This window comes from Bidens hawaiensis, unplaced genomic scaffold, assembly GCF_021521415.1.
Source record: "Bidens hawaiensis isolate Kalapana, Puna unplaced genomic scaffold, B.hawaiensis_p1.1 tig00028471_1, whole genome shotgun sequence".
Classification (NCBI taxonomy): domain Eukaryota; kingdom Viridiplantae; phylum Streptophyta; class Magnoliopsida; order Asterales; family Asteraceae; genus Bidens; species Bidens hawaiensis.
The window spans coordinates 13,921-86,009 of NW_027494648.1; the positions used below are offsets into that span (position 1 = coordinate 13,921).

A 72,089-nucleotide genomic window follows, 5' to 3' on the forward strand; every position below is an offset into this window, starting at 1 on the left:
ACGGTGGTGGTGGGTGATGGTTGTGGCGGACGGTGGGTGGTGGTGGACGGTGGTGGTGGTGGCGGCGCATGATGGGTGGTGGTGGTGTTGGACATTGGGTGTTGGTAGGATGTTAAGAAGTGTGAAAAAATTAAACAATAGCTTCTTTTTTAAGACTATAAAAGCAGCTTGCAGATCTTATTTAAAAAAAAAACAAACAGTCTTCAAAAGCTTATGTCTGCGCGCCCGCAGACGCAGACATAAGCCTCCTGCAGATGTTTTAAGCAAAAACAAACACCACCTAAGTCTTCAAAATGCAACAGTCAACAAACATTTTCAGCTTCGATCAAGCCCAATTAAGTCCAAATCTTTAGTTTCAAGCCCATATCCTTAGCAGCCCACACAATTAGTTCCAACATTAAAAGTAAACAAAGCTGTAAAACCAATTATTAGAAATAAATATTATACACATACATTTCAACACTTGGCATTTAACCATAATATGTTTTAATGAATTATATTTAACAAAATTGATATCATTTATTTAATTAATAGGTTTGGGTTCAACCTACCAACTTGAAATCCATCAAATGCACACAATTCAAACCCTTCGTTTAAGTTGTGGTCTATCCAAGGGTAGATGTCGTAAGTATGTGCGTTGGTGGATACATGCCTAAATAATATCTATATATTTTAATAATGATAATGTGAGAGGATAGAAAACTGGATGGTTTGTTATTCACATAATATTCTCCTAATATACACAAAGTCAATGAGATAAACTTGGAAGATCTAACAAACTATTAAATACAAAATATACAAATAATACAAATAATGCAAACCAATAATATTCAAATATATTATCGATTAACACTCCCCCGCAGTGTGAGCTGTAGTTGACCGAAGGCACAGACTGGATCGAAAGCGAGCGAATAGTTGCTTCGGTAAGCCCTTAGTAAAGATATCCGCATATTGATAGTCGGCGGGAATATGCAAAACACGTACATCTCCGATTCTAACCTTGTCGTGAACAAAATGGATGTCGAGTTCAACGTGTTTAGTCCTTTGGTGTTGTACCGGGTTCTCAGTTAGGTAAACAGCGGAGATGTTATCACAATAGACAATTGTGGCATCGCGTACGGGTGTATGTAGTTCAAGCAAAAGATTTCTGACCCAACTTGTTTCAGCGACGGTATTAGCCACTCCCCTATATTCCGCTTCGGCGCTTGACCGAGAAATGGTTTGTTGGCGCTTGGAAGACCAGGAAATCAGATTATTACCAAGAAAGACACAATATCCAGATGTAGACCGACGAGAGTTGGGACAACCACCCCAATCCGCATCAGAATAAGCGATAAGTTTTGTGGACTTGGAAGGTGAAATTTGAAGGCCAAGATGTAACGTACCTTTAACGTAGCGAAGGATACGTTTTAGTAGTTGAAGGTGTGGCTCCCTAGGATCATGCATAAATAGGCAGATTTGTTGCACCGCGTATGCAAGATCGGGTCGAGTGAAAGTGAGGTATTGCAAAGCTCCTGCAAGACTTCGATACATAGAAGGATCGGTGACCGGAGAGCCGACAGTGGCACTGAGCTTGGAACCGATTTCAACTGGTGTGTTAATGGGCTTGCAATTTGACATTTCGGCTCGTTCTAAAATGTCCATAGCATATGTTGTTTGAGACAAAAATAAACCATGATTCTTTTTTTCAACCGGTATGCCAAGGAAGTGGTGTAAGGAGCCCAAATCAGTCATTTTAAATTCTGAGGATAATGACTTAATAATCCGGCTCAAAAGGGCATCGTTGGAAGCGGTTAGGATAATGTCATCTACATAAAGTAAGAGATACGCCATTTGATTTCCATTTTTGTAGATGAACAAGGACGTGTCACAAACGCTACTTTTGAAACCACACTTTGTAAGAAAACCGGCAAAACGTTGGTACCATGCTCTTGGAGCTTGCTTCAAGCCATAGAGGGATTTGTTCAATTTGCAAACATATTTAGGTGTAGTGGTATTGACAAAACCTGGTGGCTGAAACATATAAACGGTTTCCTTTAAGTTGCCATGTAAAAATGCGTTTTTGACATCTAATTGGTGAATCGACCAAGATCGGGAGACGGCTAAAGTAAGAACCGTCCGAATTGTTGTGGGTTTCACAACCGGGCTAAAAGTATCTTCGCAATCTATGCCCACTGTTTGACTTTTACCATTAACAACGAGGCGGGCTTTATAACGTTCCAATGTACCGTCCGATTTATATTTATGTTTAAATAGCCACATGCATCGAATATTTGGAGCATCTGCAGGTCTCGAAACTAATTCCCATGTATTATTTTCCAATAGAGCTTCATATTCATTAGACATGGCATTTTTCCAGTTTGGATCGTTTAACGCGGCTAGGTAGGTCTTGGGTAGTGGAGAAATGTGAGTGGCATTTAGGGTGAACGGGACACGCGGTTTGGTGGAGCCGGTTTGTGAACGCGTAACCATATGATGAGTGGGAATATGTTGGGGATGGGGCGGTGAGGATGGAGGTGTCGGAATGGTACTGTTTGAAGATGTGGAGGTGGCGGGTGAATGATGGAGAGGTGTGGAGGGTGGGTCTGGTTGCATGTCGGGCGTAGAGGAAGTTGGTTGGGGTAAATTGGGTTGATTTGTTGGGCTGTTAGGAATAGGTGCGGGTGGCTCAGTTGGTGGAATTGGATGTGAGTTGTTAGAAAATGAAGTGGGTTGTGTGAAAAAAAATTGGGGATGGGTCTAGAAATGAGTGATCAGGTGCGGGAGTGTTAGGATTTCTAAAAGGAAAATTTTGCTCATTGAATGTAACATGCCTAGAAAATATTGTTTTGCCCGTGGAGATTTCTAAGCATCGATAGCCACGATAATTAGCCGGGTAACCGAGGAAAATGCATAATGAGGATCGAGGCTCAAGTTTGTTGGTTCGGGTTGCGAAAGTATTTGGGTAGCAAGCACAACCGAACACACGAAGGTGCTCGTATGAAGGTTGACGAAGATATAGAGCGGAGGTTGGGGTTCGATTTTGGAGAAGTGGAGTTGGAAGAATGTTATGAAGGTAAGAAGCCGTGTGTAGAGCTTCAACCCAAAATGCGGATGGGAGATAAGCATGAGTTAATAATGTAAACATAATATCGTTTAGACATCGAATCATCCGTTCGGATTTACCGTTTTGTTGAGATGTGTGTGGACATGAGAAACGGAATTAAATGCCGTTTTGGTTGGCAAAGTTTGTAAACGAGTGATTGTTAAATTCACCACCCATATCGCATTGAAAAGATTGTATTTTCATTTTAAATTGGGTTTGAACAAAAGCATGAAAATGGGTAAATTTATCAAACGTTTCAGATTTAAACTTTAGGGGATAAACCCATGTATATTGTGTAAAGTCATCCACCAAAACCATATAATATGTGTATCCTGCATGACTTAAAATTGGAGAAGTCCACAAATCACAATGTAAAATAGCAAAAGGCACTAAAGTGTTAGAAACCGAATCCGAAAACGGTAATCGTTTATGTTTCGACAACTGACATGAATGACAATTAAAAGGAAATGACTGTTTATTGCAAGCAATAAATTTATTTAAACGAAGAAACTCCATGACGGGTTGACCTGGGTGTCCAAGTCGGTTGTGCCATGAAGGAGACTCTTGAGCGGAAGCAAAACAAGCGGTAGCGGTGGAACCATGGTTGGTGAACGGGTACAGGTGACCCGAACTATTGTGACGACTCAGGATCGTCCCATCCTTGAAATCCTTCACAGAAAATCCAAACGGGTCAAATTCAATAGATGTCCAATTATCAATATTAAATTGTCGGACAGAAATCAGATTCTTAATAATATCAGGATTAAAAAGAACCGATTTTAAAGTATACGGTTTGGATGATGTTTGAAGGGTGGCATTACCCGATCCAAGTACTGGAATTTTGTTGCCATTTCCTACAAATATTGACGATATTGGAGAATACGAGGAAAACGAATCGAGTTTACCTGGATCATAGGTCACGTGAGAAGTGGCTCCGGAGTCCAAGTGCCATGGATCATCTGGTTGCTCCATAGTCATGGCTTGAAACGCAGCAGCAATCTGTGTGGGTTCCATGGGGTCACACTCGGTCAGATTCACTTGTGCCGAAGATGAACCGGCTCGGTTTTGACTGGTGTTTCGAGGCTGCTGTCTAGGCTGCCATGGTTGGGCCCATCCTTGGGTTGGAAAGGGACATGGGGGTGGGACCCAATAAGGGGCTGTAGGCCAATATGGGTATGGAGGTGGCTGGACAGTGGGTTGAGCCGAAGGCTGAATTGTTTGTGGACCTAGTCCACAAGTATTGTTGGGCTTACCAGATATGGGTTGTTCACGTTTGTTTGCGTTGTTATTGGGGTGGCGATGTGAAGAGGTAGGCCCACGGTGGTTGTCCCGTGAAGCCGGAACCTGGGAATTGTCGGTGAGTGCAGCCGCTACAACGGGTGTTGGAAGATGCGTTTCTCGAGCATGTTGACGTTGCATCTCGAGTTGCAACATGCTACATGCATTTTCCCATGACGGGAGAGACTGGTTAAGAAAAGAGGCGACGGTGTCATACTCCGGTGGGAGACCACTGACCAATTGAAGAACCCGTCGTTGTTCACTAACGGGTGAATCAACATTAGCAAGTTGATCTGCAAGTTCCTTAAGGCGCTGGCAGTAGGCTTCAAGTGAGGGCATGGCTTTGAGAGACAGGTTCGTGAACTCGTGTTCCAAAGCAGCAGCTCGCGCCCCCTTGTTGTTAAGGAAGATTCCTTGGACACGATTCCAGGCCTCGAAAACAGTGGATTCGCTGTCGAGGACCCGAACAAGAAGGTCGTCTGAGAGGGTTCCATAAATCCATTGAAGAACCACCACATCTATCTTCATCCAGGAGGGGTAGTCGGCATTTGTCTGCTCCGGGGCTGGCGAACCGTCGATGTGATTGAGCACATCGTACCCTCGGGCATGGAGTTGGAAAAGCTTTACCCAAGAGGAGTAAGAGACCTTCACTCCATCAAGAACGCGGACCTTATTTTTGATGTTAGTGACAGTGTAAACGGGGTGTAAAGCTTGAGGTTTTGGATCTCCCATGATCGGAAATTAGAGAAAACCTATTGGGAAGGAACAAGGATGGCGGCAGTAGGTTTGAAAGCTTCAAACTATGGCCAACTGTGATACCATGTGAGAGGATAGAAAACTGGATGGTTTGTTATTCACATAATAATCTCCTAATATACACAAAGTCAATGAGATAAACTTGGAAGATCTAACAAACTATTAAATACAAAATAATACAAATAATGCAAACCAATAATATTCAAATATATTATCGGTTAACAGATAAAAGTATTTTTGACAAGTTAACTCACATAATCTTTAAATCTAACTTTACTTCTATACCTTTGTTCATTGTTATTGTATGACTAATTTTCAGACACCTTTATCCTTAATGGCTACAGGCCCTTTGATACGATAAAATTAATATAATATAACTATATATGTTGAATAACATATTACCATATGTTATGCTCTCACTTTGTGAATCAAAAAACGGATTAAGGCATGCGCGACCATAATGCAATAGTGAAACGACTCTAGTGTGGGGGATAAGGGTCGTGAATTCAAGAAAGCCAAGCCTCAACGTGAAAAGAGAAAGACTAAGATAACAACAATGGCAACAAGGTGACAACAAATATATTGTCGCCTGGAAGTGGGACATTGAAATGCTGCTAATTCTCTAACCAACATCAAATATATTGTAGTCTGGAAGTAGGACATTGAAATACTGCTAATTCTCTAACCAACATCAAATATATTGTAGCCTGGAAGTGGGACATTGAAATGCTGCTGATTATCTAACCAACATCAACGAACTATCTATTAATTAAGAGTTTTGGTGTTGCAATGACCCCATGGGGCCACTTGACGACACCTTTTTGATGGAAGGCATTTTGTTTTTGATTGTTTTGTTTTGGTTTCGTTACTTTTAAGAATGTAACCGAATTCCCGTAATTTTGTTTTAGTTTCTGTACTGTATCAAACGCAACAAAAACCAACAGAATTCGTGTCGACTTATCGCCTCGATGCTTGGGTTTACCACCACCAGTTTTTACCGACCTATCTTGATACAACGCGTCGGGTAAAATACTAGTTCATAATTTAGGAAACTAGTGTCACATATATAACAAAATTGTTGAATATCCGTATTTTTCTTGAAAAGTTTCAAACATCCGCAAAATCCATAGTTTTGATCAAGTAGCATTAGATTAATGCATTTTATAAATATATAAAAAATAAACTTTGACATTATATTATCATTTCATTTCTAACAACCATAAGATAAACCCAAACCCATTAGGGTTGTTCACGGTCCTGGTTTAACGGTTTTAGGTCAAATCATGAACCAAATCGCTAGTAACAGTTTTTAATAACGGAAACTAAAACCGAACCGTTGAAATTTAAAACCGAACCAAACCAAACCGTTATGAACGGTTTGGTTTCGTGGTTTAAACTTCAGAGTTATTTTATTTCAGAAAATACTATAAAATTTTAAAAATTAATATATTCTTAAATCATCCGGCCCGGTTTTATACGACCGGTTTTTTGTGTAACGCATACCCAAAACTGATCGAACGTTAAAGAAAAAAAACCACAAAACCAAACGAATAAATGGTTTGGACGATTTTATAGTTTGAAACCGAACCGTGATCACCGGCCCTAACTCCCAGGCTCCCATAGTTTTGTCTTTTAATCAAAGTAGAACGTCATTTAATTTAATTAATTAATAGTCTCCCATAGTTTTGAGTCTTTTAATCAAAGTTGAATTTCATTTAATTTAATTAATTAATTCAAATTGGAGTTTTTTTACTTGGGTAACACGGAGAGTTAATGAATAAATACTCCACGGAACGATTCACCCAAAACCCTAATCATTCCCTTCATTTTCACCTTCACCTTCACACATTCAGAAAACTAAAGCCCTAACCCTAACCGTCTTCGAATGGAACCAGAGCAACAGCAGCAGCCACCACAAGAACTAAGCAAAAAAGCAGCAAAGAAAGAAGCCGCCAAAGCCGATAAGCTCCGCCGCCGTCAGGAAGCCGCCGCGGCGGCGACCGCCGCGTCTGGTGTCGCCGGCGTTTCAATTGACGGTCCGGATCCACTCGCCGCTAACTACGGCGACGTTCCGATCGCAGATCTTCAATCAAAGGAGGTTTCCGGCCGCGTATGGACCGCCGTCAGTGCTCTAACGGACGAATTGAAGGACCGTACGGTGTTGATTCGAGGCCGAGCTCAGACGATTCGTGCCGTGGGGAGTAAGATGGCATTTCTGATGGTGAGAGAGAGAGGATATACGGTGCAGTGTGTGTTGACGGTGGCTCCGGATCTTGTGAGTGCTCGAATGGTGAAGTATGCTGCTGCGATAAGTAAGGAGTCGTTTGTCGATATCGAAGGAGTCGTTACGGTTCCTCCCGAGCCGCTTAAAGGCACATCTCAGCAGGTAAAATAGATTGTGAATACTGCAAATTAGGTTTTGGTGGCTTGTATACTGTTAGGTTGATAATTGTGGTGATATAAATGTTAGGAGATTAGGTTTTAGTGATTTGTAGATTGCTTGATTGATAATTGTGGTGTTTTGAATTATATAAATGCTTGCAAATTAGATTGTGAAGTCTGCATTTTATGTTTTAAGTAATCTGTAGATGCGTAGGTTGATAATTGTTGTGTTTTGATTTGCATAAATTTTTGCAAATTAGGTTGTGAATTCTGCAAATTAGGTTTTGGTGATTTGTCGATTCTTATGCTAATTACTTTTCTATAGAAGTGTGCATGAAACCGAAAAAACCTTAACTGAAAAAACTGAACCGAAACAAAAAGTCGTTTGTTGATATTGATGGAATTGTTACGGTTCCTCCTGAGGGAATTAAAGGTGCATCTCAACAGGTAAATTGCACTCTTAGGTTTTGGTGATTTGTAGATTGTTAGGTTGATAAATGATAATTGTGGTGCTTTGATTTGTATAAATGCTTGCAAATTAGATTGTGAATTTTGCAAATTAGGTTTTGTGGATTTGGAGATACTTTGATAATTGTGGTGTTTTGAATTAGGGGCAGTTAATGCCTAAAAAATATCGAATATCAGTCAAGGACTGATTTTGAGATATCGGTTATTGCGGTGGGATATTGGTAATTTCATGCAGAATCTATATATCTAACCATTTAACACTTAACAATTCAAAATACTTTCCTACCATGAACAAATTAATCTTTTGCAACTTGCAAAACACTAACGATTGTAGCAAGTAGGTATAAGGAAGTAGGAGCTGATTATGACTTAAAACACTAACATTAAACACTAAAAATTGACTAAAAGTTGACTTAAAAAATTGATATCGGGAAATTTGGTGATATATTGGTCCAATATTAGTCAATATCACTGATAATATTGGGACTGGTATTATGACCGATATTTTACCAAGGGACTGATAACCGATACGCCAGTGAATTTTCGGCAATATCGACTGTGTAGTTGTTAGTTTGATATGTGTGGTGATTTGAATTATAAAACGATACATCGGTGATTTATTGGTGATATCGACTGCGTAGTTGTTAGTTAAACCGCAAAAATAAAACCTGATTGAACCGACTCATGCACACCCCTATTATGAATTATATAAATTTTTGCAAATTAGATTGTGAGTTCTGCAAATTTGGTTTTAGTGATTTGTAGATGCTTAGATTGATAATTGTGGTGTTTTGATTTATATAAGATCTATATAAATGTGTGCAAATTTGATTGTGAGTTCTGCAAGTTAGGTTTTGTCATTTGTAGATTCTTAGTCGTGTTTTTAAATTATATGAATGTTTGCAAGTTAGATTGTAACTGTCACTGACTCTTACAAATTATCTTTTGGTGATTTGTAGATTTTTATGTTAACTACTTTTCTATACGATGAACCAATATATAGCTTTTAGATTTGTAACTAATTAGTAGGTTTTGGTGATTTGTATATTCATAGATTGATAGTTGTGGTGTCTTGATTTATATAAATGTTCTTAATTCATATTTGAATTCTGTGTTATTGAAAGGCAACATGTAATTCAACATTTGTAGGTTGAAGTCCAAGTGAGGACGATTCATTGTGTAAACAGGGCTGCAACAGTGCTTCCTATAAATGTTGAGGATGCGGCCAGGAGTGAGGTCGAAATTGAGAAGGCTTTGGAGGTATATTGTTGTGCGTCTTTCTTTCAATGTTTGATAGATTTTTGATTTATATAATTGTCACTAAGAACTTGTCCCAGTTTTATATGATCAAATGGTTATTTCTGCTATGCAGGCTGGAGAACAACTTGTTCGTGTCAATCAGGATACTCGTTTGAACTACAGGGTTCTGGACCTGCGAACGCCAGCAAATCAAGGGATTTATCGTCTTGAATGCCAAGTATCAAATGTATGACATCATGTTTGTTTTTATATGCTTTTTGTATGCCTATTTATCATTTATGTGTTCTAGTAAGTATACATATCCAATTATCAAACTTGATATTGTTTTGTGCAGTTTTTTAGCCAGTTTCTGCTGAATGAAGATTTTGTTGAGATCCGGACTCCAAAGTTAACTGCAGGAACTAGTGAAGGTGGTGCAGCTGTTTTTAAACTGGAATACAAAAAACAACCTGCATGTCTTGCACAGTCTCCCCAGCTTCACAAACAGATGGCAATATGTGGGGATTTTGGGCGTGTTTTTGTGGTGGGTCCTGTTTTCAGAGCTGAAGACTCGTATACACACAGGCATTTGTGTGAATTCACAGGCCTTGATGTGGAAATGGAGATTAAGGAGCATTATTCTGAGGTATAGACAAGTACTTATAAAGTATAAATTATTTGTAAGATTTCAAAAGGTTTGATGATTTGTTTCATATATAGGTGATGGATATAGTGGACCGTCTCTTTGTAGAGATGTTCGATAAATTGAAAGAGAAATGCCAGAAAGAGCTTGAAGCCATTGGGAAGCAGTATCCCTTTAAACCTCTAAAAGTAATTTAAATTTCTTCTCTTGTTTATGTTAGTTTCTTTATATGATATGCTTTTATACTTATGTTTCTGTGTTGGTGTTATTGAATATGCAGTACTTAAGGAAGACTTTACGTCTCACATTTGAAGAGGGGATCCAAATGCTAAAGGTTAGTAAAAAGATGATTTATTTTGAAGCCTTTTGGATAACTTTGTTAAAAAAGATAGTATTGTGATAGTATTCTGTTCTTTGTTATATCTAACACTAGTTATTTCATAAAACACTATAAAACACGGGTCGGTTCAGTATGACACAATACCTTTTCAACTGTCTTTTGTCCCATTAAATAGGTCTTTTAAAGGACCGGACATTTAGTGAATCGGTCAGTGGGAAGTTCTTTTATGGTTGTGCATTTAATAAACGAATAACATGAATACAAAATTTTGTTCATTTAATGGAACGAAAGAACGCGAACACAAACACGTCTCATCTGTTCATGTGCTCTCTTGAATGTTTGTTAATTTAATTACGTTCGCATTCAAAATTATTTATTGCTAATGTTTATTTAAAGTCGGTGTTATTTTATATATTTTTAAAACCCTTATGCCCAGTTTAATTTGGATATTCACATTTGTTTTTATATGGATAATTCACATATGCTTTTAGTAGGTGTTGGTTGTCTAACAAACACTTTTTTAATGAACAAACATGAACAATAAATTATAATCATTAAGTGTTCTTGTTTTAAAGTTAAACAAACATTAATAGACCTCATCTGTGTTTGTTAACAAGTTGCATTGCATTTTGATATAATCTTAATCGTTTATTATTTTTGATAAATGATGTTATAGGATGCTGGCGTCGAGGCAGATCCACTTGGGGATCTTAACACGGAAACTGAAAGAACATTAGGAAAATTGGTATTTGAAAAGTACGTGAAATTCTCCAACTTTGACCTGCTGCTTATTATTATTATTAGTATTATTATTGTTGTTGTTGCTATTATTATTCCTTGACTTGCCTTTGTTGTTATTATTATTATTCAATTTTGATTTTGGTGTTTCTTATTAATACTATATTTAACTGATTGTAGGTATGGAACAGAGTTCTATATTCTACACCGATACCCTCTGGCAGTCAGGCCTTTCTACACAATGCCATGTCCCGACAATGAGGCTTATAGCAACTCCTTTGATGTTTTTATTAGAGGCAAGCCACCTTGCACTTACATAGTTACATTTTATTTATAAGTTTTAGCTGTCAACATAATAACACTTAATATATTTTAAACTTTACTTTTTGCGTTCTGTTCAGGAGAGGAGATAATTTCGGGGGCCCAGCGTGTGCACGTACCTGAACTTTTAGAGTCACGTGCAACGGAATGCGGGATTGATGTGAAAACTATATCAACTTATATTGATTCCTTCAGGTATGTATTATTCTGTATTAGTTTCTCAACTTGTTATGTTAACCACTTATTAAGAATTTTGAAGATGATCTATATATGCTTGTGCTGATATTAATATTACAGGTATGGTGCACCACCACATGGTGGGTTTGGAGTCGGGTTGGAGCGGGTTGTGATGCTCTTTTGCGCTCTCGACAACATAAGGAAAACATCACTCTTCCCCCGTGACCCGAGGAGGCTTGAGCCATAGGAATGATGGTGTTATATTGGTTTTTTGCTTTATTGTACTTTTAACAAAATAATTCTATACCTTAAACAATTTTGCGCATTAGAAGGCTACTGCGGAAACCTTTGTTGGTCTCTTGTACGTTTATGCTAATATTGTTTTGATGGTGAAACACACTCTTTTTGCATCTGCCTAAGAATAATGCGCTTATTAAGGCGTAATCTAACACAAAGTTTTTAAGTACATCTGCACATAATTAGCACAAAGTTTGTGACATTTGAGATATCTTACAGTGATGAACTAGCTGATATGAGTATTGCATAAGCACGCTTATAATTTATCCATGTCAACATGTGAGTAGGCTGCGGCACTCTTCAAAAATGTTTTAGTCAACAAATTTCACCGGTGAAAAGTGGTACTTAGAACAAACCTGAAACCTGATATTAACGAGCTAGTGTTCCGTACCTGGTTGCATACCCGTTCTAACTTGGTTATGCACGATCCCATTCGAAAAGATCCCTGAACTAGAATTGACCTTACCTGAACACTTTCTTTTGAAAACCCGGTTTTTCATTTAGTTGGCCACACCCAGAATCGGTTTGTCCCAATAGCTGCCTCGACATTCGGTACAAGTTAGAGCCGTATAAGTATAATCAACTACGGTGAAAATTATTCTATAGATGTTTGGATACTGGCTCATTGAGTTCTTTTCCTGGTTTTGGCGGGTTTTCTCTAATGCTTAGTTCTTAGGGATGAGTTTTTTTTCCCGAATACTTGCGGTCCTATACCGGTACCGTACCAATATCATCAATTCCGTAACGATAACGGTATGAGTATTTGTTTCATTTTTTGTCGTTTTCGATATTGGTACCAACACTCGTCTCTTTTGATATTCCCAAATTTGTACTGATTTTCTGTGAATTGCTATAAAATTTACCAATCAAATAGGAATGGATAACAATATTTAACTTACTATTATATTTAACTGCATGGTTGGTCCCTGTGATTTGCAGATATTGCACGCTTGTTCCTTGAAGCTAATTAATTACAAACTTGATCCTAATAGTTATTAACTTATTAATAGGGTGGTCCAGAAGCATGAATTTTGTAACTACGTAGTACAGTGGCCCTTACCCGTTAAATGCGCTAAAATTTTCAGTTAAGTCTATGTAAAATGACCAAACTATCCTTAATAATAAAGAACTTTTAAGTTGGTCACACGAGAAAGTTCTGCTCTTGTGGTGCCATAACGACTGTCAAGTTGCCCGTTAAGACAACATTCTCTGGAGTGAGGCAACGGAGCTCTTCAAAGTTGGGGATTGCAGTGGCCTAACAGCTAACACACAAGAAAGTCTTCGTTTAAAAAAAATGTATGTTTAACATAATAACATCTACACCAGATTATATAGAAGTAGGTCAACCAAATGCTTGTGAAACAAATTCGTTAAAAAAACTTGTTGAAAATAGTGAACTTGTACAAAAGCATAGACACATTCTCAACGTTTAAGGAAAAAAAGGAAATTATGAAAAAGCGGTTAGGTAATGAAAAACCGGTACCAAACGGTATGATATTCGATACTGGTATAGTACCGAGCTCATCCGTAGTCCTTGTATAATGGTACGAGTGACTATCGTTCAAGAAGTTGAATTCAGAATTTAGGAATTCATGTGAGTTTTTTAATGTTTTGAGTTGTATGCATACTCAGTTACTCACGTAATGGTTAAGTATGAGATTAAGTAATAGCTAACTGTTGGTAACTTAGTAATTAAGGTATGAATGTATAGCTATGGTAACACACCTAGTAATTAAGTGTGTATAGTGTGTTATAAATATAGCACAGGACTATGTGCCCGTTATGTGTTTATGATGATCGATTTCTCTCACGTGAGAAGATAGAATCATGGTGACAATAGTCACCGCCCGACAGGGCGTAATGTTTGCTCTTACGAAAGATGATAGAATGATTGCTCTTACAAGAGATGATGGAATGTTGATGACTTCGGTCATTGCCCGTTAGGATAAATTGTCTTACGAGATGAACATAATGTGAACGTGTAAAGGTAACCTAAATTCATGTAAACTAGAACTCCCTTCGCCTAGTTGACTTTTAGTATGCATACAGGTTAGTTGATGGACTGAAGTGATGCGGGTTTGGAGGCACTCGAGGTTATCCATTAGAAGAACTGGTATCCAAGACGTTATGTTTCTTATGTTTTAAAAGGGCAAGGTTTTGTACGTGTAACTAAATGATGATTTTGAAAGATAATATTTCCGCTGGAATTTTAATTATATTTCTCTTATTCAAATAGTGGTCATGAGTAAGTCCAACCAATGTGAGGCGCACGGAAATGGAGCCTTAAAAAAATTCTGATGGATGGATTCATTTATATAGGTGATGGATATAATGGACCACCTTTTTGTTGAGATGTTTGTTAAATTGAATGAAAGATGCTAGGAAGAGCTAGAAGATATTGGGAAGCAGCATCCCTTCAAACCTTCAAAAGTAATTTGAAACCCTATGTCCCATCTTGTTTATGTTAAATTGTGTAGACGATGTTACGTGATACTTATAAGTCCCATCTTGTTTATGTTAATTGTGTAGACGATGTTATGCTATACTTATGTTTCCTTGTTGATGTAATTACTATGCAGTACTTACGAAAGACCCCATGACTAGTTGAAGAATAACACCCTTTATTAATCTAGCAACTGATTTTTGCCACAATGATTGGATGCAGTTTTGGTTCAGTAACATTCATATTGTTTTAGTTTTGATAAATGACTCTATAGGACGTGGGCGTAGATGTTGATCCACTTAGGGACCTCAACACATAAATTGAAAGAGCGCTAGGAAAACACGTATTGGAAAAATGTGTGAGGGTTGACTGGCCTGTTTCTTATTATGATCTTTATGTATTTTGTCCCACTCTTTACTCACAGTATATTTTATTATTAACAAATTTTGGTTTATTGTAGGTATGGAAACGAGTTCTACGTGCTGGATCGATGTAGTTAGACCTTTCATTACAATGGCTTGTGCTGCCAACAGGGTTTATAGTAACTCGTTTGATGTTTTCATGAAAGGCAAGCACTTGGAATTTTATTTTTGATGTTTTAGTGGTGAACATGTATAATTTTTTTTTCATAAGGTTCAAGAGAGGTGAGAACATCATGAGCCCAAATGTGTGTACAAAGCTTAACTTTTGAAGACATGTGCTACAGTGTGGGTTTGATGCCAACACCATATCAACATACATTGCATACATTGATTTGACTTTTGAAGGCACGGGCTGTAGAATGTAGGGTTGATGTCAACAGAATATCAACATACAATGCATACATTGATTCATTCAAGGATGGAGTCACACCCGGCCTTAGGGTCTAGCCGTTTGACCAATAGTTGTTACCACTTTTGTCAATTTATCAAAATTCGTTTACAAAACTTCTTGACGCCGAAATGTTGATTGTGGACCATCATTGTGAGGTATTGACAAGTAACTTTAAATACAGCATAATAAATTTCAAGATTTTAGATCTATGCTGATTGGAATAGTATATAGGTGATGGATATAGTGGACCGCCTTGAAGTAAAATGATTTCTTCCGCGTGAGTCCACCTTTGAACGGCAAGTGTTGGCCTAGATGATGACCCTTCCACTTTTTTCCCTTTTTTCTTTGAATATGACTAGGGTGCACATGGTTCTTGGGTCGACGCCCCAAGTGATTGTCTAAAGACGGTGGATAAGACATTTGTTGAGGCGGATAAGAAAATTGTTGAGGATGATAAGCCATTTGTTGAGGAGGAAGATTCATGTATTGTGGAGGATAACCACCTTGTAGTGGTACTAGGTTTGGGTTGTTTGATTGGGCAAATGTTGATTGTTGGTGCTGAGAAAACCCGAGTGTTGGGACATTCGATGACTCACTCGGGTTTGGGTTAGAGCCACTTAGCAAGTTTGAAAATGGGAACTGGTTTTCCATACTTGATTAGTAGTGTGGGGAAGTAAGAATTATATGAAGGTTGAAAGAGATGAGGAGTTGAAAGTGTTGGTGTAGTTGAATGAGATAAAGCAGGGGTATTTAAAGTGGTAACCAATGATTATATTTGTTACCAACGGTCATATTTGTAACTAATGGTCATATTTGTAACTAACGGTTATAATTTTTTTTCCCAATATAAAGCAGGGGTATTTAAAGTGGTAACCAATGATTATATTTGTTACTAACGGTCATATTTGTAACCAACGGTCATATTTGTAACTAACGGTTATAATTTTTTTTCCCAATGGTCATATTTGTTACCAACGGTCATATTTTTTTTCCCAACGATCATTTTTGTTACTAACGGTCATATTTGTAACCAACGGTCATATTTTTTTTCCTAACGGTCATTTTTGTAACCAACAGTCATATTTGTTACCAATGGTCATATTTGTAACCAACGGTTATAATTTTTTTTTCCAACGGTCATATTTGTTACCAACGGTCATATTTTTTTCCCAACGGTCATTTTTGTTACCAACGGTTATATTTTTTTTCACGAACGGTCTAATTATTAAGTTATGTTTTATGTTATGTAATTATAAAACTAAAACATTATTTGGATAAAACTAAAAGATTACATGAATAAAACTAAAACATTACATGGATAAAACTAAAAGAAAAATTACCCCTAACTATGGTAACTGCATATTAGCACAGATATGTTGTACTAAATCATGTCGGAGGATATGGTGGACATCCTTATTACGCAAATGTTTGTACCTCTCCATACGTTGTGCAAAAGCTTCAGACGGTCCAGATATTGACAGCTGCACATCCACTTCTACCTCATCGGTCCAGTTAGTTACAAATTCCCCCTCATCATGCACAATCACGTTGTGCAATATAATGCATGCAAACATAATATAAGAAATTGTTTTTATGCTCCAAATCCTTGCATGGCCTTTTATAATATGCCATCGACTTTGGAGGACCCTAAACGCCCTCTCCACATCCTTTCTTGCTGACTCATGATGTTTTTTGAAAGCTTCCGCTTCATCAGTGTGTGGATACTTGAAGCTTTTCACAAGTGTCGACCATTCCGGATAGATTCCATCTGCAAGATAATATCCTTGATTATAGTCTACAAGTGGGCTCATTTCAAACTCCATCTCCTATGTTTGTATTCTCAGACAAATACCCTTCCCTCCGTTTTCCTCCACAGGTAAAAACAACTGTTGCTCCATTTGCTCCGGTCCACGTTAAGACAAACCTTTCATTTTGCTCCAGGTGGAGATGCTCTTAGATGCTACGAAGTTATGCTTCATGGAATTATAAAGAAACATATAATAAAATAATAACCAGAGATCCCTTTTATGTTCATTTATTCTTTCTACTGTTCTAATACTCAAACCAAATAAGCTCTTAATGCCAAGAACTTATAGTTAGCAACTTGCTGGGTTTTTTTTTCCTAATAAATATCTTGATTGATCATTCAAGAAAACAACCAAAAGTGGCTAATTCTCATTTTAGTTATTGTACTTTTTTTTGTCTAACTATGTATTTTAATATATATTTATGTACGATAAATCAAATATTATATGTATTTTAGAAAAACTTACAAAACAACTCTCGTTCATCATATTGTTAAGAGGAGAAAGTGGTGTTACAAATATTTTTGAAGCTTCTTAAATAAATAGCCCTGAGACCTTTGTTTATTATAAATATACAAAGTTCAATCTTATACATGATGATCAAGTTAATGTATAAATGGTTCTTTTTACAAAGCTTACAAAATCATCAGGAGACAACACGTCTTTATAGCAAGGGTATATGATCACGCAACTTGTATGAAAATTATGTAAGTACATACTTACGCAACTTATTTTCATAATTATGCACGTTATACGTAGGGGTGACAAATGGGTTGGGTTGGGTTGGGTTGGGTCGAACGAGTAATGGGTCGAAACAGATTTCGGTTGGAATGGGTTTTGGGTCAGAACAGATCAATTTAAAAAAGGGTTGTTTTTGTTTGGGTCGGAACGGGTTTCGTTTTTTTAACGAGGATAACAGCAAAGACGTTTTAATTTCTTTTAGATTTTTGTTTTTATTTATATTTTACGTTATTATTTTTTATTATTTCTTTGAGGGGATTTCTATTCGGATCGAAAAACCCCTAAAAAAATATTCAAAAATAACAATAAAAAGTTCATAATTTAAAATATAAATCAAAAACAAAAAGAAAGGAAAAAAAACTAAAATGTTTTATCTGTTATCCTCGTTCCACCAAAAAAAAGAAGAAATAAAAACTCGACAAATGAGCTGAAACTGGAAAATCAATGAAAACGAAACCAAAACAGAACCGAACTCATCCCGTGCGAAAACTCATATCAGCTCGCAACCTGTTTTGAGCCAAAATCTAAACCGAACTCGTTCTAATCTAAAACTCGTTTTGTGCCGAAACCTGTCCGACCTGAACCTGCCACATTTCCTTGTGACACTAACTCACATCGACCAATTGTCACACCCCGACTAATGAAGGCGGAAACGTCGAGGCGCGACATGATTGCTCATTGCACAACGACACTATAAAGTTACAATATTTAAACAACTCATTTAAATCCATATCATCATAAATAACACAATAATTGTTCATACAAAATGCCAAATAGATAGATAAACAAATAACTTGTTCTTTCATTTTCTAATATCCTAAATCCAAGATGATAAGTTTCTTCAAGTAATCCAATCAAGCTAACATCAAACCTGTAACATTGCATAAAATAGAGTTTGTTAACACAAAGGTTGGTGAGCAATTTTCATAGTTTTGGACAATAAGTATATAGTATGAAATCCACAACTAGTATATGAAAACAATAAATAGTAGCAACAATTTAGATAATAAAACCGTCAATAAGAATACATTGACGACAATAATGAAATCGTCAATAGGAATACATTGACGACACCTTTCTATATGGGGATACCATATATACTCGGAATTAACGTATGATCATACTTTGATGAGGCTACCCGCCTTAGCATTCAAGAGGCTACCCTCCTTAGCATTCAAGAATTTGCACATAATCATGTAAAGCATATAACACCAAATCGAGCATTTATTTAAGTAAACATATACAATAAGTGTTGTGGTTTAAGACTCAAGTATAAATCATTTGAATTTGAATAAGTATGCACCCCAAAATGGAAGATGGAAAACGGGGGATGAAAAAGTACTCACATTAATAAGTAACTTGAAAGATAGTGTCGTGAATAATCGGAGAGATCGGTTTAACGAGCAAGACCTATATTAAATGGGTCTTGTGTTAGTAGGTAGTCTTGGAAGGGTTTAAAATAAAATACATGACAAATAAAGTAAATAAATAAAGTTTAGGATTTAAAATGTAAATATTTGAGAAATTAAAGAAACGAGTTTTGTAAAATAAGTTTACTCGAAACCGGGTCTCGGTATTCTATTCATTTTTTTTCTTTTTTTTTACTCAACCTATGTTAAGTAATAATGTGGGTTAAAATGCAATATTGCAAAACCCTTGGTTATAAGAATACCAAAACGAGGTTTAAACGAGTGTTCGGGTTTGTCGGTTCGAGACTTGATAATTGACCAAGCTCAAAGTTAACTTCCCAAAATAATAAATGTTATGAGATAACTCCATAAAAATCAAAATAGACTTAACCAAGTATGTAGTTCTATTGTGAAGAACCTTAACGTTCGTTAAGCGAGTATACGACTTTATCGGTCCGAACTTGTTATAAGATCAAGTTGGTTACCGACATGCCAAGTATGTTTAGAAATTAACTAAAATTGATTTAAAATATAATCTTGAAGAAAAATATGAGTTTTGGTGGCTAAAAACACACTTGTGTGTCTTAAGCGAGGGAACTCGGTTTAGTTCGGTTTTTTTGGTTCGGTCCTTGACTCGGAATAAGACCGAGGATGGTTACCACATACCCAATTACCATGGAACTTGTAAAATAACTTATAAATAATAATACTCAAGTTTTTACATTCAAAAAGTTAACAATAAAACTTTTACACAAAAGTTCGGTTTTTGGTTCGGTTCTCAACTCGGGATGAAACCGAGGCTAGTCACCACATACCCAATACCATGGAACTTGACAAATATGAACAATTAACTAAAATATGCAGAAGTTAAGCAAGTATAACAAGTTATATGGTTAGATTTGTTAAATATATAAACAAGGACTACAAAGTCCTCCATGTAACCTTGCCTTACTAGCCCGACATTTCAACCGGCCGAGACCGGAGAAATGAAAGACCGAAGGTAAACAAGGAGTGTATATTATATATATGTTGTAACATCAAGATTAAGTATTGAGAAGTTAGTTAAAATGAAAGATTAGCTTATGAAGAACAACCTTATAATTCAAGAATTTGAGAGAGAAATGAGGAAATGAGCAAGCACAAATGAAGAAGATGGGTGTGTATATATAGGGTAAGTTGAATGGGTCTTTCATAAAGGGTGTTGCATGAAAATGGGTTGGTTATAGAACCAAGAAAGCACAAACTACAAATGGGTCCTTTAAGTCTCCATTTTGGTAGTTTTAGTCCTTGGAGTTCGTTTTGAGCGTTTTCGGGGCATTTTAAGAACCGAAAAGGGTGTTTTTTTAGATCCAACAACTATAAAACAAATATGTAACATAAAATTCATCATTTTGATAATATCGAAAGGTTCGGGATACAAAACGGGTCGAGTTTACATTAAGAATACAAGTATAAAATAACCTGAAATTGACAAATGTCACACAATTTCTTTAAATTTGTCGACCTATTTTCATCCGAAAATAAAAGGGTGTAATTTTAAATGACGCAGTTTGACCCTTTTAGTTAAAAATTTAAAATAGTTAACCTAAAAAAGTAAACATTCACGCTTGGAAGGCGGAAATGGATAGACTATCGACCCTCGTGGCTTTATCCAAAAGAAACATTGAGGTGGGTTCGGTGACTTGTAGATTATGTGGAGAATACGAAGAAACGAGTGATCATCTCCTCTCTTCTTGTTATTTTGCCACATTATTTTGGCAATTTGTTAGCAATTAGTGTCACATTCCTCCCATTTATGCTTTTTCGATGCGCGACTTGCTACGCTATTATGAAATTAGCAATTTGGGGACTCAGAAAAACAAGGTTTTATACGGGATCATTCTTACAGCGTGTTGGTGCATTTGGAAGACTAGAAACGAAGTCATCTTTTCAAAAATTTGTTGTGGAAAGATTGGTGTAATTTATGTTGTAATGTTGTAATCTTGTTTTCTTTTGTTCAGTTTCTAGCTTCTTGCTAGCTGTTTTAATGAAATTTGCCGTTCGAAAAAAAGAAGTTAACCTAAACCAACCCATATGATTTTCAAATTAATCCATGTTGACCTATTTGACATGTTTTGTGTCAAGATTGTCACCGCCTAGTTATACACATTAAATACACTCGGTTTTAAGAAAAGTCAATACTTAATGTACAAACAATATGGTACTTCATTTTGTGTTGCATAATTGTAGGGTTCAATTATTAACGTTTATTAATTCTTTTTTTTGGTTTAGAACGACCAACTAAGTAACGCCGGGTACTCCGTATGCGGCTCCCAATGGATAAAGGTAGCCCGAGTCGGCCACGAGTCCGGACAGACGGAGCCCCTAGCGGTCCACCTATTGAGGGATTACCCGAATAAAACCCGACCCCCACACCCGCCAAACGTTTATTAATTCTTTAATTCTTTTAATCTTACTGATCAATAACCTTGAAAAAAAGATTATTAACGTTTAAGAAATACGCAAACTTGAAAAAAGGTGCATAATTGTAGGGTTCAATTAAATAGCATGCTTTGATAATATAATTTATTAATTCTTTAATTCTTTTAATCTTACTGATCAATAACCTTGTTACGTTTTCTATGATTAGGATATATTAATCCTTCATCTGTAGATAAATAATATACATACAATAACGGATACAAATAATAATACGATTCCCAAACATGAAATCACTTCAATATTATTCGTAAAGAAGATTTAGCTCAACTGGTATCGGAGGAGAAATAGAGATATGGGCTGGAGAATGTAAAGTCCCAAGTTCAAATCCTATCTCAACCGGGTTTTAAGGTATTGTGTGTTTAGGCAAGGGGTTTCCATAAAACAGGAGACGATGGACCACCCAGTGCTGTCTGTGATCACAGACATATGGGGGGTCGATTTTTGCTATTATGTTATACCTTGGGTAACCGAACTTTTGCTTTTTTTTGAACGACGATTTTCTTTTTTGTTAGGCCACCGCACTCCCGGAATTTGGAGAGCATGCTGACTCAATCTGGCCAAACTATGCTGTCTTAATCGGGCCCACACTGGCTTTTAGAGTTTGGCTTGGACGTTCGTCTGGGAGACCATACCGACGGCTGCCACTTGATAATTGTTGTGCCACCACAATAGCATAACTATTTGGCGTAACACACGATGGTACGGAAATCCGAGTGGGCTTAGGGTTAGAATTGACAACCTTTGCACAATGCTTAGCTCAAATCCTTCATTACCAATATCCACTCAAAATGAAACAAGCGAGAATCAAACTTTGGTCTCCACTAGATAACCCAAGCCTCCTACCCTTATGCCACAAATTAGGGCTGTAAACGAATCGAACGAACTTGAACAAGGTCTTGTTCATGTTCGTACTACTTACCAAACGAGATTTTATGTTTGTGTCCGTTTATTAAGGAAATGAATGTGTTCACAGATGGTTCATGAACACAAGTAAAATCGGCAGAGTCTAGAGATAGAGACGGATGTATTCATCAATGTGAATAATGAAAGACTGTAAACGAATTGAATGAACACGAACAAGGGCATGTTCGTGTTCATTCATTTAACTTTACATGAACACTCAATCCAACAAATATTTAATGTTCATGTTCGTTTATTAAAAAATGAACATTTGTGTTCGTTTGTTTAAATTATAAACGAACATAACTAAACAATAAACAAACAAATTCATTTAACTTTAAATGAACACTAAATCCAAAAAATATTTAATGTTCATATTCGTTTATTAAGATATGAACAATTGTGTTCGTTTGTTTAAATTATAAACGAACATAACTAAACAATAAACGAACACAAATGAACATATGTTAATAAAAACAAACAAACAAACATAAATAAAAACTCTTAAATGAACACATAATTGACAAATATAAAACCTTTAATTAGATTACTAATCCAGATAATATTTAGTTATTTTCTATTAATACGTAAACAAGCATAAATAAACAAACATAGACGAACATAAATGAATGAACGGAACATGTGTTTATGTTTGTTCGCTTAATTAAACAAACACAAATTTTGTTCATATGGTTCGTTTATTAAATAAATGAACATCCCGCTGAACGATTTATGAACATTTTACCGAACGTTCGGTTTATTTACAGGGCTAGCCACAATCCAATCAACTAACAAAACAATAAGTAAAAAAAAATAGTAAAAATAAAGGTTTATTGGATTTTAATAATCCTTATTGACTGATATTGGCCGATAATAATCCCTATTTATTTTATCACCGCTGGCGGTCCAAAATTAAAAAATTTGGCCCCCAATGGGCCCCCGTTAAAAATGACCTAACGACGTTACTTTTTAACGAATTTCAAACTAAGGTTTTAGGGTTTTTGATCGGAAGGAGGATACGAGTCGATTGATATAAAGCTTCGTTCGAAACGGTTCTCCAAAATGACGAAACAATGCTTCAATTCGGTTGTTTGAACTTACAATTAACAAAAATCAAGTTGTTTGGATCACCGTTTCGAGCTAAGTTTTACATCAATCGACTCGCTTCCTATTTCCGAGCAAAAGCCCTAAAACAATAGTTTGAAATTCGGAAAAAAGTATAACTCCGTTAGGTCATTTTTAACGGGGGACCATTGAGGGCCAACTTTTTTAAATTTGAGACCGTCAGCGTTGATAAAATGTATATGGATTATTATCGGCGAATACCTGTCAACCATGATTATTAAAATCCAATAAACCAAAAATAAATAGAAATTAGTTTTGTTGTTGACAGTGATGCGCGCGGCGAATAAATAAGTCTGCTCCCCATAGCCAATTCAACCAACCAAATTCAACGAACCTACCCTCATTCTCGTCCACATTCATTGTCCCCACTTTATTATCATCTCCACCATTGAAAACCAACCTACAGCTCAAATTCTCTCTCAACCGTTTTTTGCACACAAATGAAAATGAAGAACGCAAAAAGAGAAGAATTAACCGTTGATGTTGCGTATCACGTGCTTCACAAGCTTCCGTCCGGTGATAGTCCGTATGTTAGAGCTAAGCATCTTCAGGTTCCTATTTCATCTTGATCTACTTTCGTATTTTTAATATAAATTATGGATAGAGTATGAACAATCTGTTGTTTATCGGTGTAATTTGAATGAGTTTTGAATATATGATATGATTACACCTGTGTTAAGTGTTAATCGTGAAAACCGATACAATCGAGTTAGGATGATTCGTTTGTTTGTCTGATCTAATTGTAAATTTTAGTTAATGATGATGAATTGATGATAATCTGCTTATTGATTATAGTTTTCGTTTAAACTCATATAATCAGTTACTCGATTATTAATTTTCAAACTTGTTATTAATTTATTATTGACACTACTGTAGTTACATAATTGCTTATTCTATTTTTGGATCATTCAGTACGTGTTAATTAATTGAGAATTTAGAGGTGCAAACAAGTCGACTCGTGCTCGCTCGTTTTAAGTTGCAAGAGGCTCGTGACTTGTTTTTCAAGCTCAAGCTCAAGCTCAAGCTCAGTTCGTCAGTTAGTCAATTGTATAGGGTGAGTTTAATACATAGAAGTCTAAAAGATTTAAAACTAAAAAATATACTAGGCTTGTTAAGTTTGACAAGCCTAAACGATCTTCCATACAAGGTTCGAGCTTTATTTGATGCTCGGGCTCGGCTCATTTCGAGCTTTTTATTTTTTTCAATCTATGAATGATTATTATATACACTATTATAGAGGAACATTCAATGTTTTCTTTTGATCCAACTATTTTAGTTTATTAATTTTAATTTTAGTTAACGATGATAAACTTTAATTATTGCACAAACGAATAAGAACTCAGTTGATTACTGTTTTTTTAGGTCAAATAAAATAATCAATTGCTTAATTATATGATATGGTTATGGGTGGTTGTGAGTAGAGTAGAGTAGAGTAGAGAGAAAATTTATATGGGAAAGTTAAATTTGAGGTTTCATTGTAAATACTATATAATTTTTTAATATTTTCATAAAGTGGTTGTGAATGAAAGATAGAGAAAATATGATGATAAAGGTATAAAAAATATTATTTAATTTAGACAGAAGAGAGAAAATACGGTGTTTTTTAATATAATTATATGATATCTATGGATATAGTGTAGAGAACAGACTGGGAATACTTTTAACATCTTATACATTTGGGTTGACTTGTAGACCGCTTATAATTACCTAATACATCACCAAACATTATAGCAGTATCCATAGGAGCTATATCATCCTTGATTTCCATAGTTTACTATTCTTGGCGGTCTAATGGTTTAAAAAACTACATGTAAGGCCATGTGTGGTGGACAAAATGGGGGTGATTTTCAACACGTGACGTCACGTCAGCAGATGGACGATTTTTATTTTAGGGGTGTAATGATGTTGTAGCCTCATCAAATCATATATATATATATATATATATATATATATATATATATATATATTGCACACAAATACTAAATATAATAATATTAAACCAAAAAAATACCCGGCGACGAATACATGTCACCCCCTCTTATCGTCGGGGGGGGGGGGGGGGGGGGGGGGGGGGGTTCTCAACCTTTGTCGCCCATAATTGTCGTCCATTACACTTGGACTAAGCTATATTTTAGTGATGTAGACTTCACAGCTTAATTATTTGATGTCGTAGACAAATTTCATATCGTCTTCTCTTAATAGAAGATAAATTAATTCTTTTTTAGTTTTTCTTAATCATTTTTTATGTATATTTCTATACAAATAAAAGCTACTATATCAAACATGCTATACAATAATTACAAATACAAATAAGCTACAACACCTATTGCTATAAGCCACAATTTGTCAAACATAGTACCCTATATGTTTGTTATTTTGTACTATGCAATAAATAGTAGTTAATATAATTTATGACGTAATTGTGATGTTTAGTGACACTAGGTAATAATGTAATATTTGTGGGTCACATCTAGATAGGTGCCAAGTACCATATCCCACATGGGAGGTTGATTTTGTACATTTTTTTTTTGAAAATTGACTTTCATTAAAAACAAACACAACCAACGATTATCACCAAGACGGAGAAAGACGCCGAAAGCCAAAAACCAAAAACAACAATCACGTTACATCAAATAAACACCATCTTTTCCAATCCACTACCCCTATCTTAGATCTATTTTTGTACCAAAGAAAACCCAAAGATTTTATATCCGCAACCATTTCTACCACCTTAGTGTTCTTGCCCGAAAAAATCTTTTCATTCCTAGCCCGCCAAATCCTCCAGCAAGTAATGATGACAATGCCATGAATAATCAATCTCTTGTTCCCCCGTCGCACCACTAACCTTATGCACTTCCACCAAATCATTAACATGGAAAACAAAAGATCTAGGGATGTTGCACCATGAACCAATCGCATTTCAAAACGGCCATAGAAATGAAACACCCGGTTAACAAGTGCTCGAGCGATTCCTCATTACTCTCACATAAAGCGCAAACTATGATCATCACAATGCAAATGACGTCTAGCTAAAGCCTCCTTGGTTGGAAGACAATCCAGAACGGCCCTCCACATAAAAATATTACATTTTTTCGGGACCCAATCGCTCCATTGAAAACCGAAACTCCCAGCATCCACAACGGACCGCACCATCCATCTTTTAATCGACGAAACCTCGAACTCTTTGCAGCTACCAACCGCCCAAGACCATGAATCTTCACGGTCAACCATCACCACCCCTTGAAGGAGATCTTCCAACTCTTGCTTCTCGATCACCTCCTATTAGGAGCAAGGAACTCTAAGCCAATCCCACACAATGCGACGAGAGGATCCAGTGACCACAACCGATCTGCTAACAAGACATTTTTATGTTTTTCTACCGCATATAAGGACGGATACTTGTCCATAATCGGCGCCGAACCCAACCACAAATCCATCCAAAACCGAACTTGGCGACCATTCCCAACTGTGGCCCGGATCATTCTATTAAAACCCACACCATCAACCTTAAATTTGTTCCAAAACGTAACACAATTCTTCCAAACCCCGGGAACCCCATTATTAACCGGAGCAAGCCCCCAACCGCGCGAGGACCCGTGAATAGACAACACTACTCTTCTCCACATTGCGTGATGATCGTTTAGAAATCTCCCAAGCCATTTAGTAATCAGCGCTTGATTATTAACCTCTAAACGAGCGATACCTAAACCCCCTTCTTTTATAGGTTTGGTGACTACCTCCCAAGCCACCCATGACATCTTCCTCACTTCATCCGAACCGCCCCATAAGAACCTTCTCATCAAAGCTTCTAAATCATTGGTAACCTTCTTGGGTGCCTTAAAAAGCGAAAAATAATAAGTGGGAAGACTATCCAGCACCGATTTAATAAGGGTTAACCGACCGGCAATAGATAACGAATTAACTTTCCATTTAGAAAGCCTCTTCTTGAACTTGGACACAACCGGTTCCCAATTAACCACCCTATTCATGTTAGCGCCAACCATAATCCCTAGATAAGAAAACGGGATTCTACCCGGCTTACAACCCATGAAACCAGCTTGGATATCGATCTCACCATCTTCTACACCTACTCCAAATAACACTGATTTATGAAGATTAATCTTTAGCCCCGAACACAAGTAAAATATGCGAAGAATACGCTTCAAGTTATCAAAATTAAAAGAAGACCATTCTCCCATAATCATAGCATCATCCGCATAAAAAAGATGGGATAAAGTAGGACCTTCATTAGGAAGAGTAATACCATGAAACGCACCTATATCACAGGCTTGTTTCAACATACCTGAAAAAGCCTCCATCAGAATAATAAAAAGAAAAGGCGATAGCGGGTCACCTTGACGAATGCCTTTATGACACCCAAATTCGAATGTAGGAGATCCATTAACAAGAACAGATGATCTAGTCGCCAACAAAATACCACTAATCCAATCACACCAGACCGAAGGAAAACCCATCTGAGAAAGAACCGACAACAATAAATCCCAATTCACATTATCATAGGCTTTATCGAAGTCAATCTTGAACATAAAATTCTTCTCTCTCTTTTCTTAGCCCAAGCAATAACCTCATTAGCCACCAAAGGGCCATCAAGAATATATCTCCCGGATAAGAAAGCCGACTGATGCTCTGAGACAATCTTATTCATAACCGTTTTGAGTCGATTCACTAACACCTTCGACACAGTCTTTAAAATACAACCAATGAGACTTATCGGTCTAAAATCCCCCAAAGATGACGGATTGTTTACCTTAGGAATTAAGGTGATAAAAGACGATCCAACCCCCGAGCAAAAACTTTTAACACTATGAAAATGATCAAGAATATCCGCAAAATCATTCTCGAACAACTCCCAAAAAAACCGAATGAACCTAAAATTAAAACCGTCCGGCCCAGGAGCTTTGTCACTACCGCATTCAAAAACCGCCTTCTTTATCTCATGCACGGAAAAATCACTGATCAAAAAATCCGCCTCCACCGAAGACAAGACCGAAAACCCATATCGAATCAACCGAGGCTGATGTGTAATAGATTCTTTAAACTTACCAGCAAAGAAACACAAAACTTCCTTTTTAATGAGAACCGGGTTTGTTTCCCACACCCCATTCACTTCCAAACCCGGAAAATAATTTGAAGCTTTACGTTTATTAATAAAACCGTGAAAAAATCGAGAATTTTCGTCTCCATGAATCGCCCAATTACACCGAGCCTTTTGCTTCAAATCCCGGTAATAATGATTATCCAACTCGCCTAGCCGTCTTTTAATTTCGCTTAAAGACCATGTCTCTTCTTCCAACAAATCCCGAACCTCCATGGTTTGGTCCAAATCACGCAACTCTTGCTCCAATAAAACCATTTCCTCCTTTTCTTTGGCTTTACAATCGATCGCCCATCTAGAGATAGCAACACGCAAAGCTTTAAATTTGTACAACAATCTCGCGTCCGGAGAACCATGAAACGAGCCATCAACAAGCGTCTTCTTAACCAACGTCCCAAAATCCTCTCTACCAAGCCATGAATTGAAAAACCTAAACGGTTTGGGACCATAGTTCTTGGAAGAACCAATTTTCAAAACCAACGGACTATGACCGGCTTATTCCTTTCGAGAGCAATATACTCCGCACACGGCCATTCCATAAAGAAATCCCAATTAACGAAGATTCTGTCAATACGGCTTAATTTATTTCCTGCAACAAAAGTAAAACGCCTCCCTTTCAAGGAGTACTCGTGAAGATTCGAATCATCAATGAAATCGTTAAACTCATTGGCCTCACCCACATTAAACAAAGAATTCCGCCTATCCTCGGCACACCGAACCGAGTTAAAATCTCCTGCCACAATCCACCTCCCATTACCCTCCCCGATCAAATCACGAATTTCCCTCCAAAGAGCTCGTTTAGTAACTAGATTTTGAGGAGAATAAACATTGAGAATATGAAACAAGCTACTCTTTCCTTTCACAGTGCCCGAAACTAGAAGCCAATTATTATTCTTGACCACCCTTTCCATACGAAAGACTTGGGAATCCCAGATCGATAATAACCCACCCGACCTTCCAGACGAAGGAACCCAATCAAATGAATACTCACCATAACCCCAAAACCGTCCCACATCCACAGATTCCAAGGAAACAAATTGCGACTCTTGTAAAACAATAAAACTAACCTCATGATGGACTCGAAGACCTCGAATCCAATCGGCTTTGCTAGAACTCCCTAACCCACGAATGTTCAGAGAAAAAACATTCATTGAACACCTTCTTGATAGCCTTCGGAAACAAGAACCTCTTTAACATTAGAAACAAAATCTTGCAAATTCTTAACATCTAACGCCTTACTCAACTCAATGGTCTTCTCCAACTCCACCTCGATCGGACCTTGGTGTTGCACCGGATCAATACCTCTACCAATCAATTTTTTGTACATAACATTAACATAAAAAAATCAATTTTTTTCCCATTTCTCGTGAGATGCACGGATATAGTTATATTCAACTAGATGTGAGGTATACCTTTGTTATGGTTGTTTCTCTGTTTAGTTAGGTGGGCGGTTGCGCTAGTGTACATATGTTATAGTTGTTTCTTTGTTTAGCTAGGCAGTGGGTGCGATTTATTAATTGTTACAAAAGTTCCTTCCATTTATGGTGCTACGTTTAGCTGGACAATTTGGTGTACGTTTAACACCAACGCTTATCGTCTATTTCCTACCTTGCAACAATCGCACCGGTTACACGATTCAAATACACATAAAACATAGTACGTTATAATAGTTTTACCACCACACCACCTTTTCTATTATTTAATTTAGTAAGAAATCTATAAATACAAAAATTTATTTCTATTTAAAAAAAACAAAAACAAAAACAAAAAATTGAACCAAGAAAAAAAAGGCTATCAGTAGGATTGAACTTGCGATATGCGATTCACCACAATACTACATTACCACCACAACTTCCATGATTTTATATCTTTGCTACTTTCAAATATTAAATACTAAAACATATTTCAAAATATTGAAAAAAAGAAAAGAAAGAAACTTAATGACTTCTACGTTGTTGATTGGACCTCACCAAAATAAATGTAGCACTCAATTTTCCTTCAATAAATAGTATAATAGGTGGGGATCCAACTTTGATAACCATAAAACCTTTTTTTTAAATGTTAAAAAAACTTTATTTTAATATTGAAAAAAAAAATATTAGATATGGTCATGTACTCATGGTATAACATGCTATGGTCCATCTTAGGATGAAATCGTTACTGCACCGATACCAAAAATCCCAATCCTGAAAATCGTAAATTCTTGGTATCCGTATCGAAATATTCGGTTCGGTATCGGTACTGGTACCGGTATTTAAAGTAAAATTCTGAACATACTGGTAACATCCCGTACCGTATCGATATCGAAACTCAAAACTTTGGTACCGATTTCGATACCGGTGATTTTGCTCATCCTTAGTCCCTACCACCCTTCAGACTGTGATTTATTAATTTGGCGGCCAACCCAAATGGTCCACGTGCCTGTTTTTCCCTTCATTTGGCCATGCAACAATGTAACATATTATTGGTCTCACCTCTAACAACACTTGATAATGAATCGTTTATAGTAAATTATGACTTAAGTGCTTATAATATAAATTTGACAAGGGTTTGTTTCACTTATGTCAGCTTGTAGAAAAGGATCCGGATGGGGCTATAGTCATGTTTTGGAAAGCTATAAATGCCGGAGATAGAGTTGATAGTGCCCTAAAAGATTTGGCAGTGGTTATGAAACAACAAGATCGAGCCGAAGAAGCCATCGAACTTATTAAATCGTTTAGAGACCGTTGTTCTAAACAAGCTCAGGAATCATTAGACAATGTCCTAATCGACTTATACAAGGTGACTAAAGACTAGCAGTTTCTGACATGACATGAAACACGACACAAAATCAGTTTTTAATTTCAATCCAATTAATAAAGGGTCGTGAGCAGTTGACTTGTTATTTAAACACACCGTGTTTAGGTTAACTTGTTTAATTAAATAGGTCGTGTGCTGGTTGACCTGGTTAACCCGTTAAGTTAGATAGTTAGCATGTTTAATTAAACATGTCGATCTGCTAACCAGTTTAAACTTTAAACCATTACATTTACAACTTGATATAACCCATTTACAACCCGCAAACATGTATGACTCGTTTAGATAAATGGGTTAAATGGTCATGTTCGAGTTATATAATTTTTAAGTATGTTTGGTTAGGGTTGATGTTTCGGCACGAATAAATATACGTATCATGTTCGGGCTCAACCTGACACGATTGACATCCTACTCATAAGTTGTCATACACTATGTCATATAGTTATTTTAATATTCAGTTGTCATACACAATTAAACCATGTTTTATGCTTGTATTTATACACTCTTTGGCATTTTACAAATTCATGTTATTTGAAAATTTTGGACAAAAAGTGTGTTGGGTCTACCTGAACCTGTTTTGACCCATCTAGAACCCATTGTCACTGTTGAGAAACAATTGTTTGACCTCAAACTGAGTCAAGTTATGTAGATTTTTTTTGTTCATCAGTTAGTAAAATGAGCCTTTTTTGGGTTTGTAGAAATGTGGGAAAATAGAGGAGCAAATCGCGCTTTTGAAGCAGAAGCTTCGAATGATATATCAAGGAGAAACTTTCAATGGAAAACCAACCAAAACCGCACGCTCACATGGAAGAAAATTCCAGGTCACAATCAAGCAAGAAACTTCAAGGATACTGGTAATAACAAACAAGATACTGCATTCAAATTAATCATTTGTAATAATCAATGTGTCATAAACCGGGAGTGAAACTTCCTAATATACCCTTTGAAACGAATGCAATGCAGGGTAACTTAGGATGGGCATATTTGCAGCTAAATAATTTCCCATCAGCAGAAGTTGTATACCGAAAAAGCTCAAGAGATAGACCCGGATGCTAATAAAGCTTGCAACTTGTGCCTTTGTTTAGTCAAACAAGGTAAATATGAAGAGGCCAACACGATTCTTGAAGACGTGTTGCAAGGAAGATATTTGGGGTCTAACGACCCTAAGTTAATGAACCGAACAAAGGAACTGGTTAAGGAGTTAGAGCCATGGCGGTTAGCTCAGCTGCAAGCCAGTCCTAGCCATGGGCTAGTGACTTTGGAGGATGCTTTCATTGAGGGGCTTGACCAGTTGATGAACCAATGGACTCCATTGCGGTCAAGAAGACTACCCGTGTTTGAAGAGATATCAACATATAGAGATCAACTAGCTTGTTGATTGATGTTGAAGGTATGTTTGTGAGCCTAAAACTCAATAGTTGTTGAGACGAATGGTGTGTATTTACCAATAATCGACCTTCGTGAGTGTAAGAAGTGTGTGTATATTGATTGCAAACCGCGTTAGAGAATTGGTCATTTATAGCGTGTAATTATAAAATGTATTCAAACGTTTGAAAGACCTGTGGGAGATCAAAAGTTTATAAAATGAATAAATAAGTAGCTAATATGGAGGACTCTTATACTATATAATACACTTGTACATATTGCTGACATATACGATAGTTTTGAGAGTGATAGGAGGTGACGTTACAATTTAAATCAAAAAGTATAAATGATTGTGTGTTTCTTTGTATTCTGCTTAAAACTAGTTATGTAAAGAACATGTGCCCCAAGGAGGTATTCGGTGAACTTCAAACCTCGATTGCAGATTGAGAGAATACTCGCGACTTGGGTCTATTATGAAGACATTCAATATATAACCAATTTTAAGTAGGAAATGCAAAAACCACATTAATACTTGTACCTATTGCTTCAAATGTGATGCTTAACCGCCTCTTTTTATCTTTTTCACTACATTAGATTATCTTTCAAGCATAATGTTTATAAGGTTTTTAGAGTTCTCTACTTAAAATTGAAATTTTATCTGATCACACTCTGTTTTATTATTATTGCAATAATAATCTAGTTTTTTGGTCTCTGTTTTATGATTTTGTCCCCCTAAGCAGCCGCTACAAGAAATAGGGTTTATACACGTGTATACCATGATTTTTTTATTTGGCAGTGTCTTAATCATGTAAACAATAAAAGCAACGAGTCTTAAACAAAAAAGATCGTTTGTGTTCCACATACCTAATTACGAAGGTTGTCAGTTTTATCAACAAGCAGTTCAATCTTTTCTCCACGATCAAGGACCTATACACACCATACTCTATTTTTTTAACTTAGTTTCATGATCACCATAAATACGACGAGCATGATCAAAGTGAACATCTTTGAACTGAAAAGTTCTTGACTCTTGAGGTATGTTACTTCGAAGATCTATTCTCAGTGTTATCCATCATAATTCATAACCCCTTTGACTTCAATATTTCGTAAACCCGAGCTTTTCCCTTTACGATCTTGTCAATCTCTTCAGGATGAGAAACACAATATTGCATTTGCTTCTTTATTTTTGGTCTATAGTCCACCCGAAAGTCAATGGGACTATAAAACATTATAACCCACTACACTCCTAGCGTGCGCACACACATCTTTATATTAGTGATAGTTATGTACCCAAATAATTTACTCAAGCTCTTCGCATCAGTAGTTGAAACTTTGCCTCTTGAATATTTCTTATTAAAATCATCCTTTATGCGTTCCACAAAGCCAATGGGAATATTCTTGTCAAGAGACTCAACCGCAACAATACAGAATGCTACAACCGGCAAAAACGATGTAAATATACCCATTGCTCCCTTCTAATTGGGGTTTTCACAAAATAAATAAATAATTACATAATAAAGAAAAACAAAACAAAACAACACAAAACATTTCCATTTAAGCTAAGTTTTTAAACCTACTTTACAACCCTTTGAACCCCCCCCCCCCCCCCCCCCTTTTCTTTTATTGTAGTCCACAAATTTTATTACCATTACCATGATTTGTTTTTAACATATTCTTAAAGCCAAAGTAACATTTAGGGTATCTTTTGCAAGGACCTTTTAAAAGTTTTTAGGGGTTACAAGCTACAAGTTTTTTTAAAAAAAAACTCCTATTATCTAAAAGACAAAATAGCAAAACTAGTCCTTCATGTTTGTACGGTTTTTTCACTGGTTGTCCTTTCGCAAACTTAATGACAAAAAACATCCTTTACACTTTAAAACTCTATCACGTTATGTCCTTTAGTCATAACCCAGTTAACTTTTCTCGTTAAATTCAGTCATGTGCAAGACACATGAGGGTAATTTAGTCTTTTTTACTTAAAATAAAAAATTAATATATTAAAAAATAATCCTCTCTCTTTCTCCCCCCCCTCTTTCTCTTGACACTCTCTCTCTCTCTCTCTTTACATCTTTCATTCATCTGCAATACCATCATCATCTTGTCCAATTCAAGGCCACCACCACCATTAACACCATCATTCAAATCCACCACAGCAAGCCCCCCGTCGTCCAAAAAACCTCGCCCCAAAACTCCTCTCTCTATCTTCAAACCCACCTGGCCACCTTTCAACAGCCCACCACCCGCAACCGCCACATTCAGCCCCCGCCACATCTCTGTGTATACTCTCTCTCCCTCTCTCCCTATCAACCCCAAGCATCACCGACTCCCACCACATCTCGTCGTCACTACACCGCCACGGCCGCCATCGCCAACCCTTTACATCCACTGCAGCCACCGACTCCCACCTCCACCGCCACCACCACCACCACCACCAAAGCACTATCATCGGGCCGTAATCATGGTTGCCGGAAACGTAACCCCCAACGAACTCTAGGGAAACGAACTTGTCTTCGGATTATGCGCATTAAGCCTTCAATTCGAGTTTAGATTGACATTGATTTGAGTTTAGATTTGAACAATTCGACTTTGACATTGATTCGAGTTTAGATGGAATCGCACGCTAGCGGCGGTTAGTGGCGGTCCAGAGGTGGGTGGCGGTGGTGGTTTAAAGAGCGGCAGTGGTCGGCTGGTACCGGTGGTTGTTAGGCTGGTGGTGGTAGTGGTGGTTATGGAGAGAAAGAAGATAAGAGGTTTTTTTTTGAGAAAGAAGAAGGTTTATGATTAGTTTTAATGATTAAATAACTTGTAAAATTACCAAACTACCCTTATGTGTCTTGCACATGACCATATTTAATGAGAAAAATTAACGGGGTTAGTGCCAAAGGACGTAACGTGATATGGTTTTTAAGCATAAAGGATGCTTTCTGTCATTAAGTTTGCGAAAGGATAACCATTGGAAAAACGTACAAACATAACGGACTAGTTTTGCTGTTTTGTCTATCTAAAAAGTATTGTTTTGTTAGAAGAGCTTAAAGCTTTTAAGTTTTGAGATAAAGCTCGAAATTGAAACGCTCCTGATAATAGCGTTTAAAACATCTACAAGCTTTTAGGGTTTATAATTGCCTAAATAACCTTTCAATATATATTTTATTAATCCCCACGTTCCTTCACCGTCTAATCATTTATCAATTATCAATCCAAATTAATAGGCTTCCAATTCTATAAGGTTTCTGCAAGCAAGGAGGTTTCGTGATTTCGTGATCGAACAACAGTGAAAGTAAAGGTGATGAGGTGGATGGAGGTAACGGAGACGAGAATGCTAAGGTGGATGTGTGAACACACAAGGTTGGACCGAATAAGAAATAAGGCTTTCAGGGAACGACTAGGTGAGGTTAGTAACTTAGTATATCTGAAAGAGTAAAGTGCCATTTCCGTCCTTGTGGTTTGTCAGATAATGCGAATATAGTCTAAAAAGTTTATTTTTTGCATATTACATCCACGTTTCTCAATTCTTGCCAATTACATCCAAATCACTAACCTCGTTAAATTTAATCGTTAAGTCAGGGGTAGACATGTCTTTTCACTATTTCTTTATTATATGAGTAAAGTGCCAAAATCGTCCCTGAGGTTTGGTCATATTTTCGAATTTCGTCCAAAGATATTTTTTTTCGCAAGTAGACACTCGATTTTTCCCAACCGTTGCCAATTCGTCCAAATTGTTAACTCGGTCTAAATTCAACGTTAACTTATGGGTGTTACTGTCCTTTTACATGTTTGTTTACATTATTGTTATTATGTGTTTGTTTGATGACATATATTAGGGATGAGCTCGGTACCGACCGGTACCAGTACCGAAAATCCCGATCCCGAAAATCGCAAATGTTTGGTGCCGGTACCAATACCAAAATGTTCGGTTCGGTTCGGTACCGGTACGGTACCGGTGCCGGGACGGTACCAGTATTTGAGGTAAAATAAATACCGGTACCGTACTGGTCCCGAAAACCTAAAACCTTGGTACCGACGGTACTAAATCGGTATCGACAGTACCAAATCGGTACCGATTTTGCTCATCCCTAACATATATAACATTTCACGATTCCTATGTTGAATCCAATATATTATCCATTTGTTTATTCTTCTTTATTTTTAGTCATATAAGGGGTTTAGCTCAGCATAATAATAATAATAACAATGTAAACAAATATGTAAAATGACTGTAACACCCCTCAGTTAACGTTAAATGGCTCTTTATTCGAAAAAAAATATTTTTGGACGAAATTCGTAAATATGACCAAACCTCAGGGACGATTTTGGCACTTTACTCATATAATAAAGAAATAGTGAAAAGACATGTCTACCCCTGACTTAACGATTAAATTTAACGAGGTTAGTGAATTGGATGCAATTGGCAAGAATTGAGAAACGTGGAGGGTCCATATGCAAAAAAATAAACCTTTTGGACTAAATTCGGATTATTTGCCAAACCACAAGGACGAAAATGGCACTTTACTCTATCTGAAAATATAAAAGAGGGTAGATTGAGATGGTTTGGACATGTGAAATGGAGGCAGGTAACAACACCGGTTAAAACAATGGAAACCCTCAATTGTAGAACGGAGGAGGAGTGGGGCAGACCCAAATTGATTTGGGAATGAGCGGATTAGACAGAATTTGCTAGAGATGCATCTCTCTAAGTACATGGTCTATGATAGGAGTTCATAAAGACATAGGATTAGGGTTGAGGACTTTTAGAGAATGTCACTTTTGTATTACTTTTAGAGAATGTGACTTTTGTATTTTAGCTTTAGCATAGGCACTTAGACTCTTCTACATTTTAGGTGGATTCTATGACGTCATATGTGTTTGTATTTGATTATGTCCCTTTATCACTATATGTTTTGCTATTGGCACATCCGCACATGTATGTTTCTATATTGCATGTTTTGAAGCCGGGGGTCTCTTTGAAAGTAGCCTAGAGATAAGGTCTGCCTAAATCACACCCTCCCTAAACCCTACCGATAACTTTTGTTATTTGTTGAATTTACTGTGTACGATTGTTGTTTATTTAGAAGCTCCAAAACTTCTTGCATCAATTTGTTATGGTAGTTAAAATTAAAAGGGACTTAATGTGACTTTGTTCAAAGTTAAGGAACTAGATTGATTCTCCTCAAATTTTATCCACGATGTCATCTTATAATTGATGTTTAGACATGTTTACCAAACTAAGCATGTCTTGTTACTAATTACGAGTTAATGTAATGTAAAACTAGGATATTGTTCGTGTGATACACGAGTGGTTAAAAAACTAAAATAAAAAAGTTAACTTTAATAATATACATAATAACATATCTTGTGTATCTATATCAATTAAAAAAAATAAGGTTAATTTCAATTCATTATAGTTGAGTTGGTAAGCTACAATCATTTTAAAAGTAAAGTAGTGAGTTCAAAATCAAGGTAGTGAGTTTGATTCCCACCAAAAATATATTTTCATTTTTATCATTAATGAAATGGAATTGTAAAAATGAAAACTTGTGTGTACATTATAATTTAAAAAATCGTTGAGATGAATCCATGGAATTCTTTCAAAACTTGGTGTTATTTTTATGTTAGTATAATTAATTTTATTTCTATATTGTTTTTTTATAACTCTCATAATATATATAACTATATCAATTTTTGAATATGCTGTTACGACATGCTTATTTTTATTTCTATATTTCGGTTCAAACTTATATCAAAAGATTGATATAAATTTTGATGCGGTTCCGTTTCAAGTAAAATTTATGTCGGTACGTAGATAAAATAAGCACGTCACGGCGCTGTATTTGAAATATTATATAATATTTACGTTAAAAGTTATAAATGAAAAACAACATATGAGTAACGCTAATTAGATTAATATAATATTCATATCAAAGTTAAGAAAATCAAGTGTTCAAGAAGTTTTTTTCTAGGCAACGATCGGTTTATTGCAAAATATCCGAGCGGAAAAATCCAAGTGGACCGTTGGTTTTTTTCAAAATATCTTAGGGCCCCAACTAGATATGGACACGTATCTCTTCTAAGTTGCTTTAAAAATCTGGTCGTTTCTTGATATAAAACAAGACGGACCACCTGATTTTTATGGACAAAATAAAGCCAAACTGATTTAAATTGGAATGGGGAAGGTCAAAATAGACATTTTAGTCTTTTTCCTTTAAAAAATTTGGATATACATCAGAAACATAAATGATATAAAAAGCTTTCAGATATTAGTGCATTTTTTAGGTTCGGCGTCTCAAAACGATAATTGATGCGTTATGCCAGCCCCCATCTCAGTGACGTCCACGATGTGGCAATCGAGTTTGGGGGCCGTCTGAGTGGGTAATGAGTAGTGAAGTGGAAGCATTTTAAGTTAAGTGTTACCGAATAAGAACGTGTTGAGTTTTAGCCTTTAGGACGAGGTCTTGGGCCTTAAATACATCCGCTTATAATATATGGTGCAATAATAAGGCCCTGACGTGAAAGTAAGTATTGTATTTTTAATAAAGATCCAGCTAAGGAGTTAGAGCATTCTCATCCCACTCCCTATATTCAAACCAAAAATTATACTAAAACTCACTTTACGTTCTATCTTCATTTCAATTAAATAATACATTTTATACATTTTATCATTACTTTTTCTCTTTCCTTCACTCACAATCACTTTCAAAATATATTAAAAAATTATAGGGGATGAACAGTAACTTTTCAAATATACAGAAAAATCACTACTTTTTCTAAAATATAAAAACTCTTCACTCACAACACCCTGAATCACTCTCTAAATTATAAAAACACCTCTTACATAATATGAGGGGTTGGATGAGAATGCTCTTAGTACTCGAGAATGACAAGTTGCCTATTGTCTATAGTTTTGAGAGTTTTGAAACTTTAAACCAACTCATTAGTGGCAAATACTAGCATTAAAGAATGCGCTATAGATTGTTAGCGTGCTTCCCTGCATATTATGCAGGTTCTATACCGACTTTTCCAGATACTACACAAGACAGAACAGTTGTTCCTTGTAGATTCTGGGACACTGCACGAATGCTTGTACCCGTACACGTTTAGTACCCGCATCGATACCTGTATCTGTACCCATACCCGTCTATTCAGTACGGATACGGGTACCCAGATTTACTAATTTTTGCTACGTGTACTTCCAGGTATGGGTACGGATATCCTCAAGGCTTCAAGCGAGCTTTTCAAAACCATTGATAATCAAAATATTAAGTACTAACAGCTATGATTAAACCAACCAAACCCTAGTTCTCTTCTCTTCTTCCAATCAGTAACTAGTAACAACCACCATTAATGGATTTATATTATAGTTGATTTGTTTCATTTTTAGTGTTGGTATTATGTTTTTGGTTGTGGTATTACAGTTTTGGTTTTGGCATTGTAGATAATTGATTGTAGGTACCGGTATCGATACCAAGTTTAGTGAAGCTTTTTTTTAAAAAAAAAAAAGTGGTACCAAAGCGAGTACCGTACATAAAGTACCCGTACTCGTACCCATATCATAAAATTCGGGTACGGGAATGGGTACACAGATTTACTGATTTTAGGTTCGGGTATTTTAGGGTATAGATACGGGAACAGATACGGATACGATACCGATCTCATCCCTACTGCACGACTCTTGTAGCACGAGCTCGTGCCACTTCCCTCGTCTACCCAATTTGGGTGGAGAATTTCTTAATTTTTTTCATTTTATATTTTTACACCATCCGTGTGGGCCTCCTCTCTAGCCCTTAGCCCCTTAGGATAAATATCATGTTTTCCATCATCCGACCCTAACAATAGCTTCAATATGAGTGGGATTTTACTGGGTATGTTTGTTATTTTCACACCATCATACAACTGCCCGCATTAGAATTTCAGGTCATGAAACTATCCAGTTACAATTAATGGTTCAGCTTACTGTTAAAGAATCACAAACACATGTTAACATTCAAATGAACACTAACCAAAACCAAGTTACCTAATCCACATGTTCCAAATCTTCTCGGAACAGGTTTTACCTTTTGCTTCACCGTTCCTCATTTGTAGGACGGATATCGATGCCCTCAACTATAAGCCCACATTTCCAATTAAGTTCACACGTCTCTGCTAACCGAATGTCCATCTCACCGTCCGTTTTATCATTATAAAACGTACTTAACTCAACCTCCATCCAACCATCTGCTCGCGTTTGCGGGATGCTGCTTATCGTTTCTGAATGTGTATTTTCACTTGGTGGTTTCAAGTACACAACAGTCATTGCCGCATCATCATAGCCATTGGAATCTTCAGTCCCATCAACATGTCTAACCAACGCTTTTGCTGGGAAATCAAGCCCATGTGAGAGCAGGCCAATATTGTACACAAGGTATGCTGCATATGTTGTGTTTGATGAAAGCATACTTATTTTAAACTTGCCTTTAATTTCTAGCCAACACACAGCTACAAGTTCAGCTACTTCTGAAAATCTGTAATCAGTTCAAAAGTACAGACTTCTTTATATATTTTGTGTTTGGATCAAATATAAATGAAATTAACGTGCTAATTATGAGAATCAAGTAGAGTAATTATAAATACAAGTAGAGTAATTATGTAATTACATAATTACTCTACTTGTATTTATAATTAGCGCCCTGCTTGCGGTCCGCGCATATATAAGGTATATATGTGTGAATCCTCGGATGGGCAAAAGTGAAATTGCACTAATTTTGACGTTATTTTACTAATTTCGTGAAAATAATGTTAAAAGTGGCGGAAGGTTATTCAGGCATCATGTGGTGGTGTTGATAGTCGAAAGACGAGGGTACATGCACCAATCGGCCGGTGTCCCGATGGTTGTGTGCTATGTGCCTTAGTCCAAGACTTGATGCAAAACTACTATCGAGCCAGGGGTCTCACCGGAAGCAGCCTCTCTATTCCTGCGGGGTTGAGGTAAGGCTGTCTACATCTTACCCTCCTCAGACCCTATCATAGCTTTGCTATTGGTGGGATATACCGCGTACGATGATGATGATGTATTTATAAATTATAATTACCCTACTTGGTTCTCACAATTAGCACATTAATTTCATTTGTACGTTAACTTTCCCCTATATATTTTAATTATTTTCATATCACTTATTTGAGAATTAATAAGATATAATATTGACCTTGATTCGGGTGACGATCTCCATCTCCAGAAAACTGAATTGGACCAAGATATCGAAAGCGCCTTTGCTCTGAGCATAAAGCATTTTTTCCCATTCTGTTTATAAAGGGAGAAACTCTGTACCCAAAAGAATTAAAACTGATTTAGAAACGGAGTTACATTACAGAAATTCCACTATTTTCCAGGCTTCATTAAACAAAATTTTGATAACAATTTACATGAATTCACCATGATTACAAGATTCCATCTATCCATGTACATGAAATATCTAACCGACAAAAATAAACTATATGCTAGGCAGAGTTGGCACTTGTGACATTCGTCAATTTCGGGTCTTGTTTGTATTCGTTTTTGTATTTGTTTATTATGTAAACCGACCCGATTTGTAAACCGAAGCTTATGTTATAATCAAAATGATGGATTTATGTTACAATATTGTTTCACACTTGTTGGGTCTTGAAAACATCCTATTTTTATTTTTATTTATTTATTTATTTATTTTTTTGTTGTTTTGTGTTTGTCTTGATCCATTTTGCATGAAAACTCTTGTGTCTCACACCCATATTTGACCACCAACATTACCCTATATATACACCACCTTTCCTCTTCATTTTTCCCTTGCTACAACTCCAAAAAAAAAACTCTCTCAAACATCAAAGATTCAAGGTTATCTTTTTACGTGTTCTTGAAGGATTTTGGTCTTTCATCTTAATTAGTTTATGTAGCCTTATTAATACTTGTTTATGGTTGTGCAACATATATATAATATACACCCCTTGTTTACCTTTGGTAGTTACTTCTCCGATTCCGGTCGGTGAGGTTTCGGACCCCATAAGGCAAGGCTTCATGGAGGATTTCGTGTCCTTGATATGTATACATCTGTATAACTTGTTCATACATATTAATCTTGCATATTTTAGTTTGTTGGTAATATTTACAAGTTCCATGGTTATGGGTTTTTAAGAGTCTATGCTTCGGTTTAACCGTAAATAGCTCTAAACCGTAAACCGAACTTTGTTACTAGTTTTGTTTGTTTAAACATACTTAGTGTTAGATCTAAGTTTCTAAAATCATTTTTACAAATTCTATGGTTATGGGTTTGTAGAATCTTACCTCGGTCTTAACCCGAAACACGATCCGAATCGAAAACCGAACTTTTGTTTAAAGACTTTATTGTTAACTTTTGGTATTTTTTTATTTGTACATTATTATACAAGTTATTTAGTGTTTGGACATGTGGAAACCATCTATGAACTTGTTGTAAGATGGAAACCGAACCAAACCGATTCTTGCTCGCTTAAGACACACAAGTGTGTTTTTTTTAGCCGTCAAGACTTGTATATTTCTTTAAAAATAGTTACAAATTGATTTTTAAATATTTTCTTAAGTGCTTGGAAATGTTGGATCCAACTTGATCTCATAACAAAGTTTGGACCGACAAGACCGAACACTCGCTTAACGTGCGTTGTTAGTTCTAAAACAATGGAACTACATACTTGGTTAAGTCTTATTAAATTTTATTGAGTTATCTCATAACATTCGATATTTTGGAAAGTTGACTCTGGGTTTGACCAATTATCAAGACCCGAACCGACAACCCGAACACTCGATAAAAAAAACCCGTTTTAGTATCTTTATTCCAAAGGGATTTGCATTCTTGCATTTTACCCACCTTATTACTTAACATAGGTTGAGTAAATATTAAGGTTAGATACTTTAACCCGGTTTCGAGCAAACTTACATTTTTAAAGGGTTATTATAAATTCTTAAATAGTCACATTTTAAACCTTGAACTTTAATTATTTACATTTCTCAACATATATTTTGTTTAAAGACCTTCAAGACAACCTTTTTAAATTCAAGACTTCTTTTCTTTTTAGGCATTGTGCGTTAAACTCGTCGTTCCGACAAATCTCCAAATTATCATCTTTCAAGTTTACTACTTGAAGGTGAGTACTTCATACCCCATTTTCCATCTTTTATTTTGGGGGTGACATTTCATACTTATTCAACAAAATGCTTTATATTTGAATCTTAAACCACAAACGTAGTTGTATACTTTACCTAAATAATTGCTCGATTTGGTGTGTTCTATGCTTATATGCCTATGTGTTTATCGCTTTTGGTTGGTGGAACTATAAAATCCTAGACTATTTGGCATCCCCTTATAGCAAGGTGTCATTAACGTAATGCAATTAACGATAACTATAAAATCCTAGACTATTTGGCATCCCCTTATAGCTAGGTATCGCTAATGTGTTTAGCGATATCTATTTATCCAAATTACCACTTTTATTTATCGTTTCGTATGCAAGTTTTGTGGCTATCTTTATTATATACTAATATGATTAAACTTATGAATTGCTCACCGACCTTTGTGTTGACAAACTTTATTTTATGAAATGTTGCAGGTTTGCATCTTGGTTGATTTATGATTGTGAAAAAAACGACATCAAAGACCTTAGGATATAAATAAAAATGAACAATATCAAATTTGCCATATTTTGTGATATCTTGTTTATGGTTATTTTATGGATAATTGTTATGTGACATTTTCGATGTTGTGAAATAAAATGAGTTTGTTAAATACTGTCACTTTAATTAGTGTCATGTGCTTATGGACAATCGTTACACCTCGGCATGTTCCGCCGCCTTTGGTCGGGGTGTGACAGATTGGTATTAGAGCCATGACAATAGGATAGGTGGTTAGACGTAACGACCTAGTATTGTTATGCTTAGGGTCCTATACGTGTGCCCATACGTGTTTACTCTATTTTGATTGTTCATATCACATATTATTTATAAACTTGTTTAAAATTCACCAATATCCCAAATGTTCACATACACACACTTTCATAGTATTTCCAAGGTATCCTTACCTTAAAACGCAAAAAGTAGATTTTCATTGTGTTTTATGGATTACAAGATTAATTTGGATCCCGTTGTTTATAATCCCTTAAAGGTTGCATTTATATCGGGTTCGTGGCCCTCATAGGAAGCGAGACATTATAAAATGACCATTTGACAAAAAGATTCCAAGAATCGAAGGTGATTTACTTACCTGGAATGGTGGGATTATAGTGCTCATTTTCTAGGCCACAAACCATGTTATACATGTCAATACTTTAAGTAGTCGAATGCGAGCGTTCCGGTCGCCATCCTAATTTTTCGGTGTCAAAACAATAGAACTACGGTGATTCGTGGACTAGTGCTTTGACATGACGTTGTATCCCGATTTATGGTGTTATTATCGTTATTTGAGTCGAAAACATGAAAAAAAATTGCGGTGATTCGTGCACATGTTTAGACTCCAACGTTGTGTTTTATAAAAATTTTTTTTGAGTTGGAATATCAAATCATGGTGGTTCATTTACGATTTTCCGACTCTATAAACCTCAAAATCTCAAATTTTTAAGCTTTAACCCCTCAAAATCTCAAAATCATTTACGATTGTTTCCAGTTTGTTGTTTATATACAAAGATTTTTATTTTATCTAACACTAACATCTACTCCTCACTAACTCTAGGATTCACAATCAAAAAGAAAATTTAACTTCACCTTATTCTTATTTTATACACTCTCATATCCATTTCTTTTTACCTAAAACTTATTCCATTTCTTTATAATCTTTTAGCATGCCTCCACTAAGACCGCGCAAGAGCACCAACCGACGTATGACTGCTTTTATCATCAAGCAAATGGCCGTTGTTATTCCCGAACTTGTAACTCAAATCCAAGCTACCCAACCTCCTCCACCCGTTGTTGCACCCGTTGAACCCAAACCCGTATCCTACCCATATAAGCAATTTACTAGTGCCAACCCAACCGAATTCTGGGGTACGAACTGTGCGACTACCTTGTTGCAATGGTTCGAGTCTATGGAGAATGTGTTTAGATATAGCGAATGCCCCAAAGCGAAAAAGACAAATTTCGCTTCAAGCATGTTTAGAAAATCCGCTCTAACATGGTGGGGTAGTGTCATGCATCTCCAAGGGTCGGAAACGGCTATGGCTTTTCCATGGTCCGACCTCAAGGCTCTCATGATGAAGAAGTTTTGTCCCAAACACGAACTTCAAAAGCTTGAGGAGGAATTTTGGAACCTCAAGCAAGATAGTGGTGATAACGCCGCTTACTCACTCCGTTTCCACGAGTTAAGCATTCTCGTCCCTCATTTGGTTACACCGGCTGAGCGTGAGCTTGACAAATACATTGGGGGTTTACCTATGCAAATCCGGGACTCAGTCATAAGTAGCAAACCCGTGAATCTTGAGGATGCCATTACTCTAGCCGGTGCGCTATCGGAGAATCATGTGAAAGCGGGTACCGTAACCCTCAAGAAACCAAACGAAAAAGCCAAACCCGAGCCCGCACCACAAGCCAAGGTTGAACCCGCACCACAAGCAATTAACTACTCCAACTCTTCCCGTCACAACAATAGCAACAAGAAGAAGAAACCCAAAACCAACTACCGAAACTATGCCGTTACCCAACCCCAACCTCAACAACAAACCCAAATTCCACCCCAAACCCGAAAACCCTATACCGGTACCGCCCCACTATGCAACATTTGCCAACTCCATCACCCACCAAAAATGCCTTGTCGCCATTGTACCATTTGTAACCGACTTGGTCATCTCAACACCACATGCCGATCCGCACAACGAACCCAACCTAACCAACCAAACCAACCAAGAACTTTTCCCCAAAATACTCAACACCGATATGCACCTTACCCACCAAACCAACCTCAACAACCTCGAGCTTGCTACAATTGCGGTGACCCTAACCATTTCCGCAACAATTGTCCTCGCCTCATCCTTACTAACCAAACCATGACCGCACCTTACTACCAAACTCAAGCTTACCAAGTTCAAACCTACCAACCTCAATTTTCCCAACACAATGCACCACTCATCCAAGCCATACAAGCACCACCTCCTCCACCACCGCAAGCACCTCAAGTCAACCAAGGCAATCAAGGACGAGCTTTCATGATGAATGTTAATCAAGCTCAAGCGGCAAACGATGTTGTGAACGGTATGTTTTTAGTGAACCAACATTTGGCTTCCATTTTATTTGATACGGGTGCCGATAGAAGTTTCATTTCTTTGAAATTTGAGTCAAAAATTGCCGTGTCTCGAACCAAGCTTTCCCGGTCGTTTTCTGTTGAAGTCGCCAATGGGAACTCCATCACCATAAATTCTGTCGTCTGCGATTGTACTCTCGTTCTTGCTAACCATAAATTCTCCATCGATCTCATCCCGATGCAAATGGGAAGTTTCGATGTCATAGTAGGCATGGATTGGTTATCTTTGCACCGTGCCGAAGTTGTTTGCTTCGATAAATTCATTCGCATTCCGCTTGTTAACGGTAAAATCCTTAAGGTCTTCGGAAAAGCTACTTCGAGAAGGCTTAATCTCACGTCGTGCTCTCAATCGCAAAAATACTTACGCCAAAAGTATGCTCCGCTCCTGGCTCTCTTGGCGACAAAAGACAAAAAGGAAAGGAAAATCCAAGATATTTCTATTGTTCGTGATTTCCTCGATGTCTTTCTCGACGATGTCACCGGTCTTCCACCCATTCGTCCGATTGAATTTCGAATCGATCTTGTGCCCGGCGCGATGCCTGTGGCCAAGGCTCCTTACCGTTTAGCCCCGTCAGAAATGCAAGAATTATCTAACCAACTCGAAGAACTTTCCAATAAAGGTTTCATTCGTCCTAGCTCTTCTCCTTGGGGCGCTCCTGTTCTCTTCGTGAAAAAGAAGGATGGTTCGTTTCGTATGTGCATCGATTATAGGGAACTTAACAAACTCACCATTAAAAATCGTTATCCCTTGCCACGAATCGACGACCTATTCGACCAACTTCAAGGCGCAACTTGCTTCTCCAAAATCGATCTTCGATCAGGTTATCATCAATTGCGTGTTCGCGAAGAAGACATTCCAAAAACCGCTTTCCGTACTCGATATGGACAATTCGGATTTTTAGTTATGCTCTTCGGGTTAACAAATGCACCTGCGGTGTTTATGGACTCATGAACCGCGTTTGCAAACCATTCCTCGATAAATTCGTTATTGTTTTTATTGATGACATTCTCATCTTTTCCAAATCCAAAGCCGAACATGAGCATCATTTGCGTTCCATTCTCGAACTTCTTAGAAACGAACGACTTTATGCCAAGTTCTCCAAATGCGAATTTTGGCTGGAGCAAGTTCAATTTTTGGGACATATCGTAAACAACAAAGGTATTCATGTTGATCCCGCTAAAATTGAGGCCGTTAAGGATTGGAAAACTCCAACGACTCCCACGAAAATTCGATCCTTCCTCGGTTTAGCCGGATATTATCGATGTTTCATTCAAAACTTTTCCAAGATCTCTTTGCCTCTTACCTCCCTCACTCATAAAGGAAAACCATTTGATTGGGGTTCGAAGCAAGAAAAAGCCTTTTGTAGTCTCAAGGACATGCTTTGCAATGCTCCCATTTTAACCCTTCCCGATGGAAACGACGATTTCGTGATATTTTGTGATGCCTCTCATCAAGGTCTTGGTTGTGTCCTCAGCAACTAGGTCAAGTCATCGCTTACGCATCAAGGCAACTTAAGGTCAACGAGAAGAACTACACGACTCATGATCTCGAACTTGGTGCCGTTGTTTTCGCTCTCAAAATCTGGAGACATTACCTTTATGGTACGAAATGTGTGATTTTTACCGATCATAAAAGCCTTCAACACATTTTTGACCAAAAAGATCTCAATATGAGACAACGAAGATTGGCCGAATTACTTAGTGATTACGATTGTGAAATTCGTTACCATCCCGGTAAAGCAAATGTTGTCGCCGACGCCCTAAGTCGAAAGGTTAATGTTAAATCCGTTCTGCTTCTAAGCGTTGTCGTTCAAACCGATCTTCAAATTCGAATCTTCCAAGCTCAACGTACCTCCGTTAAAGAAGGTAACATGTATGACGAAATGTCATGTGGAGCCGAACTTCAACTAGAAACCAAACCCGATGGTCTTTTGTACTTTCTCAATCGTTTGTGGGTTCCAAATCGCGATGACCTTCGTACTTGTATACTCGACGAAGCTCACAATTCGCGGTATTCCGTTCATCCCGGTGCGGATAAGATGTATTTCGATCTTCGTGCTACCTTTTGGTGGCCGGGTATGAAAAAGGACGTAGCGTTATTCGTATCTAAATATCTTACTTGCTCAAAGTTAAAGCCGAACATCAAAGACCTTTTGGTTTACTCGAGCAACCACCGATTCCCGTTTAGAAATGGGAAGACATTGCTATGGACTTTATCACTAAATTGCCCAACACCCAAAAGGGCAACGATAGCATTTGGGTGATCATCGATCGTTTGACCAAATCTGCTCATTTCATTCCGATCCGCGAGAAGTATTCTGTCGAGCAGCTTGCTCAAATCTATGTTCGAGAAATCGTGTGCCGACACGGTTTACCATTGACTATTATCTCTGACCGTGATGCTCGTTATACCTCTCATTTTTGGCGTTCACTTCAAGAAGTTTTGGGAACACGTCTCGATCTTAGCACCGCTTATCATCCTCAAACGGACGGTCAATCCGAACGTACAATACAAACTCTCGAGGATATGCTACGAGCATGTGTTCTTGATTTCGGTGGGAATTGGGATTCTCACATTCTGTTCATTGAGTTTTCTTATAACAATAGCTACCATTCGAGCATTGAGATGGCTCCTTTCGAAGCTCTTTACGGTCGTAAATGTCGTTCTCCGATAAGTTGGAACGAAGTCGGTGAAGCTCAAATCACGGGACCCGAAATGGTTCAAGAAGCCACCGACGTTATTGATCGAATCCGTAATAACCTCCTAGCCGCTAGAAGTCGTCAAAAGAGTTACGCCGACAAACGGCGAAAACCGATCGAATTTAATGTTGGCAATCTTGTCATTCTAAAAGTATCTCCTTGGAAGGGGGTAGCCCGTTTCGGAAAGAAAGGTAAACTAGCTCCTCGTTTCGTTGGTCCTTTTAAAATCCTTGAGCGTGTTGGAAAAGTAGCTTATCGACTCGAACTACCGGAAGAACTTACCGGTGTTCATCCGACATTTCATGTTTCAAATCTTAAAAAGTGCTTAGCCGAGGGTAATCTCCATATACCTCTCGACGAAGTACATGTCGATGAGTCGATGGTCTTGGTTGAACGACCCGTTGAGATCATGGATCGCAACGAGAAGAGAACCAAGCGTAGCCGTATTCGGTTAGTCAAAGTTCGATGGGAATCACGACGCGGCGCGAAATTCACTTGGGAGCGAGAAGACAAAATGAAAGAGAAGTATCCACATTTGTTCGCAGCATCGTCTTCGTCTTAATTTCGGGACGAAATTTCCTAAACTAGGGGATACTGTGACATTCGTCAATTTCGGGTCTTGTTTGTATTCGTTTTTGTATTTGTTTATTATGTAAACCGACCCGATTTGTAAACCGAAGCTTATGTTATAATCAAAATGATGGATTTATGTTACAATATTGTTTCACACTTGTTGGGTCTTGAAAACATCCTATTTTTATTTTTATTTATTTATTTATTTATTTTTTTGTTGTTTTGTGTTTGTCTTGATCCATTTTGCATGAAAACTCTTGTGTCTCACACCCATATTTGACCACCAACATTACCCTATATATACACCACCTTTCCTCTTCATTTTTCCCTTGCTACAACTCCAAAAAAAAAACACTCTCAAACATCAAAGATTCAAGGTTATCTTCTTAAGTGTTCTTGAAGGATTTTGGTCTTTCATCTTAATTAGTTTATGTAGCCTTATTAATACTTGTTTATGGTTGTGCAACATATATATAATATACACCCCTTGTTTACCTTTGGTAGTTACTTCTCCGATTCCGGTCGGTGAGGTTTCGGACCCCATAAGGCAAGGCTTCATGGAGGATTTCGTGTCCTTGATATGTATACATCTATATAACTTGTTCATACATATTAATCTTGCTTATTTTAGTTTGTTGGTCATGTTTACAAGTTCCATGGTTATGGGTTTTAAGAGTCTATGCATCGGTTTAACCGTAAATAGCTCTAAACCGTAAACCGAACTTTGTTACTAGTTTTGTTTGTTTAAACATACTTAGTGTTAGATCTAAGTTTCTAAAATCATTTTTACAAATTCTATGGTTATGGGTTTGTAGAATCTTACCTCGGTCTTAACCCGAAACACGATCCGAATCGAAAACCGAACTTTTGTTTAAAGACTTTATTGTTAACTTTTGGTATTTTTTTATTTGTACATTATTATACAAGTTATTTAGTGTTTGGACATGTGGAAACCATCTATGAACTTGTTGTAAGATGGAAACCGAACCAAACCGATTCTTGCTCGCTTAAGACACACAAGTGTGTTTTTTTTAGCCGTCAAGACTTGTATATTTCTTTAAAAATAGTTACAAATTGATTTTTAAATATTTTCTTAAGTGCTTGGAAATGTTGGATCCAACTTGATCTCATAACAAAGTTTGGACCGACAAGACCGAACACTCGCTTAACGTGCGTTGTTAGTTCTAAAACAATGGAACTACATACTTGGTTAAGTCTTATTAAATTTTATTGAGTTATCTCATAACATTCGATATTTTGGAAAGTTGACTCTGGGTTTGACCAATTATCAAGACCCGAACCGACAACCCGAACACTCGATAGAAAAACCCGTTTTAGTATCTTTATTCTAAAGGGATTTGCATTCTTGCATTTTACCCACCTTATTACTTATCATAGGTTGAGTAAATATTAAGGTTAGATACTTTAACTCGGTTTCGAGCAAACTTACATTTTTAAAGGGTTATTATTATAAATTCTTAAATAGTCACATTTTAAACCTTGAACTTTAATTATTTACATTTCTCAACATTTATTTTGTTTAAAGACCTTCAAGACAACCTTTTTAAATTCAAGACTTCTTTTCTTTTTAGGCATTGTGCGTTAAACTCGTCGTTCCGACAAATCTCCAAATTATCATCTTTCAAGTTTACTACTTGAATGTGAGTACTTCATACCCCATTTTCCATCTTTTATTTTGGGGGTGACATTTCATACTTATTCAACAAAATGCTTTATATTTGAATCTTAAACCACAAACGTAGTTGTATACTTTACCTATATAATTGCTCGATTTGGTGTGTTCTATGCTTATATGCCTATGTGTTTATCGCTTTTGGTTTGTGGAACTATAAAATCCTAGACTATTTGGCATCCCCTTATAGCAATGTGTCATTAACGCAATGCAATTAACGATAACTATAAAATCCTAGACTATTTGGCAACCCCTTATAGCTAGGTGTCTCTAATGTGTTTAGCGATATCTATTTATCCAAATTACCACTTTTATTTATCGTTTCGTATGCAAGTTTTGTGGCTATCTTTATTATATACTAATATGATTAAACTTATGAATTGCTCACCGACCTTTGTGTTGACAAACTTTATTTTATGAAATGTTGCAGGTTTGCATCTTGGTTGATTTATGATTGTGAAGAAAACGACATCAAAGACCTTAGGATATTAGTAAAAATGAACAATATCAAATTTGCCATATTTTGTGATATCTTTTTTATGGTTATTTTATGGATAATTGTTATGTGACATTTTCGATGTTGTGAAATAAAATGAGTTTGTTAAATACTGTCACTTTAATTAGTGTCATGTGCTTATGGACAATCGTTACACCTCGGCATGTTCCGCCGCCTTTGGTCGGGTTGTGACAGTACTCTTAGTTAAATTTATGATTATCATCATTATTGGTATTCAAGGTTAGAGACTTGGACGTAAGCATTTTGGACATATTGCTTACTCATATCTATGTTGGTGACCCATCTTTTGGAAGGATTCTTCATTCCTACCCCATTTCTGCACAATGAAATTATCAAAGCTCAAATTTGGGTCTTTGTGCCTGTTTTTGGAGCTATAGACTCTATTATTTGTACAATGATAGGTTACTAACTATAACTGATCCATTTATAAGTCCATAATATGACAAGAGGTTTTAACCAAAAAAAAAAAAATTAAACCTATGTGTTGGTGATCTGCTCCAAAACAAACTACTGATCATTAGCAATGAGAAAAGAAATGATTGATTTATTATGTTATTTTCAAGTGTACTTGCTTCATACACATACACTTGTGTCCAACTGTTTGGGCATATTAACAGTCTAGACTCCTAGTTAGCCTTGTCTTGGCAGTTGGGTACTACCTTATTCCTTAGTATATAACCCCGAGGGACCTCTAGAGTCCTGTACTTTCTTAATAATAGACGACAAGTAAAAATAGTTTCACATCCCGTGCATGTGGTTTCTTGAATCTTTAAATAAAAACACTACCACTAAAGAAATATATCATGAGCCAATAAAAACACAAAGCTTATAAAGCTTTGAGTTCTGTTACGGAATGCATGAGTCACTATGAAACAGATCACACTTAACTAACGAATCAGGTTATGCACGTACTTTGATTCAGTTACAAGCAAACATCACTCACACAAGAAATCAACGCAAATATCAAGGCCGATTGATGCAGGGGGGGGGGGGGGGGGTTGATAGCTCAGTTTGTTCCATACGTGTTAGATCCCATTCCACATTGATTGAGATGATGGGCTACTATTAACTTCAACCATAATTTTAGTTGCTAAAGAAGTTATTGAGTTAAGTCTGTTGCTTTAGGCCTTGAATGCTACAAATGGTGTTAGAAATTGACCCCTTGATGTATAGTAGACAAGAGTGGTGCATTTTATAATAATCTAGATAACAACCTGTCCAGTCAGTTGATTAGAACTTAAGTGAACAAACCCTTGTCAAGTACACATGATTCTGACAATTTGTTCGTACTTAGGGAGGCAACTATCTATCACTTCAACAGATCAGTTATGAAAATGAATCACAGCCCTTTATAAAGGGAGAATCATGAAAACAAACTTATGGAGTTTGTTTGGGCGTAGTTAGGCTTGTCTAGGCAGTTACTACTTTCCTATTCCTTAACATAACATGGAGAGACCTTTAGAGTCCTATACTTGCTTAATCATAAACGAGCAACTTAAAAAAGTTTCACACCTTAGACTCGGTTTCTTGAGTCTTTAAATAAATAAAAAAACTACCACCAAAGAAAAGTACCATGTATAAATATAAATATAAAGCTTAAAAGAGGGGGAAATCTTTGAGTTCTGTAATGGAAACTGATGACCCAGCTCACAATTTGAACACATCATGTTCTTGCAATCACTTAATAAACAAATCAAGTTATGCACATTCTTTGATTCAGCTAGAACCAAACATTAAACATAAGGAATCAACACAGAGCAAGGGCTGATTGGTCTGGTCGTACAATGCATATGAAACATTACAAAACAAAGCACACTTAACTAATCAATTAAGTTACATATTTTCAATTTAGCTAAAATCAAACATCACCCACATAACGAATCAAGGGCCGAATGGTGCAGGAGGTTTGACAGCTCATTTCAGTTCGTACGTGTTACATCCCATCCAGGGGCGGACCTAGCTAATGGGGAGGGGTAGCCTCCGATACCCCTCAACGTTTCGCCGGTAGTGTAAAAAAAAAATTGGTCGGTTTTCGTGTTTCGTTACCCCTATGTATTTTAAGCCCAACCAATTTAATACTTAAACCCAACAAAAGCTCACTTAAATTATAAAGCGCAAACCAAAAAACCCAATAACCCAAATAATCTTTTTAAGTTTAACAATAAAAAAAGATCTGATATTATGAACACATGCACACAACCGACAGGTCTCTCTAGACTCTGTTCACCACACACCACCAATTCACCACGGCCGCCGCCACCACCACCTCCACCAGCCACCACCTGACCTCACTCGGACACTCCACCTCCGGCCTCTCTTCCGGTAAGATTTCTTGTATTTAGGGACTTAGGGTTATGTTTAAATTGGAGTTAATTTGGGATTTAGGATTTATGTTTAAATTGGAATTGATTAGGTATTTAGGGTTATATTTAAATTGAAATTAATTAGGGATTTAGCCTTTATTTTATGTGTAAATTGTAATTGATATTAGGTTTTCAGTTCAAATTTTGTTTAGGGAACTTTGAAGATGAGTAAACAACCTCTTATTAGCAACCTTTTTAAACGTTAAAGAAAAGAAAACGATATCGGTTTATCACCAAGTTTAAATATTCCAACTTCAAGTTCAAACTTGTTCGACTCTTTTATTTTCTTATTTAATTAAATATTGTGTTTATCAATATTTTTGTTGAGTGAACTTTAAAACTACTCATTAACAATATGTGTTTGATATGATCAAAAGATATCAATAAAGTCATTGTATTAGTATGTTAATAAGTTTGAATAATTTTCAATATCATTATGCAAACAAGTTTAGGTTATTTTGACGCGCCCATTATAAACCAACTTGTTTTGATCCGCCATTGCAAATAGGTTAACTGGGCGCCGGCACGCTTGTAGCAAGAAGCCGAGCTCGGGATGCGCCAAACGGGTAACTAGACACCTGCACGAGCAAAACGCGTTACTAGGCTCCGCTACGCGCGAAAGGTAATCAGGCCCCATAAACGCAAAACCGGTAAAATTTTGTTTTTTTTCTTAATGTACGTTTAAAAATTTTTTTTTACGCTACCCCTGAAATTAGTTTCTAGATCCGCCACTGATCCCATCCCACAACGTTCGAGGTGACGGGCTGCTAATCTACTATACTTCAACCATAGTTTTAGTTACTAAAGAAGCTACTGAGGTAGTCTGTTTCTTTAGACCTTGATTGCTACAAATGGTACTAGAATGGTGACCCCTTGATGTATAGTGGACAGGATTCATGCATCTTATGATAATCTAGGTAACTTGTTTATAAATCTGTTAAGAATCATTAAGCAGCTGTCCAGTTAGTTGATTTGAACTTAAGTGAACGAGCCCACGTTAAGTACACCTTTAGTTGAAACGCACACATTTCTTAGGCGTGATTTTGCCAGTTTGTTCTCACTTAGGGATGCAACTATTATCGCTTCACAGACCAGCTATTAAAATGAACCACAACCCTTTATAAAGAGAAAATCACGAAAATAAACATCTGGACCCACTTTTTAGCAAAATTAGACATTGACTTTTTGCCCACATGTTCTAAACCAACCAATCAAAAAACGCCAAATAAGCTCCACCAGCTAAGAAGGTTAACACTACAAAACTTGAAAACTACAACGAGTCCATGAAAACAACCAATCAAAACTATAGACGTGACTAAAATTCAACTGACTTGTTACACGTGTAGTCGTGTACTGACTTGATTAGTCGTTTTCATGGACCCTGTAGCACTTTTCAAAACTTTTTGTGCCGACTGAAAACCAACCTCTTTAGCTGGATGTACTTATTTGGCTTTGCCTAATTGTTCGGTTCTGGATACACCTACTTCTTAAAACCCTAAAACCGAATCCCTACTTTGGCATAAACCCGGGTGTCAAAATCCTACTTTTACCGATTCCCCCTTTGCAAACCCTTGATTATAAATCATCAAGTTGATATCCTACCATGGTTTAACTGTCTAACCGACAACATAGCAATTGTACACATAATATCACACAACATAAACATAGAGACATTTCATCGAACACTTGATGTGCAAGATTTAAAAAAGCTGACAAGAAGTATGGGTGTTGCCTAATTGGCTTCGAAAGCGTCTATTACTAATAAAACGCTATAACCCGATCCCTATTTTGGCATAAACCCAGGTGTCAAAATCCTATTTTTACCGATTTCCCCCTTACAAACCTTTGATTATAAACCATCAATTTGATACCCTACCATGGCTCAGCTGTCTTAACTACAGTAGCGTATCTAGACATCAATTTCAGGGGTAACGTTCAAAAGATTTTTTTACCGTATTTCACACAATGTAAACCAGGGCATCTCCAAGAATCGTGAAAATTTTTTAGGCCGAAGGCGAAAAAAATTGGCCCTTAAATTAGTTGAGTAATTGGGTTTAAACATTAAAAAATAAAAATTTACGCCTATTGGGGTGTCAGGCCGGGATCGGTCGACCACCCAGCCCTGCCTCATAACCGCCCTTTATGTATAGAAATACGATAATAAATAAATTTAAGCACATATGGTGCAAATTTCTCCTATTCGGTTTTTGAAAACTTGAAATCGAGACATTACATCCTCTTCTTTTATTTTATCAAATGTTTCTCTTTCGACCTCACAAATTAAAGCATTGTTCAAATACTTATCACCCATTTTTGTAAATTTATCATTTTCCTTTAAAGTGTGATAAAGGTCGTAAGATCATCACCCAAATACACCATCTTTCTTCCTTACTAAAATCATTCGGACACATCTCATAACACTATCTTAGATATATCAAACTTAGAAAATGAATGGCAAGAATTTAAACCATACATATTTTCTAACAAAGTAGTTGAGACGCCACTGAATCTATTTTCATGTTCTTGTGTTTGCTTATTCAAAACCATATTAAAAACTTCAACCTCAAAATGGTGTCGAGTGGTGGTGTCTGGTGCAACGCTGTTTGATGTCTGGCTAGTTTCCAATTTCCAAACGAGTATTATTTTTGAAAATGGTTAATGTGTTTTAATTGGTTTGGGATTTAAACTTTGGTTGGGTTTTTCTTTGATTGAACTTTTAAATTGGTTGAGCTTTAAACAAATAGGGGTAACGTCATATTATTTTCAGGGGTAACGAAATACGAAAAGCTGCCCAAAAAGATAATTTTTTACACTGTCAACGAAAAGTTGAGAGGCTACCCCTACTGAAGGGCTAGGTCCGCCCCTGCTTAACTATATCTAACCCGCAAACAGAACAGCCACACACACAATATCACAAACCAAACCAAAGAGACATTTCATCTAACAGCTGGTGCGCATAATTAAAAAAACAACAGCTTACCATAGTCCCACCGTCAATAAGCAGGGGCGACTGACACAGACGAAAATACAAGTCCTTCTTAGACGAAAAGTTGAGGGGAGAGACCGCCCGTGAAATAATATCCTGGCAATCGGCCGGCAAGAACCACTCCCACAGGGCGTCAGAATTCGCCACACACTTAACGGCTCTGGAAATCAAGGACGCCCTGCACGCGTCACGAGGTGAAGTATGCGAGAGAATGTATCTCAAACATCTTTCTGAAAACAGCACACAACCAATCGAATTTACATCAAAAGTAGTTGAATTTGATCCTTCAAACTTCATAGTGAAGAGATTGGATGGTTTATATTTGATTTAAGAAGAAACCCACAGATTGGATTGGGTGAGATCTGTGGGTTTTATTGGGTAACCGGCAACGGGTGCTGTGTGATTGGTGGCGGGTAAATGGCAACCGACATGGGATTGGGGAGTTTGGAGGCAAGTGACTATTATTATTATTATTATTATTATTATTATTATTATTATTATTATTGTGGTGAAAATGGACGTGACACCGCATATAACGATATCTTACTATCTTTAGCTTTAAGTTACGTATCTCATCCTATTATTTATTTACTAGGTTTGTTAAAAAATAATAAAAATAAATAAAACAACTATCTATCTAATTATATTATGAAAGCAATGTAATTTTTTCACATAATATCATTGTAGGGCCTTCACATAGAATGTCACGTAAATGGCATCTGAGCAGTTTCCTATTTTATCAAGCCAATCAATTATGTAGCATTTGGAAATCTCAATAATAAGTTACAGAAATATTGTAGATGAATGAATATATATACAATTTCGTTAAATATCCTATTATTATGTTATAAGTTAACCTTTAAATATGTTTAAATATAATGACTTAACATTTCTCCTTATCACACGAGTCACTTTTTAAAGAAGTTTTTAGATATTTATGAATTGTAAAATTTTTGTTTATACATATTATTAATCCATAATGTCTATTATTAAGTATATTATTAAATTTTACTTTTTTGTTATATATTTTTAACCACTCGTGTATCTTACGGGCTCTATCATAGTTATTAATTCATAATTTTGAAATAAATAACAAACTTTTAAAAAATTTTAATTTGTAAGTGGGGATGTTTTGTTTGAACCATATATAGTAATCTACAAAATTAAAAGCAAGAATAAATATATAATGTACTGTAACGTATAAATAGATTTATTCAAATGTAAAATTTACAACCACCTATCAAACATAATATAAATAAAATACAAACATAGATTTTTCACAAGTAAAATATTGTCGGACCATCGATGAAAAATATAAGCAACATAACATCTTGTATTAAATTATCCCAATAAATTAATATTTTCTTATAACGAATTGATAGATTTTTTTTTCACTTTTAAACCTTAACCTGAGTAATACTTTATGCTTGGAATCTGAAAAATCTTTTGCCTTGGGTCTATCAACTAAAATTGAAACTAAATCGTCAGTATTGTGATAAACTTTTATAAATTTCTTTGATAGCACACTTGTCTCACCATTTGTGATAAAATGAATAGGAGTATAACTATTCTCCCAATTGAAAGGCATGGCCACCTTCAAAAAAAAAATTAAGTTAAAAAAATGTTAAGGCATATGCGTATATAGTAGATATTAAACATAAAATTTTGAAAACATTTATATAAAAACTAACTCATAAATAAAAAATACCAATATTAAAACACACCGTATGATATATATAATGTTTTTGCTTAAAATAAATATGTTAATTATAGGAAGTAATTAATATAATCAATTAGATATTGGTGATTTTTTTGAATATAGTTAGTTACTATAAACATATAGCGAAAATAATGGGAATATAAAAATGTAATTTTGGTTGTAAGGGGATCCGGCATCCATTCATCTATACACAAAAAGAAAAAAAAATCCATTCTTCTATTAAAGTAAAATAACTACAACACTTTTTAAACACAAATTTACATATTGATGATTAGGACATATAATAACAAGAAAGAAATCATAATATCCCTTACTAGGAGTAATTATGAAATTATAACCATAAATAGCATAAATACATTAAAGAGTGAACTACGGGAGTTAAATGTGTTGACATTAAAAAAATGAAAACGAATAGATATGATTAGCATAGTAAAATAATAATGTTAACATTTTTAATAAAATATTTGATTTTTAAGAGATTAAGAAAAGAAAAAAAACATTATGTTTTTGGAATAGTGAGAAACATACCGGATGTAAGTTCAAAGTGAAAAAAATAAAGAGCTCCCCTATGGAATCATCATCAGTCAAACCATCAAAAGCTAAGATCCCTACCAAGAGCACAAACACAAAGCATTACTTATCGGCTACATAATATGTGGATATTGAGGATATCTGAACTAAGTGATTAACAATAACCATTAAGAGTTTAAGATAAGAACATGGTACTGAAATAGTAAAATACAAAAATACATACCGTACATAAGCTCAAATGAGGATGATAAAAAAAACTTCCATTTGGGTCAATTCAATCACTAAAAATTATCAAAAGTGCACCCCTACAAATCAAAAATAAAAACTTGATAACTTAATAGTAGTGAGATTTAACTAAAAAATCACACAAATGAGTAAGAAGGGTGAAATATCTTGCTAAAAACATAATGATAAAATGTCACAAAGTTCAAGCTATACACATGTTTCCTGAACAACTGATATATTTCAATTATTATTTATTAATTCTTTTATATTTTTTATATTAATAAATATAGTAAAAACATAAATAGAATAAAAATATGCATACCAGATCCAGATAACGCAAAGTATGGTCCCAAACCCATTCATCGAAGGGCCCGTTGCCAAACACAAATAAAATCTCACAAGCTTTCTTGAATTAAAACAACTACGAATAAATCACCAAAACTACAATGATTAACTTAATTTAAACAATTAAAATTATGATAAAATAAAATTTTAATTTTAAAGCTGAAGACAACAAATCACTAAATCAAAATAGGGTTACTGTCATAGTATAAAAACTGAAGACGATTCTAGATTAAAAGCAATGAAGAGTGAAGACGATTCCAGACTGAAAGCAATAAATCAAAATTAGGGTTCATTATAAACTTGAAGAAGACGAAGCTCTAAATCAAAATAATGGGTATTTATAGCATAACAATTGAAGATGATTACAGATTTTTGCAATGATACCTGTCAATTGCATATTATGATGATTCATACCTATAATGTTAAAGAAGATGCACAATGATAATCCGGTGAACACAAATCAGAGCGTTGAAGAAGAGTTCTAGGGTTAAGGAAAGCAATTGATTATCTTATTGTGAACATATGTTATATAAAGGATCCGGATATAAGTAGTTGGGTTATATGATCGGATTTGGTAGAAAACGGATCCCGTGATATGTGATGGAATAAATAAATAATAAAAGGAAATAATTACAAAATTCCACGTGAACAAATAAAGAGTTTTTGTGAGAAATCCACTCTTTTATTAGATAGGGAGATAAAAAGTCTTATGTGGGATCTCGTATTGGAGTTTTATGGACTACGTGCGTGAGAGGAGTGAAGTCGAGACAGTACTCTGTGGGTGATGTTATTTATTACTAGTAAATTAAATAATAATGTGTTTTATGTGATATTGATACTTTAAGTTGTGTGTTTGAGAATACAACATTGGTGAAACGAGACAAATGAAAATTTGTGAGTTGCTTATAAGTGGAAGAACTCACAAGATTATATCCGTGTATGACAAGACATATTTTATGGAATTAGCGAGGGTGTGGAGCACCCAACGCGCCCGAGCACGTGCTAGGGACGCCTCAGTGTTTTTGTTTTATGTCATGTGTAAGGCATGCATGTGTTGGCCAAGTGTCGTCAAGGATTGCATGTGCGCCAAGTGTCGATGACTTGTGCCATCAGACATGCATGCATGACATGTGCAGTCCATGCAAAGTGTGTGTGACAAGTGTCACCGACATGCTTCACGAGGTGACATGCATATGTCACAAGTGTCACCAACTTGCTTCACCAAGAAATGTGCATGCATGACAAGTTTCGTCCATGCAAGAGTGTGTGACAAGTGTCACCACCTTCATGCATGTGTGCCATGTGTCGTGATGAGGGCACTCTACCATCTATATATATAGATGATGAGATGGTGAACTACATACATCACAACATAGAAAACTCATATTTTCAACAAAAACGTTTCCAACTCTCGTGATCTTGAGCTCACGTTTAAACTATGGTTCAGGTGCTAGGTTAATCCCAACAGTACATACTACTTCGGTTGTTGTACCCTCGGAGGCAAACGAGTTCACCGAGGTGGGCCGAAATATGTTTTAAGGGACCCATGTTGAACACGAATCCTTAGCCATAACCGTCAACTTTTGTTTGTTCATTCTAGTAGACAGATACTCGAAGGTCATGCTAGGGTCTTGGCCAACATGAGCTAGATGATAGTCAACGTGGTTCGGATCTAGTAATCAACAAACTCAACTTACCTTAACGAGTGAAGCAAAGGATCATGCATGAAGGCACTAAAGCTCTCATCGAAGATTGTCAAGAATTCATGATTCAAGCACGGGTCAAACACGATAGTATGAATCAAGTTAAGCATACATATGTTGTATCTCATATTATTTTTTGTTTGATTATGTGTACAATACAAGTACTACAATTTCCAAATGTATAAAGAGGGTATCTTTATTATCTCGTACATGTCTTACATTTTAATTGGTGTCAAGGATTGATTATGTTTAAAGAAAGTATCTTTATTATTTCGTACATGCCAAGTGTCGTCAAGGATTGCATTATGTATGCATTACACGTACTACAATTGGTAGTCTCAAATCTTATCTCTTACATGTCTTGGATTTTAATAGGCGTTGGGTTTCCTTAATTTGGCCGTTGTCATGGTTTCAACTTTGAAGACTGCAAGTGGGTTGTTAATGAATAGCAAGTAATAGAGTGAGGTGGGGGTGAATGAATTTGCATTTCTTTTATTTATTTTGTTATATATTTTAGTAAGTTTTGTTAATAGTAACAACCAGTTGGAATGTGTTGCGCCTTAGGCTACTCCCATTGGTATATTTTTAGTTGTTCGGTTGGGTATTAAAGAATTAAAAAAATAAAAAATTCTATATAATGCTCCGACTTGGTTGGTGGGGCGACCCTTGTTCGGTTGCCAGAAATTAAATTATCAATCCATTGTTCATTCTTTTTTTTAACTAAATTGCCATTATTTCTCACATATTAAATTCTAATAATTGGTTTGATATTTCTTTTGAACGGACTAGTTGGTTTGTAACTTTTTTATTTTACAAAACTCATCTTCAAAGAAATATAACATTATTTTCTTTAAAAAATATAAAAAGACAACAAGACTAATAATTTTTTGTTTTATTTAATTACCTATGTAAGGTATAATAATGAAATAAAATAATTTGGTTTTAATATTTTTATAAAATTAACTATAAATCATATTTATTAATTTAATAAAAAACAGTTTAGGTTTGGTTGTGAATGAGAGTGAAAAATTGAGTTTGGTTGGGTTGTATAATTAGAGGAGAGAGAAATTAGTTTTTTAATAAAAAGTTGGGTTAGGTTGGGTTATGAATGGAAGTAGTCTTAGAATAATGCATTTGAGCCACAATGTATCAACTCTGAATTCATTCGCTTGTTCAAACCAAAATAATTGAGTTTCGATCACCTTTAATACAGATATTAAGGCTGAAATGTATTTATGGAAGCATAATTGGAATGTTCGGGCTTAGATTCTTTGGCGGGCTCTGGTACAGGCTTTTCATCAGGTTTCTTGGAACCTTTTCACGTTAAAGTCCCAACCTTAACATGGTTTTCAATGAGGATACCGACAAGAGTTGTAGTAGCATGGAGGATCTTTGGGTCATGACTCAAAACAGAGTCTTGAATTTGCATAGACAAGCCAGAGATATACTTTTCGATGGCATGATCGAGAGAAATGACCATATGAGGGACTAGAAGGCTCAATTCATAATCGGTTATTGCAGGTAGTATTGTCCCCACCTTCTTGTTTGAGTCCCCAGAAGTCTTCTTCCAACATTCTGAGTTCATACTTGGGAAAGAACTTCTTATACATAAGTTTCTTAAGGTCGTTGCATGGCAAGGCCATGGAAATTTTCACTCCTATTCTCACAATTCCACCAAGTGAGGGCGCCTAAGTCAAAGACACTTGAGACGTGGGTGATTTTATTATCCTCTAGACATTCACAATAAATGAAGACACTCTCCATGCGTTCAAACAATTGGAGGAGAGTGGTAGCACCCTCGGCTCAAAAGTATTAGGGTGGGTTCGCGGTGGTGAATTTCTTGTAAGAACAAGCAACGTGGTTTGTAGTTGCGGGTGTGGTGGTGGCATTAACGGTTTGGAGTTGGGTGATGAGGTTTGGAAGGGCTTCCACAATTCCCTTGGTGATACGTGATGACATACTGCGGCCTGAGTTATTGGTTCAACGACGACGGTTGATAAAGTGAGAAGATATACTACAGGGACAAATGTGTAAAATTTTCGTGAGATTAATTCGGTTAAGTGATGTAAATTTACGAGTTTTATGTAAAAGTAACTAGACACGTTAGTAAAATTTAATTAAGTCTCAAATTAATTTTGTTGAGGTCGAGGATCTTATCATTTGTGAGGAAAATCAAAATATACATCTTTATGTAACATCCCGAAATTTCCAAGTAATATTAATTATATTACTTAATATTAGAGAGAAAGTTTACCCGGGTTATTAGGAAATAAATAACAGAATATGAGTTGGTATGAATCGGGCTAGTGTTGGGTAATGGATGCGGGTTGTGGACTTGGATTATTTGAGATGGGTTAAATGAGAATGGGATTTAAGGGATACAAATATCCCCTAAACCCAAAATATCTTCATTCTCACCCTACACCCTAAAACTCCTAACACACATACACACACATTCTAACCGATCAAGATTCGAAGCCGAGACCCGAGATTTTGTTGGTAGATCTGAGTTGGTAAGGTAAGAACAAATCCAACAAAGCTTATATTACTGTAAATGGTTAGGATTGGATGGGTTAACCGGACCCGAAACCCAAACTGCCCAAATCGGACCCCTAAAACGTCGATTTTAGGCCGATTTGATGGTTGGGATTTGTAGGCGCCGATCATACGATTCCGTGGGTACCAAAATCGAGTTATTTGGCTAAGAAACGAAGGAGTTATGGGCAAACAGATCTGCAGCGCGATAACTTCGCCTGCAAGATTAAGTTCGCCTGATGAACTTCGCCTTCAAGCGTAACTTCGCCTTCAAGCGTAACTTCGCCTTCAAGCGTAACTTCGCCTATGGCCAAGTTCGCCTAAGGATAACTTCGCTTGAAGCCAAGTTCGCCTAAGGTTTAACTTCGCCTGAAGCCAAGTTCGCCCGAGGTTTAACTTCGCCTGAAGCCAAGTTCGCCTCAGGTTTAACTTCGCCTGAAGCCAAGTTCGCCCGAGGTTTAACTTCGCCTGAAGCCAAGTTCGCCTAAGGTTTAACTTCGCCTGAAGCCAAGTTCGCCTAAGGTTAACTTCGCCTAGAGCTAAGTTCGCCCGAGGGTTAACTTCGCCTAAAGCCAAGTTTGGTTAGAAAATAAATTCTGAAGCGATAAGTTAAAGTAAGCTAATACTAGGCCACCAGATTAGATCAGACGAGTATTGATACGTGTAACTTGTACAGTCAGCCGAGGTCAGTTAGAGAAGGGATTTACAGCTATCAGAAAAAGAAGCAGAATTCAGGTGAGTTTCTAGCCCCATTCCTTGTTATGTTTTCGGGGCTGTGTGCATACTTGATGTGTTGTTAATACATTTATCCTAAGTGATAAGTGTATGCCATATGTGATATATGTGATATGTATGAATGATTGCTTGATGGTACGTGAACGATCTTCGGATATTGCACGTACTGTCAGGTTGTAATGTTATAAATATGGTAAGTATGATATGTACGTTTATGTGTATGAACGTAATAAAGCTAATAAAAGAAGGAAATGACGGTTGTATGGTTGTATGGTTACGAAAAGGGTACCGAGCCCTAATAATACTCGAGGTATGATGTATGGTTGTATGGTAACGAAGAGGGAATCGAACCCTACTAATATTCGAAAACAAGGGACCAGACCCTTATAATATCTGTGATGTTAGGGACCAGACCCTCATAATATCTGTGATGTTAGGGACCAGACCCTCATAATATCTGTGATGTTAGGGACCAGACCCTTATAATATCTGTGATGTTAGGGACCAGACCCTTATAATATCTGTGATGTTAGGGACCAGACCCTTACAATATCTGTGAGGATAGGGACCAGACCCTCATAATATCTGTGATGTTAGGGACCAGACCCTTACAATATCTGTGAGGATAGGGACCAGACCCTCATAATATCTGTGATGTTAGGGACCAGACCCTTATATTATCTGTGATGTTAGGGACCAGACCCTTATAACATCTGTGAGGTTATAGGGCGAAAGGCTCTTTAAAACGTATGATTATGAATGTAAAGAAAGTATGTAAGTAAGAAAGAAAGTATGTAAGTAAGAATGAAGGTATGAGTACTTATGTGTGTATGAAAGAAAGTTATGAGGTTAAGTACGTATGTATGTAATAAGGTATTGTATGGTATTGTATGATTAACTAGAACTCACTCAGCATAGCTGACTTTTAGTATGCACGCAGGTGAGTAGGATGAGACAGCTGGCTTGAGTGGAGGACACATGGCAGAAGACTAAAGCCTGGCATCTGAAGATCTGATATGTTTTATAAGTTATGTTTTGATTTTGAAAGACAAGAGGAATGTTTTAAGACGTGATTATGAATTGATATGTAATGTTTTATGAAAGTTTTATATTCCGCGTAAAGTTTTTAATAAACTCTGATTTGAAGAACTGTGTTTATGAGTAAATCCGACGCTAAAGTAGGGTGCCCGGGTTCGGGGCCTTACAAGTTGTTATCAGAGCATAAGTTCGAGAGATTTAAGCATCCTACATGCTTAGACTCGAACAGAAAATGGGATTTAAGTAAGAAAGGAAAGAAGATGCCAGTTCAAGAATGCCATGTGTCGCTCAAGCAAGATCAGTAAAGGTAAAGTGTATGATTAAATGATATATGTTAATGAGAAAGAAAAGATATGTGAACGATAGGGATAGGAATAATTGATTGTTTGATTTGACTAACTGCTTAAGTAGAACCAGCACAAATAGACTCATAAAGGGAAGTGTATAGGACACGGAAAGCAACGTGATCAGCTAGTCACAGCTGGCCACTGTTATTACCTGCTAGCCTTGCTATCCTTGTACTAAATAGTTCCTTGAGTGATGATGTTTGTGTTTTCCCCTTTAGAATACAAATGGCTGGAGCTGGAGAATTTGTTGAAACTGGGGGTCGCACTGGGCGTCGTGGCAGGCCTCGTCTTGTCCGGCAACCCTCGGTAGAAGAAGCTTCCCACACCGAAGATGAAGGAAGCGCAGCTGGAGGAGACCAGAACAACAACGAAGAAGTTCAACTTAGCCCTGCAGTTCAAGCAGCCATAGTTCAAGCTGTAGTTGCTGCTGTGAAGAACCTGAATCCCGAAGGATCTGCTGGAAGCCGTGAACGAACTGCTGAAGGGGCGGGTGGTGATGGTAGGAAGGATGGGGAAGGTGAAAGAGGGGCCTTGAGTGGGGATAAGTCTGTGAAAGTCGATGATAGGAGAGGAGGACAAGGTGGGTGCAGCTATAAGTCCTTCAAAGGATGCGACCCGCCAAAGCTGACCGGGTTGGGAGACGCAATCGCTACTCTCCAATGGATAACCGCTATGGACAAGGTTATCCGCATTAGCGAGTGCCGTCCCGATCAAGCTGTCGGTTATGCCACCCAATCATTTGAAGATGAGGCTATGTATTGGTGGGAGAGTGTGGAGCAGAGGAAGACCCGTGAAGAAATCAAGGCAATGGGATGGAATGACCTAAAGGACATGGTGATGAAGAAGTTCTGTGCTGACGCCGAGGTTGAAAGGGCGGAGATGAAGTTCCTAAACTTGAAAGCTGGGACTTTGACACATCGTGAGTATACTACTGAATTCAACCGCATGTCTAGGTTGGTACCTGACATGGTGAACACTGAGGCTAAGAGAATCAAGTGTTACGTGAGGGGATTACCACAGAGAGTCCGCATGTTAGTCAGGACAAGCAAACCTGTCACCTTTGAGTCTGCGGTCGAGTTGGCGGAGATGGTCTATGATGATCTGGCGGCGGATGATGTGGGAGTGGAAGATGAGGAAAAAGGGAAAGGAACTAAAAGAGCTGGGGATATCGTGGAGCATGCAGGGAGAAGGACACAGAAGATGGCAGGGAATGGAGCATGTAAGGTGTGTGGAAAGATGCACTTGGGGGAATGCAAGGCTGGTCCAAACCAGTGCTACCGATGTGGGAGGAAGGGGCACCTCTCCCGTGAATGCACCGAGGACCAGAAGTGTTACAGGTGTGGTAAGTCAGGTCACATAGCTAGGGAGTGTGGAGAAGCCGTAGCAGTGAGGGAAGGAAGAGGAAACGCGTGAAAGGATGGTCTATTAACTGCTAAGGAGGTAGCAGGAAAGTAAGTGGCATGTCACAGTTGTTTTATGTTTAGTAGTTAAAGAGTGTTTTATGTTACATTTGAACCTATGTTTGTTTAGCAAGCTTGAATGATTTCCTTTTATGTTATGAGGTACTTGTGACTTCTTGTGCTTTTGTATGAACGATCTATGAATTTAACTTGAATGCATGTGGGTTATAATAAATAGTTGTGTGATGGTAAAGCGTCGCCTTAGGAGTTAGCGTTATTATATAAAACAAGGTTCCTCGGGAAGGCGATACGAGACTTGGTACATCGAGGGCTTCATGGACAAGCTACCGTAATAGCTAAGACACATGATCACCGCTCGATGACTACAAGTCAGGAGTAAGAGGGATAACTCAGAAAGCGAAGGCGATTCAATGAAGCGTGTAAATATAAGAAGTTTTTCCTTTTATAGGGAATAAGTTAGGTTTCGGGGACGAAACCTCTTTAAGGAGGGAAGACTTGTAACATCCCGAAATTTCCAAGTAATATTAATTATATTACTTAATATTAGAGAGAAAGTTTACCCGGGTTATTAGGAAATAAATAACAGAATAGGAGTTGGTATGAATCGGGCTAGTGTTGGGTAATGGATGCGGGTTGTGGACTTGGATTATTTGAAATGGGTTAAATGAGAATGGGATTTAAGGGATATAAATATCCCCTAAACCCAAAATATCTTCATTCTCACCCTACACCCTAAAACTCCTAACACACATACACACACATTCTAACCGATCAAGATTCGAAGCCGAGACCCGAGATTTTGTTGGTAGATCTGAGTTGGTAAGGTAAGAACAAATCCAACAAAGCTTATATTACTGTAAATGGTTAGGATTGGATGGGTTAACCGGACCCGAAACCCAAACTGCCCAAATCGAACCCCTAAAACGTCGATTTTAGGCCGATTTGATGGTTGGGATTTGTAGGCGCCGATCATACGATTCCGTGGGTACCAAAATCGAGTTATTTGGCTAAGAAACGAAGGAGTTATGGGCAAACAGATCTGCAGCGCGATAACTTCGCCTGCAAGATTAAGTTCGCCTGATGAACTTCGCCTTCAAGCGTAACTTCGCCTTCAAGCGTAACTTCGCCTATGGCCAAGTTCGCCTAAGGATAACTTCGCCTGAAGCCAAGTTCGCCCGAGGTTTAACTTCGCCTGAAGCCAAGTTCGCCCGATGTTTAACTTCGCCTGAAGCCAAGTTCGCCCGAGGTTTAACTTCGCCTGAAGCCAAGTTCGCCCGAGGTTTAACTTCGCCTGAAGCCAAGTTCGCCCGAGGTTTAACTTCGCCTGAAGCCAAGTTCGCCCGAGATTTAACTTCGCCTGAAGCCAAGTTCACCTAAGGTTAACTTCGCCTAGAGCTAAGTTCGCCCGAGGGTTAACTTCGCCTAAAGCCAAGTTTGGTTAGAAAATAAATTATAAAGCGATAAGTTAAAGTAAGCTAATACTAGGCCACCAGATTAGATCAGACGAGTATTGATACGTGTAACTTGTACAGTCAGCCGAGCTCAGTTAGAGAAGGGATTTACAGCTATCAGAAAAAGAAGCAGAATTCAGGTGAGTTTCTAGCTCCATTCCTTGTTATGTTTTCGGGGCTGTGTGCATACTTGATGTGTTGTTAATACATTTATCCTAAGTGATAAGTGTATGCCATATGTGATATATGTGATATGTATGAATGATTGCTTGATGGTACGTGAACGATCTTCGGATATTGCACATACTGTCAGGTTGTAATGTTATAAATATGGTAAGTATGATATGTACGTTTATGTGTATGAACGTAATAAAGCTAATAAAAGAAGGAAATGACGATTGTATGGTTGTATGGTTACGAAAAGGGTACCGAGCCCTAATAATACTCGAGGTATGATGTATGGTTGTATGGTAACGAAGAGGGAATCGAACCCTACTAATATTCGAAAACAAGGGACCAGACCCTTATAATATCTGTGATGTTAGGGACCAGACCCTCATAATATCTGTGATGTTAGGGACCAGACCCTCATAATATCTGTGATGTTAGGGACCAGACCCTTATAATATCTGTGATGTTAGGGACCAGACCCTTATAATATCTGTGATGTTAGGGACCAGACCCTTACAATATCTGTGAGGATAGGGACCAGACCCTCATAATATCTGTGATGTTAGGGACCAGACCCTTACAATATCTGTGAGGATAGGGACCAGACCCTCATAATATCTGTGATGTTAGGGACCAGACCCTTATAATATCTGTGAGGTTATAGGGCGAAAGGCTCTTTAAAACGTATGATTATGAATGTAAAGAAAGTATGTAAGTAAGAATGAAGGTATGAGTACTTATGTGTGTATGAAAGAAAGTTATGAGGTTAAGTACGTATGTATGTAATAAGGTATTGTATGGTATTGTATGATTAACTAGAACTCACTCAGCATAGCTGACTTTTAGTATGCACGCAGGTGAGTAGGATGAGACAGCTGGCTTGAGTGGAGGACACATGGCAGAAGACTAAAGCCTGGCATCTGAAGATCTGATATGTTTTATAAGTTATGTTTTGATTTTGAAAGACAAGAGGAATGTTTTAAAACGTGATTATGAATTGATATGTAATGTTTTATGAAAGTTTTATATTCCGCGTAAAGTTTTTAATAAACTCTGATTTGAAGAACTGTGTTTATGAGTAAATCCGACGCTAAAGTAGGGTGCCCGGGTTCGGGGCCTTACACTTTAAAATAAAAAAATTAATAATATGGAATATATATATATATATATATATATATAGGATTAGGTTCATTTCAGAAGTGCTTCTTATTGCAAGATGTGCGAGAAGTGATTCTAACCAATCACATAATTTCCTTTTAATTTCTTATTATTTAAATACAAGTGTACACTAGTAAAATATAAATTGTTTTCTTTTGTAACTCATACTCATTAATGGTTTGGTTAATGATAAATTACTAACTAATAGTAGTTACAAATTATTATTATTATTATTATTATTATTATTATTATTATTATTACTACTACATAGAAATCAACACAGTTGTGCGTGTGTTTGATCAAACAAAAGGCTGAATTTATATGAGAATAGCAATAATAATAATAATAATAATAAAATAATAGGAAGGCAACGGCTAGATTAATATTTTTTACATAATTCATACCTTATGTTTTTAGGTGTAATAATCTGTAGCACATACAATTTTTAACTTTTTATGAATATTGTATTCACATACACTTCATTTTGTAAAAAATAAAAAGGAAAGTGAAAAAAAAAAGAGAAAACCTTGTTATTATTATGCATTCGATCTAAAATCATTTTATTCTAAAATATGGTTAATTATTATTATTATTTTTCTATTTGATCTCAATGCAAAGTTTTTTTCCTCGATATTAATCAACTAATGTAGTGTAGGTGTTATGTAATGTAGATATAGCTTCGTAATGTAGTGTAAGCATATTTTCAAATGTTATGTATCTGTGTAGTCATAACTAATGTAGTGTAGGTACAATTTCAAATGTTGTGTTGGCATAACTAATGTTGTATAGACATATCTAACGTAATGTAGGCGAAACTAATATAGTGTATTACACTTTCAAATATTGTATAGACATAACAAATATAGTGTAAGCACACTTTCAAATGTTGTGTAGTCAT

The 72,089-nt window shown here is 36.7% G+C and overlaps 2 protein-coding genes and 2 pseudogenes across 4 annotated transcripts; 2 read left to right on the plus strand and 2 right to left on the minus strand.

Moving 5' to 3' along the window:
* The first annotated feature begins 6,995 nt into the window (after positions 1–6,995).
* LOC143577138 (aspartate--tRNA ligase 2, cytoplasmic-like) lies at positions 6,996–11,695 on the plus strand. Its single transcript, XM_077061062.1, has 10 exons — positions 6,996–7,505; positions 9,119–9,229; positions 9,342–9,455; positions 9,564–9,854; positions 9,929–10,039; positions 10,132–10,185; positions 10,868–10,947; positions 11,110–11,225; positions 11,331–11,445; positions 11,548–11,695. The coding sequence occupies exons 1-10, from the start codon at positions 7,005–7,007 to the stop codon at positions 11,672–11,674; spliced, it is 1,620 nt and encodes a 539-aa protein (XP_076917177.1). The 5' UTR covers positions 6,996–7,004; the 3' UTR covers positions 11,675–11,695.
* Positions 11,696–16,326: 4,631 nt separating this feature from the next.
* LOC143577131 (uncharacterized) lies at positions 16,327–16,803 on the minus strand. The gene has a single exon (XM_077061055.1). It carries the CDS (start codon positions 16,801–16,803, stop codon positions 16,327–16,329), a length of 477 nt encoding a protein of 158 aa, XP_076917170.1.
* Positions 16,804–23,887: 7,084 nt separating this feature from the next.
* Positions 23,888–32,921, plus strand: LOC143577139 (protein SULFUR DEFICIENCY-INDUCED 2-like; annotated as a pseudogene). The gene is made up of 4 exons (XR_013143066.1): positions 23,888–23,992; positions 31,126–31,338; positions 32,052–32,207; positions 32,317–32,921. The product of XR_013143066.1 is annotated as a protein SULFUR DEFICIENCY-INDUCED 2-like (transcript).
* A 7,681-nt stretch (positions 32,922–40,602) lies between these two features.
* LOC143577132 (putative F-box protein PP2-B12 pseudogene) lies at positions 40,603–58,108 on the minus strand (annotated as a pseudogene). Its single transcript, XR_013143065.1, has 3 exons — positions 57,806–58,108; positions 41,895–42,010; positions 40,603–41,213 (listed from the first exon to the last, which is right to left on the minus strand). The product of XR_013143065.1 is annotated as a putative F-box protein PP2-B12 pseudogene (transcript).
* Between the last annotated feature and the right edge of the window lie 13,981 nt (positions 58,109–72,089).

Bases quoted from the DNA above. Each gene is read 5' to 3' on its own strand.
- LOC143577131 (XM_077061055.1), bottom strand. From the start codon at position 16,803: ATGGAGTTTGAAATGAGCCCACTTGTAGACTATAATCAAGGATATTAT.
- LOC143577138 (XM_077061062.1), top strand. From the start codon at position 7,005: ATGGAACCAGAGCAACAGCAGCAGCCACCACAAGAACTAAGCAAAAAA. The intron at 10,040-10,131 runs GTAATTTAAATT...TTGAATATGCAG, and splicing joins ATCCCTTTAAACCTCTAAAA to TACTTAAGGAAGACTTTACG. The intron at 11,226-11,330 runs GCAAGCCACCTT...CGTTCTGTTCAG, and splicing joins CTTTGATGTTTTTATTAGAG to GAGAGGAGATAATTTCGGGG.